Here is a 72,089-nt window from a genome sequence, read left to right as displayed (position 1 = left end):
TATGTAGCCTGCACATCGGCCAGATTTGGTCTGCGATAGTGAGATAGAGGGGGAGGTAGCGCGGAGGATCTACCAGAGGTTGACGGGACAGTAGCCGCAGGGGTTGACTCATTGGAAAGGGACTCTGGTTGGTCTGCGGAGGGGCCGGAAGATCCAGATTCGACGGAAGAGCCGGCCGATCGGGAGGTCGAGGATGCAGATCTGGTAGATCTGGAAGCGGAGGAGCCACCAGAATCAGAGCCAAACATGGTACTAAAATGGAATGGATAGGATAAGAAGGGGGATAAGAGTGATGATGGGTACCTAACGAAGGGGAGGATGAATGAAAGACGAGAGAAAAGAGATAGACAAAACAAAAAAGGAAAAGAAATTTAAACTTGACTAGTGAACTTACACTAAAAAGGAGACTAAGGGGTGCAGACGCAAACCTGAATAAGGAGAACAATCACCAAGTGGAGCGGAAGCGGGATGCAAGGGTAGCTTCATCGGTGAGAGTAGGACAGAAGCAAGGTGCTCACAAGGAAGGAAGCGAAAGAAAAAGGGAGTGATGGAAAATGGGAAGGTAGGGTGTGAAAAGAAAAGTGAAGAGTTGTGAAGATGGAGGGGTGCATAATGAAGGCGTTTGGGCGGGATTTGATAAGTCAAGGGCAAAGCAGTAAAAGGAAGCACGCATATGGCAAAGAGGGCCATTCAGGGGTAAACAAGTGGCATCGCAAGAATTGAAGAGACAGGGCTAGTTGGGCGTACGCCGCAGGGCACGTGCTTAGGGACGCGTGGCAAGGGCCTGGAGGTCTAGGCAGGAGGTAACGTGGTTGTCAGAAGGGTTTGAATGGTTGATTGGTGACAAGACAGCTAGGTAGGCTGCCAGCTGTTGAGTCTCGGCCAACGGATCCGTTTATATCCGCGGCCCGAGAGGGGGCATCTGTATCAACCTATTTTACAACCACCGAGGTGGCATGCCAGCGCCCAAAGTAGGGTAAGAAAGTAGAGGCACGAAGCACTGGATCGTGACCACGACACCCTGAAAAGGGACAGGCCGTACAGAGGTAGGTGAGAAAAGTGCGGTCAGAGTCAAAGAAAGGGCAACTTAAAGGGGAAGGAACGGGGGGTACAGAAGCGGGGCCGCAGAACCCTAAGAGGACAGGTGTGCAAGGGTGGACCGAAGGATGGGAGGCAGATCAAAGGATGAAAGGGAAGGAGTGGTGATATAAAAAGGAACAGTGAGGAAAAAGAGAAGAAGGGAAAAGGAAGAGAAAACCCAAGACTTAGGATCTTAGAGGTGGGAATTTCTGTTCATACATAAGGTTTACTTATATATTCAGCAAAACATACCCTAAAAAATAAGAAAATCTTATTTAGTCTACTAACTCACTTTTTGTTGAAGAATCTCCTATTTGTGTTTTCATGTAAGAATCTCCTATTTAAAAGCAAAATTTAATCGACACCCCTCGAAATTTATCTACTCCAAAATACCATCGGCATGCAAACTACTAACACACAAATCCTTAAACATGTACAAAGTAATTCATTCCCACTTGAGTACACTACTAATACCAAGAACCCCATTCAAAATTTAAACAACGATCATGAACTTATCAGATTATGCAAATATAACCAAATAACAACCATGAAAGTAAGTTTGGATTACTTCAACTTCTAAAGATATTATGGATAGAATCATTGATGTCTACCCATGCACGAATTGGTCTAGAAATGCTCTTAGGAAATTAAAAGTGAAGAATAAAAAATAATAACCACATATTGAAACAAATAAAAACAATATATAATATGGGGAAAAAAAATACTTGGTTATCAGATCCATCAATAAGTAACTACATTTACTTTTTTAGGATGCACTGAAATCTTATTATTATGTCAAAAGAAGTTTATCTGTTAGCATGGATGGGGCATGCTAATAACTACAGAAAAAGGAAATATAAGTCTTAAACACATTATATAAAATACAGCTAGTAGATGAGGATTAGGTGAGTGAAAATAGTTACTTGAAAAATTTTATTGATCAAGAATTGCTCATATGAAAGAGAAGTTCAAAGCACCGAAACTATATATGTAAGGTTTAAAGCTTTAGATCCACTTACTAATGTTCTTATGGAACATACTAAAATATGTGGATGGTATATAGATAGTGACAACTAAAATAAATAACTTAACCTTCTCCCTAGATGAGGAAGTAGACTGAGTTGATAAACAGTTAGGGTTGGTACATATATACGTAAAATGTATGATTTGTCAATCTCGGAAGTCACAGTCAAACGTACTAATGTTAGACCTGCATTATCTTCTCCATTAACACTCCAAATTTTATGGTAAACACAAATCAAAAGAAAGAAGACTTTTGAAATCAACACATACTGGGGAGGTAGAGAAAGAAGACTTGTAGAAAGAAGACTTTTGAAATCAGCACAGTAGTTGTAAATTGAAGAACTTGAGAATATGGGATACTTAGAAGTTCAAGAATTGGGACTTTTAGGTCCTATTTAGTTTTTTTTTTCTCGCAACTTGTTTCTCTAGTTTTTTTATCGGTAACTTTTTTCTCCTGATTTGAATAGAGTCTCTCCTGTAATCTTTATTATTATTTGTTTGGATGTGTATAGATTAGGAATATGAAACATAATTAATTAGGACTCTTGAAGAAGAGAGTCTCTCTTGTAATCCTTATTATTTTTTGTTTGGATGTGTATAGATTAGGAAACAGGAAACATAATTAATTAGAACTCTTGAAAAGAGATTTAGCATATAAAGGAAACATAATTAATTGGGACTTTTACTTAATATTTTTTTTCTCCTATTTTTTCTTAATCCCCCTGTTTACGTGGACAACCCTGAGCTCGAAAAGGGACTGCTATTATATATATACTAGCTTCCGAACCCGTCCTACGAACGGGTGATGCTACATTAAATTATTTAGAAAATTATTAGCAGCTATGTAGAGCTATGAGATGTGGATATTATATTGATCAGTCATCCAAATTTCTTGCAACGTGAAAACCTCACTCTCCATAAAAAGAAAGAATACACTCTTGATAATACCCTTCAACTTCTTTTTGTTGCTTAATAATTGAAGTTTGATTAAAGTTTTAATTTGCGATAATACCTAATGAGGCGAAGATCATATTGAAGCTACGTTACTTGAATAACATTCCCAATCATACAAAAAGAGATACGATAAACATCATTTGCAAAACTACACTTGTCGAGACATTTCCACTACATATAATACAACTACGTTTTGATGTTAGTTCAATGTATTTGCATCTAGTTTTTTATTTCCCGTTAACTATTCTTTGACATTAGTTCAACGCATTTGCATCCAGTTTCCTATTTTCCGTTAATTATTCTTTGAGGTTAGTTCAATGGAGTTGTATCCACTTTCCGATTTCTCATTAATTATTATTTGAGATGAGTTTAATGCAGTTGCATCTAGTTTTCAATTTTCCGTTAATTATTCTTCGAGGTTAGTTCAATGCATTTGCATGCAGTTTTTAATTTTCCGTTAGGTATTTTTTTAGGTTAGTTAGTTGGATACATTTACTTCCAGTTTCCGATTTTCTGTTAAATATTCTTTGAGGTTAGTTCGATGCATTTGCATACAACTTCCGATTTCCAGTTAATTATTATTTGAGGTTAGTTCTATGCAGTTGAGTCCAGTTTATGATTTCCCGTTGTTTATTATTATTCACTACCAAAAAAATGAGTTTACCCGACAGACGCCATAAAGAATATCCGACGGTTTTCGTCTACAGGAAATGCCTGACAGATTTTGTCCGTCGGGTAAAATATTTCCATCTATCGAGTAAGCTCCCTAGGTACTTAATTTGTTTTAGATGTCGCCGATGGTTGTAGGAGAGTTATTGAACGTCAGATATTTAGACGGTTTTTAATTGTTGTTAATTTTCGACGGACTGAGTAATTTCTCAACTGTTGGTTCAATACTTTTCAATGTTTTCGAACCGTCAGATTTGCTCCTACCAATTTGGGCTGTCGGCATAATACAGCAGTAACCCAAACTAATTTCACTTCCCTCACTTAATTTTTTGGAAAAATAAAAAACAAATAGTCAAAACATATAACCTAAAAACTGTTATCCCTCTCTCAGCCTTGTTGTACGTAGCTGCTTCATCCCTCTCTCATTCCCACTCCAAGAAGGTACACTCACTCTCAAATCTCTCACTCTCACACTCACTCGCTCTCACACTCAACCAAACACAAAATCACTTCTTTTTTAAAATCAAGTTTTAATTTCATATGTACTATTATTTTGTTTCGGTGATTTTGTAGGTTGTTTTATAACTCTTCATCAGGTTGAAGCCATCAAGGTAAGTAATTGGGGTTAATCTAATTATTTTCTAAAAAGTTTGGTTATTTAAGAAATGGGGTTTTTTGAAAATGGTGGTGAAGGGTGTGATTTGTTTATAGGGAAATGGGTTTAGAATGAAACAAATGCATTGTATCTAGAAAGAGATTGTTTGTGTTTGGATGAAGGTTTTAGGTGTTCTGAGAATGGTAGACCTGATGTTTCTATACTAAGTGGCGTTGGCAACCCAAATATTGTAACTTGCCCAGATACACAAGCTTCACTCATTTTTTTTTTGTAAGTTTGACTGTGTTAATTTTCTAGTCTTATGTTTGAATGTTGAAATGGGAGATTTTGTTTCATTTCTGAATTTATTAAACAAGTTGTATAGTATTTGATACAATGCATCTCCAGAAGTTGTATGGTATTTCACTGTGTTAATTCATCTCTGGTGTATATAGTATTTGATATATTTGCTAAACTAAAAGGTATATATACGGGAAGCCAAAAGTTCCAAAAGCATATCCAAAGATTGCTTCTGAAGTACACTCATAGCTCATAGATTTACAATGAAATGGGGATTGGGATGCAGCTATATCATTAATTGTTAAAGCAGGTGATTCGAAGGCTCATCATGTAGCTTTAAATGATTGGTATCGCTTAAAGCATAGTCTTTAGATTATTAAGGTATGCCTTCATCGATTATTGTTTGAACTCTGAACTTTGCATGGTTTTCCTTATCCACCTGAAAAAGTTTTCATTTTCCTTATGTATAACATGATTTTATATAGTTTAACAATTTCATTTTGAGACAATTTCTTTTTAAGGTCCAAGTTCGGTTTCATATATTCATGTGCATTCTCTTAAGAGTATGTGGAGTTATTCACTCCTTAACATTCTCTTTATAAATTATTTTGTACTTTCTTATGTTGTAGGATATTTTCATGGATAATATAGAACCTACATTCTCAGAACATGGTATCCTCGCAAAACTAGTAATGCCTTCTTATTTTTTTCTCACACACCCGGTCTAGTGGATCGCCACCATCTACTTTTCAAGTACCCTATGAGTCTTTTAGGAATCAGTTGGATTTTGAAGGAGCAGTAAATTTTCTTGATGTCACCTTTTCTGGGAACAAACATGAAGAAAAACTTTCTAAGGAACTGGATTATGACTTCAAATGCTTTTTCCTTTCAAGTCAAAGAACAGATCTATACAGATTAATTGATGAGGGTGCGAATCTATGCTTTTAGGCAACCTTTTTTTATATTTATACTTGTATTGGTATTGTTCTTCATATTATATTTTTATAATTTTTAGTGTTTATACATTTCATTTACAATATCTATGCTGATATTTTGAAATAAACATAAATGGTGCTAGAAAGGGCAATAGAAAAATCTATACAAGGATAGTAATGACTGGATAAATATAAAAAAGGAATGTAAGATCTGTACTATAACATATTTATAGAGGAATAGTCATGGGCCTTAGCTTTAGGTCCATAATATTGGGAGATGAAGTGAATAAATCTTCTGTGCGCAAAGAATGAGCTCCTTAAATACAACATGGGAAACCGTATGCAGATGGGAACTTGTCAGTGGGATGGGGAGGATAATCATAAGTTTCCAAGTGTATGCAAGTAGTCGTCAATATTCGATGAAACCTGTAAAAGTATATTGAAAAACAAAAATCAATGGAATCTGTTTTGTCATGTTCTCTCCTTATTTTAGTCATAGTCCTTGGTAATTGTAACTTTAGCTATGGTCAATACCTATATTAAAGATTTTTACTATAGTTAACAGTATTAAAAAATGAAAAAGACTGACTGTAGGAAATTTTCTTCCTTAATTTGTTATCTATATGATATACCTGATTTGTCAGAATCATGAACTTAAAAGATCTATTTATCGGTCTTTCAACTGCGGGGGGAGGGAATTCACTGAGGAGGCATCACACCTTCTTGACATAGGCCTTCTTCCAAATTCAAATTCTGCAACTCGAGCAATTGGTTACAGACAAGTATGGAGTATCTAATATATATTTTTTTTATTGGTTTGCGAATTCTTTTGTAAAAACTTATGCAAGAAATAAACCTTAAAGTTTTCATATGTCCCTGAGAAGCATGGAACACAAACCTTTACCGTACTTTAATACTTGTATACTGAAATTAAGCCAAGAAATCTGTAAAGTAAAAGAAACATTTCCAAACAGCGAGATGTATGCTTGCTGTTGTAGTTATACAACATGTCAATTAATTGTTGGGCAAAGTTGCCAGTTTCAATCAAGGATGGAAATTGCAAAAGTGGCCAAAATATAGGGTGGCCCAAGAATTTGCGGGTTTATGTGAAACAAGAAACATGAGCATGACCTGGAATCAAATAATGCATGCTATTTCCACTGTCTATTCATGTACTGTATCTGATCCTGAATCATTTACATATCATACAATATACTATATAAACATGACATGCTTGTTTAGTCTTTTACTTTATAAACTCAGTCTTACTAATAATATTGTCTATTCAACCAGAACTGGTGTTAACTTGGTTATTACTATTTCCGATATTAAATTACAACAATTTTGCAAAAAGGCAATTGACATGGTTTCGTAATGAGTTTATTTATCAATGGATTGATGTTTCACAACTTTTGGTAAGAGCTTTGTTCCTCTGCTTTGGTAATTCTATTTCCTGATACTAGATTCTATAGTTCTATTGTGACCAAATTAATTTACCGGAAGAAAAAAGTTACTAATTCCTTTTTATGCAAGAGTGGTTTTTCTACCTGCTAGGAGGATTCATGGGATTATTGACAATCTTCTCTATGCAAATATTAGCACATAAACAATACGTTGTAGCAAAATATTTCACAACTATTATTATTTATTATCATCTTAGAAGTATGCTTGGTTTGTTGAGTTCAAATTTTTTCTTCAAATAAACCTTACCTTTTTAACAAAAAAAATATATTTTAGTATTTATATTGGAATGTTTTAGCCTTTTTGGTAATAAAATAGTCTCTTACTCAAATCTTCGAGTTTGCAAAAAAGGAGCCATGCTGCTGTGGCATCTTTAAAACGATGTAGTATCTGGACATCATGTACCTTTTTAGTACTTGTCATTTTGTGCATATATATGATCATTTGGTATACTCAAGATGCATTGCCATATGGTTATACATAATTGTGCATGAAGTGATGCGATTACTGAATGATTTTTGAAGATCCCAAATATATTGTTAATTTAAGCGTATTATAACTTGAGATATACATTACTGAGCATATTCTATATTGATTTGGTATCAGGGATACTTGAGATGACATTCAACATTCATGCAGTACTAAGAAATGTTTATCAAGTTTGATACCAAGTGTGGCTTTTGGGATTCTTTGAAGAGGCTTCTTTTGTAATAATTGTGATGTTGGGATGGATTATTTGAAGAGGTTTTTTTTTGTAATAATTGTGATGTTGGGATACCTGAAAGAATCTTTCTTTTTTAAATGACCAATATTTTTTTTAATAAACAAAACTAATATCCGATGGACAAAGGCTGTCATGTAAAAGCAATACCCGATAGTCTTTAATAGCAGCACAACAACAACAACTGTTGGAATACCCAACGGTCACTAGCACTTGACCTACTCGATGGCCTATAACACTTGTCCTATCCGACGCCTAGTGACAGCAGGTTTATCCGACGGTTCACAACAACAGTCCATATCCGACGGTTCACAACAGCAGGCATACCCGACGGTCCAAGGCAATGGGAATAGCCGTCGGCAAAGATCATCAAACCCGATGGCCTGTTCTGACCGTTAATAACTGTTGGAAGCCTATATCCGACCGAGCATTTTTCGTGGTTGTGCGACAGTTTTGGTCTGTCGGGTAATACCTTTGGCGACAGTCATTACTAGTTGGGTAAAGTCATTTCTTTTGTAGTGATTTGAGGGTAGTTCAATGCATTTGCATCCATTTTTCGATATTTAATTTTGTTACTTATTCAATGCAAATGCACCCAATTTTTTTTATTTCCCATTAAATTATTCTATTTGAGGTTAGTTCAATGTATTTGCATGCAGTTTCTGATTTTCCGTTAGTTATTTTTTAAGGATAGTTAGTTGGATACATTTGCTTTCAGTTTCCGATTTCCCGTTAAATATTCTTTGAAGTTAGTTCGATGCATTTACATACAATTTCTGATTTTCCATTAACTATTCTTTGAGGTTAGTTCTATGCAATCAAGAAGCTCTCCTGCGGCTAAAAGCAGAGCATACCTAAGTCCCCCCCCACCTCACCTTGTTTAGAAAGGTTACTTCAGATCACCGTTTCATTGTTGGGATGTCCGTAAAGAGTCCCCACCCATCACCCCCAACCCCCAAACCCCCTCACCTTGTTTAAAAGGTTCAGATCCCTAGATGTCCGGTAAGAGTCTTGAAGTCGGGATGGAGTCTACACAAGAGAATATGGTGAGCTCTTCAGATCAAGAAGAATTAACCAAAGCTAAACTAGAACAACTACAAGCAGAGATGAAAAATTTGTTTAGCTCAAAAGAAAAATGGGTAGTAAAGATAGAATGCAAGAATATGGAAGAGAACACTTATGACCACACAACCATGATAGGTAAATGGTATGGTAGTAAAGTCATATCGTTACAAGATCTTGCGGAAGATCTACATCAAAGCTGGCAAACAAGGGGTAATACAAAGGTGGAAATGATATCCAAAGATTACTACAAGCTGGAATTTGAAAAAGAGGAGGAGTTTGAGCATGTCATGAAGAATGGCCCTTGGTTGATACAAGGTTTTATCTTCTCTGTCAAGAAAGGTATACACCTTGATACAGTGACCACATCACAGAAGTTTGATTTAGTTGATTTTTGGTCTAAATTGTTGGTTTCCCAAGAGACAGAATAAACGAAGAGAATGTCAAGAAAGTGGGGTTAACCATTGGTAAAGTTAAGAAGGTTGATATGGCCTGCAGAGCTGAATTTAAAACTCCGGTAGCTAGGGTAAGAGTGCAAATGGATATAAAAGAGAGGCTGATGAAAGGTATAAACCTTTGCACTGAGATGGGGGAAATGGTTCAAGTTACCTTCAAATATGAAAAATTAGATATATTTTGCTATTTTTACGGGTGCATAGGCCATGATATCCACTACTACAGCAAGAGAGCAGCATATGGTCTGGAATTGCGCAAACATGGAAGTTCCCCTCGAGAGATCAGGAACAACTTCTCCTTCATGTTAAGGGCTAATGTGTTCTTTAACGGAGTAGCTAGTGCAGAACCAGCATGTATAACTATCTCTGGCACCCCACAAAAACCCCGACCAGATCAAACCCCGGCTAGAAACAGGTGGTCCCCGGTGAGACGTCTTTGGAATGGGAAAGGGCTATTGTCAACACCACCAAGAGCTACTCCGGTCGATAGGGAGGCGGGAGTCAGAGTTCGGGGTACGGAGGAGATGGAAAATCACTGTGGCAGAAGTCAGAATGGTAAGATCAGAAGATGGAGAAGGGATGTCAGTTACCGTTGGGGTTTCCAATTCAAATTCTATGTGTGGAGGCCCATTGACCCAAGACACAGTACAAACTGGATTAGGACAGGGTAAAGGAAAGCCCAAAAAAGGACCTTAACTTGGGCTAGAAAGTAAGTGTGGTCTTGAAGCCCATAGAGGGGCTGTGGTAGTCTGGACCCCAAACTGGGGCGGATGGACATGGCTCTTGAAATAGGCCCAAGGACCCAAGATTTTGTAATAGGCCCAAAGTTGGATGATGGGCTAAAAGGTGGACGAGAGGAGGGATGGGCAATGCTGGAAGATCAATCTGGAAACCTAGGGGACCTAGATGCAGAGAGTGGTTTTTTGGGAACTCGTGAAAATCTATGGCTGAATCACGCCTCGCCGAAATTAGGCGATCCCTTTCCCCAAATCATCATTCCTTTTCTTGAAAACTACGCGATTTATGGGAGAGACCATGCGTCAGATGCTGTTGAGAATGGGAAACCCAACTTTCGATTTATTGGAATACCATCACGAGGGAGAGGTTACAAAGTGCCGGTCTCTAAAGGCTCCAGAAGGGATAGAACTAAGAAAAATATACAAGAGGCGCAGAGAATCAGTGTGGGAAGCAAAAGGAAATTGGTGTGTGGGGTGCGTGCTAACAAGGTAAACATGGATGATGATGGATGGCGTAGGCATAGTGAGAGGCTGGCTATTAGACAGTCAAAGAAAGCTAAAAGAGAGGTTGATGATTTGAGAGCAAAAAGTTTGGGCCACTTGTTGATCCCTGAGGAAGCACCGCTCATTGCTATTTCAAGTGATTCGATGGAGTCAGTGGAACCATCAATATCAAACCATTCTTTGGATTCAAGTGGACAATCAGGTGAGGGATGGGGACCAGAAATCCCAGAAGATGAAATCCCATCAAATGCCTTTACGGATGAGGAAGAGGAAGACCCTTATGAAGAGGAGGATCTGGACATGGTGGTGTTTAATACTGAATCGCCAGAGGAGGTATAAGTAGGAACTGCTCCTATGGACTTCCTCCAAGGAAGTCAGGATGGGGGTGGATATGACTCCGATAGGAGTGGGGCTCAATCTCAATTTGTTCAACCTCAGCCATTGGCTATTGATGACTCAACTGTCGTGAAAAACCAGGATGGTAGAGGAAGTCAACACTGTAAGAGAGAGAAGTATAAGAAGAAAGGAAGCAACTCTGAGAGATACAGTGGTGATGGAAGCTCAAATGGGGAAAGTCTTGGACAAGGTGATTCTAGTCAGGATAACCAAGGGGAAGATAGTACAGCACAAGGAAAGAATACTGAAGCTAAGGATGAAGCTATAAGCAGTGGGGGTCTGCATACATCTCTCCCAAGGTTCGCGGTGGCTGTCCCATCACAGCCACCTCGGTTTCCATGACGATACATGCCTGGAATTGCCGGGAGATTGGTATCACCATGGCAGTTTAACAACTAAAGGACCTGATTGGGAAGTTTGATGTATATATTATATGTTTGTCAGAAACCAAGGCTAGTAAGGAAAGTGTAAATAAGTTAGGTAAAAAGCTGAAGTTCAGTAGGATTTTTGTTGTGCCAGCCCAAGGCCTAAGTGGCGGTTTGGCTATTTTGTGGAAGGAAGATGTGGAGGAAATTCTAGGATCCGGAGCTTCTCGCAATCAAGTCACAGGTAAAGTTTTGAATTATTTTCATAAGGATCCTTGGTTCTTTACCTTTGTGTATGGGGAACCAGCTGCACATAATAAAAATAAAGTGTGGACTAAACTGAGGGAGGTTGCACCTCTAGTTCCAGGTCCCTAGTGCCTTTTTGGAGATTTTAATGTTATCTCTAGCTTAGATGAAAAGATTGGTGGCAGGAGTAGATTAACTAAAAGCATGCATGAGTTTAATAGTTTTATTAATGACTTGGGGCTGGTGGATTTGGGTTTTAAAGGACCCAAGTACACTTGGAGTAATAATAGAAAGCCTAAAGATCATATTCTGGAAAGGTTGGACAGAGCCATGGCTACGCCTAAATGGCTAAGGGATTTTCCTAATGCCCAAGTTAGAACTTGGGCTAATGCTATCTCTGACCATATCTCTTTGTTCATCAATCTGGATAAAACAGATGAGAAGCTGCCAAGACCTTTTAAGTTTTTTGACATGTGGCTCAAGCATGAGACCTGTATGGAGGTCATTGAAAAAGCCTAGAATTCGATTTCCCATTATATCCCGGATATAAACTTTCTGAATAAAATGGAAAAAACTAGGAAGGACTTAGCCATATGGAATAAACATGTCTTTGGTAATATTTTTACCAACATCAAGGCTACCCAAGCTAAGTTGGACTCTGTGCTGGCTAAACCCTTTAGCATTGTTTATTACAACAAAGCTAAAGGGCTCAAAGATGAGCTACTATATTGGTATACCAAAGAGGAGGATTTATGGAAACAGAAATTCATCTAACTCTTGGTTAAATGATGGGGCCAGGAACACTAAGTTCTTCCATATTTCCACCATCTATAGAAGGAGAAAAAACCATAGTACAAAATATCAAGATATGGGTATTTATCGATATTCAATTTCTGGATATGTATCGTGGATATATCTCCCTCTTTGGGGATATTTGACATTATTTCACATGCAAATATCATGGATATATCCAAAATATCGATAAATATCGTGGATATTGTAGATATTTCTTAATATATCATGATACATTATTTATATTTATTTTAAATATAATGGTAAATATTAAATAAAATTGTTATATATATAAAGGGGATGGTTATATGAACTCCATTAAAACGAACTCCAAATGAACTCCACCACTTAACTAAATGAACTAGAAGTGCGCTGATTTTTGGTGGAGATGTTTTCCACACAATAGAGATCATCCTCACAAAAAATCAGCTCATTTGAAGATGTACAACCTCATCAAAAATCATTTAGAAAGTTATGAAATTATCCAACGGTCCAGATTTTTTTAATTTCGATACAATTTTTGACAAGGTTAGACATATTCAATTGAGCTGATTTTTGGTGGGGGTGTTCTCCATCATGAGATGTACACATCCACAAAAAATTAGTCCCCAGTTCATTTTGTAAGTTCATTTTTATGAGTGGAGTAACTTTGGAGTCGCTATAAGGTGGAGTTCATATAACCATCCCCATACATAAAATATCGCCAAATATCGTAAATATCACAAATATCATTGAAATATCACCAATATTTACAGTCGCATATATCTCTGAACATATCGTGATATTTATATATCTTTCTCTGAAATCTGGATAGATATCCCCAAATATCGCGATATTTTGTACTATGAAAAAAACACCATTGATAAGATTAGAAATAATGAGGGTGAATGGAAAGAAGGGAGGAATGAGGTGGGGATTTCTCTAAATCAGTAATTTCAGGGGATCTTCACCTCAGACCATCCTGAGAGAAATGATTCCATTCTTAATCTATTCCAGCCTTGTGTGACTGATAGAGAAAATGAGATCCTTACTGGTGTGCCTAACAATGGGGACATGTGGGCAGTGGTAAGAAAGATGGGCAGTTATAAGGCACCTGGACCTGATGGATTCCAAGGCATCTTTTATCAAAAATGCTGGGATATCATAGGTCCTGCTGTGAATGCTTTTGTGCAAGAGTTTTTCATCCAAGGGACTCTCAATCTTGAATTAAATGAGACTCATCTCACCTTAATCCCTAAAATTGATAATCCTGATCATGCTTCCAAGTTCAGACCCATTAGCTTGTGCAACTTTGGCTATAAGAATATCTCCAAGATTTTGGCAAATAGGCTAAAAAGCCTTATGAATAGAATTGTCTCCCCATTCCAAGGGGCTTTCATCAAAGGCAGAAACATTGGAGATAATGTAGGGCTAGCCTGTGAAGTCTTCCATAATATGAAAAATATGAGGACTAAGGATGATGGGTGGTTAGCCCTAAAGTTAGATATGGCCAAAGCCTATGATAGAGTGGAGTGGTCCTTCTTAGATAATATCTTGGAGAGGTTGGGGTTCAATCATAAGTGGAGACATATGGTGCAACAATGTGTCTCTATAGTCTCCTTTCAGGTCATGTTAAATGGGTCTCCACTTGAGAGATTTATTCCTGAAAGAGGGGTCAGGTAAGGGGACCCTTTATCCCCCTATGTCTTTATTCTTGTCTCTGAGGCACTATCTAGGATGGTGGCCAAAGCTGAGCAAGAAGAGAGGCTGCATGGGATTAAAATAAAAGGTATTCCCCTGTTCTAACTCATTTGCTTTATGTTGATGACCTCATCATGTTCATCAAAGCAAATATGGTTGAGAGTGGGAATCTAAAAAGGATTCTGGATGAATATTGTGAAGCCTCTGGCCAAAAAATAAACTATGAGAAATCCAGTATCTTCTTCAGCAGGAATGTCTCATATAGACAAAAGATCAAGTTAAAAAGGTTCTTGAAAGTGAGAAACTTTGCCCCCAAAGAAAAGTATCTTGTGGTCCCCATCATGCTAACAAGGAAGAAGTCTGAGGACTTTGACTACTTGGTAGATAAGATTCATAATAAGATCAGAGGTTGGAAAGCAAAGGTCCTGTCACAGGAGGGAAGAACCACTCTTATCCAAGCTATGATTCAGGCCACCCCTATATATGCTATGTCAACTTATTTGCTCCCAGTCTCTGTTTGCAATAAAGTTGATAAGGCATGTAGAGACTTCTGGTGGTCTAGAAAGGATTCTTCAAAATGTGTCCACACCTTGGGGTGGGAGCACATCTGTAAGCCCAAGGAAATTGGGGGTTTGGGCCTAAGAAAGGCTAAAGAAATGAACAAAGCCATGTTGGCTAAGCTTCCTTGGAAAGCTGCCACTGATATCCACTCTTTATGGATAAGGACTATGTTCAGCATATATGGAAAGAATTGGATAGGGGATTGGAAAAAACCCCCTGACAAAGCCTCCTTTTTTTGGAATGGCATCCATAAAACTTTCAATGATATCAGTGGTGGCTTGATATGGGCTATTGGAAATGGGAATTCCACATCTATCATGACAGATCCTTGGATCAAATGCAATGATCATCCCATAACTCTTGAGGAGTTAGGAGTGCAAGCTCCTGGTTGGAATAACATGAAAGTTTCTGAGCTGTTCAAGATAGATAAGAGTGGGTGGGATGAGGCCAAGCTGAGCCTACATCTGGACCTTCTCATCTATGCAAAGATCTTAGAGATCAAAATCAGACCACAAGTGAACACTGCTGACAAGATGAGGTGGGATAAAGATAGATATGGTAATATCACTGTTAAATCAGTATACCACCTTATAAATCATAAGGATGAGGTGGGGCAAAGCTCTAGCTGTAACCCACTCACCCTGAAACATATCTGGAAAGCTCCTATCCTAGCACATACACAGATGTTTTTGTGGAAAATGTATATGCAAATGTTACCTATGGGGAACATTCTTGCTGAGAGAAGGATGATAGGAGACTTCTCCTGCCCTTACTGCCTCAAGGAGATGGAATGTGCAGAGTATCTGTTTTTCACCTGTGATTGGGTGAGGACTTTGTGGTTTGGCTCACAAGTGGGAGTAAGAATACAAAAAGAACAACAACTCTCTCTCAGAGAAAGACTAGACCTGATTATGACTTGGTGCTGCACAACAGATAATGAAAAGAGATTGACTGGCACTCATATTATCTTCTTACTCCAGCAAATATGGAAGACCAGAAATGAGGTCAAGTTTGAGAATAGGCAAGCTAACCGCGAAAGAATGTTAAGAGAGAGTAGAGTGGGAGCAGACAAGTGCTATCTGACATACATCGAATACTTTCTCAACCCTAAACCTATTTTATCTTGTGAATATAAGAGTCTTGAGAGAACTTTTCCTGTCATACATAATGATAGCATTGTAATTATATTTGATGCATCCTATTGCAGACAGACAGGCTGGGCTGGAGCAGGGGCTATTGCAACTGATAATGAAGGGAGCATTATTGGAGCAGTAGTGAGAAGGTTCAAGGTTGTGGAAGCAGCAGCAGCTGAGTTGGAAGCAGCTGAAGTGGAAAGTGCTCTGGCAAAACAGTTAGATAAGCAACATTTTGTGTTTGAAGGGGATAACAGGGAAGTTATTGGAGCCTTACAAGACTGCTCATGTAGATGGGAATGGGCGTGATGAGAGAATCTATTATCTTGACGGTGGTCGAAGTTAAGGTCTTGGGAGTTTAGATGGATAAGTAGAACTTTTAATGGGGATGCTGATAGGCTAGCTGCATGGGCACACCAGCAATTAGGATATTCAGCTCTTCCAAGTTGTATGTTGGTTGAAAACTGTCGACCTATGGTTGTGTGAAGTTTTAACCTTTATATAATTATAAGTATGATTTGCATAAAAAAAAAATGTTAGTTCTATGCAGTTTTGTCCAGTTTCTGATTTCCCGTTGTTTATTATTAGTTGAGAGTAATTCAATGTAATTGCATCTAGTTTTTGATATTTCATTACTTGTTCTTTGAGGTCAGTTCAATGCATTTGCACCTAATTTTTGATTTCCCGTTATTTTTTTTTTTATTTATTTTTATTTATTTATTTTTTTTTAGGTTAGTTCAATGTATTTGCATCCAGTTTCCAATTTTCCGTTAATTATTATTTTGATGCACTTGCTTCCAATTTCTGATTTACCGTTAAATATTCTTTGAGGTTAATTCGACGCAATTGCATCTAGTTTATGATTTTTCGTTAGTTCGATGCAGTTGTGTCAAGTTTCTGATTTCCTGTTTATTATAATTTAAGGTTAGTTCAATGCATTTTCATCATGTTTTCGATTTTCCGTTAATTAGTCTTTGAGGTTTGTTTAATACAATTGCATCCAGTTTCCGATTTCTGTTAATTAATTATTCTATAAGTGTAGTTCGATGCATTTGCATCCACTTTCCAATTTCCTATTAATTATTCTTTGTAGTGAGTTCTATGCAGTTCCATCATATTTCCGATTTGTCATTAATTTTTTTTTAGGTTTGTTTAATACAGTTGCATCCAGTTTCTTATTTCCCATTAATTATTCTTTGTAGTGAGTTCAACGCAGTTGCATCTTGTTTCCGATTTGTCTTTAATTATTTTTTGAGGTTTGTTTAATACAGTTGCATCCAGTTTCTGATTTCTCGTTAATTATTTTTTGAGGTTAGCTCAATGCATTTGCACCCAGTTTCCAGTTTCCTATTAAATATTATTATTTGAGGTTAGTTCAATGCATTTGCATCCAATTTCTGATTTCTCAATAATTATTCTATAAGTTAAGTTCGATGCATTTGCATCTAGTTTCTGATTTTCTTTTAATTATTCTTTTAAGTGAGTTCAATTCAATACAGTTGCATCCAGTTTCTGATTTCTCATTAATTATTCTTTGAGATTAGTTCAATACATTTGCATCAAGTTTTCGATTTCTAATCAATTATTCAATGAGTTTGGTTCAATGAAGTTTCATCTACTTTCCGATTTTCCATTAATTATTCTTCAAGATTAGTTCAATGCAGTTGCTCCCAGCTTCCGATTTTCTATTAATTACACTTTGAGATTAGTTTAATGCATTTGCATCCATTTTATGATTTTTCGTAAAATGCATCCAGTTTCCAATTAACGGTTATCTAATTTTAGATTTTTCGTTATTTTAGAGGTTAGTTCATTGCAGTTGAACCTAGTTTTAGATTTCCTGTTGAGTATTCGATCTTTAAGGTTAGGTCAATGCATTTGTATTCAGTTTCTGATTTTCCATTATTTATTCTATGAGGTTAGTTCGATGTATTTCCATCCAGTTTTCAATTTTGTGTTAATTATTCATTGATATTAGTTCAATGAAATTGCATCATGTTTCTGATTTTCCATTAATTATTCTTTGAGGATAGTTCCTTGCATTTGCATCCAGTTTTCGATTTCTTATTAATTATTCTTTGAGGTTAGTTTGATGTTCGGTGCATTTTCATTTTTTTTTTACTGATTTCCCGTTAATTTCTTAAATATTCGTTTGATGCAGTTTCATCTAGTTTCTAATTTTCCGTTAATTATTCTTTGAAGTTAGTTCAACTCAGTTGCATCCAATTTCTTATGTCCCATTAATTATTCTTTGAGGTTAGTTCAATGCATTTGCATCTAGTTTCTGATTTTTCATTAATTATTATATGAGGTTAGTTCAACGCCAATTGCACCCGCTTCTGTATTTCTTGTTAATTATTCTTAGAGGTTAGTTTGTTTGCATCTAATTTTTGATTTTTTGTTAATTATTCTTTCAGGTTAGTTTTATGTCATTGCCTCCAATTTTTTATTTTCCATTAATTATTCTTTGATGTTAGTTGAATGCATTTGCATCACAAATTAAAACTCATTATATGTAATGAACCACCACAGAGTTAACATATTGGTTACCCTAGAAATGGAATACCTTTAAGCTCAGCGCCAGCCCCCAGTGTATACCAACCTTAGTTCCCAGTGTATACCAACCTTAGTTCCTTTTCTAATTCCTTGTTCCTAAAAGGAACCTCATTATATATAGATTTTATAATGAATAGAAAGCATTAGCTTGAACAATGTGTCAAAAGATTAGACAATCAACCATTGTTGAGAAATATGAAAAAACATTGTTCAATCTATTGGTGTTTAATTCTCTGAGCGACATATTTTTAAGTCCAAATTAAGCAACTGAATTTGTAGCATATTTGAGCCTTTGAAAGATAATTTCTAACACTAGCTCTTTTAATTTCTAACAACACCACTATTAGATTACACGCAAGAGACATATATGCCTTAGGCACTAACTTTTTATTTAAGGATACAAATATATTATGTCCAAAGCAACTTTAGTAACTTTATAACATGAATAAAGCCGATCCACACCATATGGAAAATCACTAATCACCAAAAAAATTCACGTAGGACCTACAATTCTACAAAGGAGGTTCCAAAACCGCACATACAAAAAAGTTGCAAATATTACAACCAGTGGATCAAATCATACCGACATTGTCGATTTCTTCGTTGACCGATCTCCTCTTCATTGAGGTACCGGGTACAAATATACTTAATATGAGTTTCCATCGTTATTTTACTGCTCGGTGGCCATAGACTGCTCCCTTCACTATCAATTCTCCGTATCAAACTTTTCGCTTTCTAGCACCCCTTCGACATAGATAGAATAAACTTGAATAAGCAAGTAGAAGTCAATACCTTCTAAACATTAAAGCAAAGTCCAACAACGTCTGCTCCATACGATGCCAATTTGTCAAATTTAATTTAAGAAAAAATCAACTAAAGAGAACCAATGAACAAAAGGGAAAAAAAATTGTAATAGGATGCAAGGAATCATATAAAAACTCACATTAATAAATCCGTATATATGTTATGTTGGTGTTAGCTTTGAAAGACACAATTATGGTTGCTTGAAGTTGTTTGATGTGCTTAAGTTTCAAAAACAATTGTTGAGCATGATGAATGGAAACTGTAGCAAGTTCTTACAGATACGTGATTGGGTTTTTCTTATGTGATTATATATAAGAAACTACTAAATAAGCCTAAGGGTAAAACCTTCTAATTTGTACTTCCGTCATACTAATAGCGATAGCATGGTAAACAAACACCCTTTATAATATTTAATCAAGAATGTTAATTCTAGATTATAGAAAAGATGAAAAAAGTGGAAAAAACATTTGTTGCTAGCTAGAAGGTCATATTCTTTCTCTTGAGGAGGTATTCGATACATGCGCCCTTATCTAGTAAGTGGAAATGATAGAACCATTAACTCCAATTAGGATATGTAATTTACCATGTAGATGCCTTAGATTTTCTGTTGTATCAGTCCTCGCTTAGTTAATGAAGCTTTCAATTCTTTAAGAAAATAGTTTACCAAAAAAAAAATTTTTTTAAGAAAAGATAAAATGAAAAGAACGAAAAAAGGACAAAAAAGAAAAGCAAAATTGTACCCACTTTTCATGGAACTTCGTATATACTATCTTTCCAACAATTTGATAATCTCACTTTGAGACATTTGTGATAGATCTAATGCTTCAAGGAAATGCTTTCTGCTCTAGGTTATGAAAGCACCTTAATCTCAATGATCAATTTGAGCTATTCGACAAAGAAGCGTGATTAGACACAGAGTACTTACTCATAATTTAAACACTACGCACAACATAAGGAAAGTATGAAGAATCACGGTTTTTGAATTAAAACTAAACAGAGATTTATTTCAAACCTTGGGTAGATGTGTTTCTCTTATCGAAAGTTCATGGGAATAACTTGACTAATCTTAGATGGTTATGACTTACGAAGACACAAAGACAAGAAGAAGTTTTGTATATATATCTTAACCAAACTTGCTAAATCTTGTTTACATTTATTTTTTCTGTTTTTCGGATTTTTTTTCTCGATGATATATATATTTTTTTGGATCAGTATTGAATAATGATTAAAGTATATTGAGGTTTAAGTGAACTTGGTAATAAGAATCATACTGATAGAAGTATATTGACTCCTCCTGGTGAGATTTAAGAGAACTTGGTAATAGGAATCGGCTATAAATAGTTTAATATATTTAGAGAAGGGAGTATAAGAGTTTTATTCGTAGAATAAAATTGTTGGGTTTAGCATTACTGTTTTAGTTTGAGACTACTAGCTTTTGTCTAGGCTAGTAAGATTTCTCCTAAATTTCCATAATTAGATTTTGAGTGTTGTGAAAATATTGGAGACTCTGTGAAGCCACGAAAAATAGAGCCGAGAGGGTATAACTATAATATATATCTAAAGATAAATCAAACACTACAAGAAAGCTGACTTTTAGCCACGGACCAAAACCGTGGGTAAAGGGCTTTATCCACGGCTATCGGCTGTCGCAAGTCTGTGGGGTTTTAACCTGTCGAGAAATGTTTAGCAACAGCTAATGACCGTGGGTAAATGCGACGGTCCACCCAACAGCTCAAGCCGTAGGAACTTGCCACTGTGAATGACTGTGATAAACACCGTCGCAAGTGCTACTGATAATTACCATGGGAATAGCCGTAGCAACTACCACAGCTCTCGACCGTGGCATAAGTCGTATCAATCACTTTTGTGAGAGATAAAAGTTGTGGCATAATCCGTTGTAAAAATACTTTTGCCACACATCTTTTTGTGTTATCTACTAACATTGGCCGTGGCTAAAACTTCTTAAAATTAAAAAAAAACGAAAAGAAAAAAAATATCTATAATAGTTTTATTCACTTTTGTCTTTCAATCCAACTAATAATCCATCCATCCTAATAACAATATTACAAAGAAGCCACATTCCCAATCAAAATTCCTTTGCTGAAAAAACAAATAAAGAGATGAATATTCCAAAAAAAAAAAAAGTTGTCTGTAGCATTCATCTCCTGTCATGTTCTGCTGAAAAAGAAAAGTACAACAACGAAACAAATTAGGGTAAAGTAAGAAACAAGATCACACATAAGATGCATGCCAATATTATAAATAAATAAATGAAGAATGAGGTAACACTTTTTCACAACATACCTGATAAAATATATAAATATAATCCAACACTTGCAAACATGTAAACCCATTATTGCTGAAAAATGTCCTAGAAGAAGGACCCATCTCACCAAATCGATCAATTGGAAACAATATGGTAAGGAAATGATTTTTGAATATCTTCTCTAATTTTTCACTGCAATCAACAATCCATTAGAAAAGAGTTAGTTATAAACATCTATTGTTGCAACTTCAAAAGATAAATTAGAAAATATATGCATATAATAATTTATTCTGAAAGACCCAAACATATCATCACTAGACACATGAATAACCACAAAAATTGTATGCCATCTAAAACAGACATGAGTGACAATGGCCGTCGTGGCACCAATTATAACGTTAACATGCAAATTTTTGAGTGATGCGTGTTACAATCATTTCTTAGAGTAGCTAAATTCAACAAAAAGTAAGCCTCCAGCCACCACCTGGAGCCTTGTAAGAGACAGTTACAAGATATGGATATGATAAAAGATAAAACTTAAGCACCTTTCTCTAAGAGGTCGAAATAATTCTCAAATGAGGTCGACATAAGTTCCCAAAATAAATTATATAATTAAATAAGTCATATATTGTTTTTTTTTGTTAAAATTGTTGAATAAAGCACAATCCTAACTACTAAATGCTAAGCATGCCAAACATTACTTCACTGAGAAATAATCAGGTCATTAATGCAGCACAAAAACATATAATGTCTTGTTGCAGAATGCAAGAAGTATGACTTGCCCCCTTATTCCCGGTCTGCCTGGAGTTAGTGAACCATAATTACACTTAATCCCCTATACTATCATAGTAATTAATGGCCGTGTCTATGGCATTGTTCATCAAGTTCAGCCAGGAACAAATTTGAGGCGTGTTGGCCATAAACATAAAAAATTCAACAAAAGGAGAGCAGCAAACCAAAACATACATAAACAGTGAGCATGGTTGATATTAAATTCAAATACAAATTGTCTGACATTAAGCCATGAAGCCCATACAAAAATAAGTTAAGGGCTGAATTTTGGTGGGGATATAAATTGGACATGACTTAGAAAAATAAATATGGGGATATGAGAAGCCCAAATAAAAACGAATATCAACAATTGCAAACCTGCATATGGCGAGGCCGACGATTATGAACTCCAACTTTTGCCAAATCCACAATTTGTTGCCTCTCATCAAGGCTTGCTCTACTTTTACTGTACATTGGATGCTCCATGACACTCATAACATATTGAGAACCATCCGTCCCATTAGTCTCCTGAAACAGAACATACTGCCATAACTTTTTTTTTCTCTTCAAATGTTTCCAATTCATATTCATATTCATATTCTTGTTCTTGTTCTTTTACTTTTCTTGTTACTTTTTTATTGGATTTATGGTAAACTACAAGCTGTCCACTTGTTCAGATGACTTCTTCTAGGATGCAGGAAGTATTTTACGACAAATAAAAACTTACAATCCACATTAAGCGATTTTATGATGGTTTAAAAAGTTAAAACCAGCCCAAACAAATGTTGTGCTTCATACAAGTTGAATATAAACTTGAGAATGATCATAAGGTTTTCAAGACATCCTACATGAAAACCATCAGAAAAGATACCTGTCGAGCCTGAAACTTTTTTAGAATCCCAGACACTTGCCTCGCGAGGTCAGCAAACAAGTGAACAAGTCTTGGCAACTTATTCTCCTTCACCGTTTTCAAGATCCACTGTGGCTGAACAAAAAAAAAAACACAATATTTAGGCCAAGTACAGATTCCGATTTCCCACATCTCTTACATTATACGTGCACCAATTCAGAATATGCAAATGACCAACTACAGATTTTAGGCCAGAATCACCCAACCATCCAGACAATAAAAATGTATGTTCAATGGGATTATCTTGCCAGATGAACTTACAGTAACAACATTTTCTGTGTGGCCAAGATATCTCCAAATGGAAGGCCCTTCACAAACCACATGAGTTGCGCTGCAGCCAACAAACCAAAGATTGATAGTTGCAACACCTCCTTTAGTAGCAGCTTCAATAACCTACCACAACAAAGTACATACATTAAAGTAAAGGTTCCACAAATTTCTCAAAATACCTTTATTATTACTGTTTCTGAATCCGCGTATATGGACTTGACGGATAGAACCAAATCTGCCCTTGTCCCAGACTCCTTTTCGGAAAACAGTAGCTGTGCTTGCTGAGTCCTGTTGGAGTGTTTGGTATCTTCACGCAATCCAACAGGAAGGCAAGAATTCTCAGTCTCATTGACCCTGACCAGGTGATTCGACTTCATGTTTAGACCATTTTCCCAGGCACTTTTAACACTGTAAAGCGACTCACTCAATCTTTTGAAATACAGGTGAAAGAGAAAGTGAGAATGAATTAACAGAGCATGAATTGGACATACCAATCGATCACAGGCATCATGCAAAGTCTTAGTCTTGCTTGCAACAGCCTGATAACGCACGATATGTTAATGAGACAAGAAGAAAGTATCAAAGTTTAAGCACCGAGTCTAACGCACGATAAAAAGTATGATATACAGAAATCAATCGACTAATCAGTCAGAGAAGAAATGGTTTCATACAAGACCTGATAACATCACCTCAAAGTTCGACTTTCCAATATTTAGATCTTTATGGACAGATACGATAGGAGTGAGAAACCTAAATATAAACCTTTTTTTTTATCAATACCCCTAGAACTAATGATTTGGAGGACTAACCCCTTCATATATGACCCAGGATATACACTCAAACGTACAAAACATGTGCAACCCTGAGCAACAGATTAATAAAAGGGGGAGATACTAAAGAGAACATAGCCTGTGCCTAAGAATTTTATCATGGATCAATAGATATAGGGATATCTTTATATAGCTATGCACCATTAAAAAGGAGCAGCTCAAGCCAACATACTTTTTTAATGCAACTTAAAAATTGGCCGCTCGGATGATTACACATTGAGGAAAAATAAACTCATAGAAATTGATATAAGATAAAAATAAGACTGGTGCTTACTGGCGTAGTAGCTACTTTGCTTCAGTGTGTAAATCTCGGAGATATGTCTTGGGTTTGATCCAAGCACCTCTACAATAACCTTCCACTGCGATTCCAACAAGAAAAATGTCAGTCAAAAAACAAGGTCAACCAGAAAATAGTAACTATAATTTTTGTTTTTCTTTGATTGATAGAACTAATATAGCTTAAAAAAACAGGGAAAAATTATAGCTTAACAAGTAGAAAAGAGAGAAATTTCCTGTCAGGAATGAAGACCCACCTCAGATTCACTGAAGTAATCAGATACCATATGCAACTTAGCTTCCGGAGGAGTCCATCCAAATGTTTTCATGTCAAACAAAGTCATCATCAAAGTAAGATGTATAAAGATTCAATTATTTTTTTGCTTGGTATAAAGATTGCACATGCCACGAGCTTAACTGATCCTTTTAAATTAAACAGGACAGTATGGATCAGCATAGTGGCATAGGTGCCACTTATCATCCACTTTCATTAAAGAATGTGTCTAACTAAACGAGAACAAGTAGGGTCCTTTTTGGCTGTAGTTCCTTGAGTGGGGTATTTACTGTAACTATTACATGTAATTTCTTTGCACTTTTGGGGGTTGGGGGTTAACTGCTCAGTGATCATCCATAAGAATTTTTCTTTATATAATTTGTAAGATATGTCAATGAATACCATTTATCTATCGGGAAAAAAGATAAGCAAGAAACAAGGCCAAATAACAAGAAATAAGTTCAGAGATGGTACCTCACGGGAGATGAATATTTCTTGATATCCAAAATCAAGAAACCTCAGTGGTAGTCATCATTTCAACTGGTTTCGTATTTTCCTTGGCAACAACCGCCCTTACAGTGCCACTGAAACCAACGACACATAAAAGCAAGATTACCAAAACTCAATAACAAAATTTCACATTTATGGTTATTTAAGATAATGAAGAAAGTAAATGTACATTTGTTTCTCTTGAATACACTGACCACCATTTTCGCTACAAGGCTTCTTAGCGACAACTATCTGATGAATCAAACTAACTGGTTAACACAATTCGACAATTAAAATAGAGTGTCAAACAATAAATTCAATTAATTCATATATACCTCTTTAGTGATACTAATTCCCTTTCCTTCTTCATACTGACAAGTTTTGTTTTCTACTCTACTTTCCACTGAAGCCTACATCATAACATAAAAACATAATTCTAAGTACTACTCTTCGTCAAATTCAAGCTTTTCATCAAACAAAACTGATCCACTAACCCCGTCGCCTCCTCTTTTGTTAACGAAGACGCTCCTTCATCCTACGCAATTAATCAAGAATCTGATCCAACGGTCCAAACCGTGGGAACACCTACGCGTTCTAACCGTGGAGAAATGCTGCAAAATATTGTCAACCCATGCTACAGCAACTATTACAATACCAACAGAGAGCAACCGTGGCTAATTATTCCACAGCTTTAGTCCGTGGCAAAAGCCCTATTTTCTTGTAAAAAAAACAACTCTTACTAATTTTCCTAATTTTTCGTATATAAAAAAATTATATATATTGGAGTAAGTATGACATCATTGAGAGCATCACTGTAGTTGAGTATAAGGCAAAGTCTAATGGTGCGGCAAAACACCAAATATGATGAAACATCAATACGTCAACCGGTCAATGCTATCATGAAAAAATTACCAATCTATCTCTACACTATATGATAGCCGGGTTTTGAGGAACCCACTCTCCACTATCGAGTAGGCAAATTGAAATCTCCCTATTTGCTCAATTTATAAACACCTCTCTCACAAAAATTAGAAACCTCTCCCCCTTTTATTAATAATTTAGAAGAACCCCCCTAATGTAACTTAAATTATATAATTATTCTCCATTTTTCTTCCTGAATTTAGAACAAGCCCTCTTTTATTAATAATTTAGAAAAGAACTCCACATAATTATCTCTTATATTAAATTAGATGTGCTTCCCCTATGTAATTACAATTAGAATCCAAAAAAACCATGCTAATTATCGATCTCGAATGACAGGTTTCAAGACTTTAGGGGAAAAAAACCTCGATGCGTAGCATGGTTTGCATACTTATAGGTCAAGTTATAGCGGGAATGGCGTATGTTCTATACGCCACTTGGAATGATGGATACAAAACAAGGCCCCACAAAAATTTATTTTAGACGAATTATTTTTCTATCCTTGAGGAGGGGAGAGGGTGAAAAAGAGAGAGGTGAGAAAAAGGGGCAAAATGGTAGGAATGAAAATATATGGTAAACGACCACTTGCACTGGGGGCCGACCAACAATTTCAATTAATTTTTCTCACACACGCCATACCCACTGGCAGGCAGTGGAATATCCATTGGGTCACTAAATGCCAACCCGCTAACACTAACCATTGTGTTATTGTGATTTTGTATTTTGGAGCACCAAACCGTTGGACTCAGCCTAAGCCCTCTTCTTTATTTTATTTTATTTTTGGCCTTTTACTCTCAGACATAAGTAGTTAAAATCGGATTTAATTGGTGAGTAATCGTTTATTGGGACTGGAGCGAGATGTTTTCCACCGATTTATCAGTTAAGGACATGTTTGTTAAATTTTAACTAATGGAAAGGAAAAAAAATAAGTGGTCCACTATGGAAAGGAAAGGAATGGAATGGAATGGAAACAGTTTTAAAATACTATGGAAAGGAAAGTAAATTGTGCATGTTTTTTTTTTTTTTTTTTTTTTTTTTTTTTTTTTTTCCCTAAAATTTTTAGGTCTTGACCATGGGCTCAAAACCATTTCCATTTCCCTAGTTTTGTTTCCGCACGGAAAGCAGTCTTTCTTTTCCATGGGCAAACAAACAACAAAAAAACTATGGAAAAGGTGGACCACACTTCTTTTCCTTTCCTTTCCCTAGCATTTCCTCTAGAACAAACAGGCCCTTAGTACTCAATTAGCGATATATTCAGTCATATTGATTGATAACACCGATTTCTCGACTTATGAGAATAAAATAACGTCGAAGTAATGAGAGTATCAAGTTATCAACTATTGAAACTCCCCTCTTCAACTATGAAGTGATCAAGTAAACATGTATATTATTTTTTGTTCTTTTTCTCTTTTCGCCCCTATTTTCTGTTGTCTTTTCCATTGTTGTCTGTTTGCTGTAGGCAGTGTTGTTTGTTTGTAGGGTAAAAAATGTATTTTTAATTACAGAAAGATAAGTGAAATAACCTAGGAATGATGAATGTTGGAGAAAATAGGTATTTGAGGTGTGAGGAGAAATAAGTCTTTGTTTGTTTTTGAAGTGTGGGGTTTTGAAGATGAGGTTAAAGCTTTGAAGGTTGTTGTTTCTTGTGATTTGAAAATGGGTATTTGAGGTGTGAGGATAAATAGGTCTTTGTTTGTTTTTGAAGTGTGGGGTTTTGAGGATGAAGGTACCTTCATGATGAAAGCTTTGAAGGTTGCTGCTGCATTGTGACGAAACGATGGATTTTTTAGTATGTGATTCAATGAAGAGAGAGAATATTGAGTTGAGTCTAATTAGCTAACTCGGTGTGTCTGACTTAGTTGAGGAAAGTCAACATGTTAGGGTGCTTAAGGGCTAATGTTTAAGAGCATTCCCAATGCAAGCAGCAACTTTTCACCTCCACTTAGGATTATTTCCTCTTTTTGCTACCTTTCTAGTGAAAAGCTACGAAGGGTTGCCCAATGTAGAGGTGACTTTAAAACTTCGGCATTCTGTTTGAATGTAAAAAATAAAAAAATATCGAAAAAAAAAGTTGGACGGAATGAAACATCCTGTCCAAAAGAAAAAAAAAACGAAAAAACTCGCAGAACAGAATGAAACATCTTGTCCGGAAAAAAAATCGAAAATAGACGCGAGACGGAATAAAAGGTCCCATCCGAAGTTCATAACTCAGTAGCTATCTCTATGGCAAGTGCTACCCTCATCCACTAAGTTAAAAGCTATTGAATGTGTCACCCTTGCATTGGCCAAGGGTTTTTGGCTCCATAAGAGCATTTCCAATGCAAGCGAGAGTTTTTCACTTCCATGTAGGCTTAATTTCCCTTGTTTCCTACCATTTTGGTGAAAAGCAAGGTGAGGCTGTCCAATGCAAAGGTGAGTTTGAATCTCGGACGGAATGTTTGATTCCGTCTGAATGTAAAAATCGAAAAAAACGCGCCGGACGGAATGAAACATGCCATCTTAAGTTAAAAAAAAACCCGAAAAAACACGCGAGACATAATGAAACATTCCGTCCGAAAAAAAATTCGAAAAAATTAAAAAAAAAAACACACACACACACACGAGACAGAATAAAACATCATGTCGCATTGGGCAAGGGTTTTTTCCCAAAAAATGGTGAAAATTGTCAATTTCCCTCTATAGTAACTGTGATTGAGAATGCTCTAAGGGTGACAAGTCCCTATTTCCCTTCATAATGACTTGCATTGGGAATGCTCTAAGAACAAATAGTGTGTCTTAGTCTGTGTGTGTTATTCTATGTTATTTTTGTTATTTTGTACTTGTAAATTGCTATCTTTACTTCGAATGTATATGAGATATATTAACAATAATAACTAGTGTTTTGCTAAAATGTTTCTTTGTTATTGGACCTAATAATATTGTTGCTTCTATTCTATATATTTCAAAGATATAATTGTAACATTGTATATAATAATATAAATTCAACCAATTAAATAGCCTATTAATCACCGATTAACTGCATATCACTCTTAGACCGATTACTGCTAAAAACTGATTTTAACTGCTTAGGACTTAAGTGAAGAGGGGTATATATATATATATATATTTATAAGCCCAGATTGATAAAGGACCATATATGTAAGCAATAGATAATAGATGGCAGGAATTCATTATTTGGGGAGCAGTGTGTTGGACGTTGGGTAAAGCCCAACTCCAAAACTCTCCAAGTTAAGACTATTTTGATTACAAATCAAGTTTTAAGTCCAATGGGCCCAAAATCTAGAGGGTTCTCAAATAATACTAGTTTAATAGTCTATGTGTGGCCCAATATCTAGAAGATTCATCTCTAGATATTTAAATGGAAAAAGGTATTTAGATTGTCTTTGGGATTTTTTGTATAAAGATTTCTACGAGATATCTAGAATGTAGGAAATATCTAGTGGGTATATTCAGTGGCGGGGCCAGGAATTTATTCTAGGGTGAGCTAGTGAGGACTACAAGTTAAGTATTCAATGCAAACACAATTAGAGTGTACAAGCCTTTTCTTTATTTTATTTTTTTGGTTTCTTCTTCATTTGCTTTCTTTTATGAAAATAAAACAATTATTGCTAGTTTATTTTGTCAATTTTTGAAAATCGAAATCATATTAATAGTTTAGGAAATGAAAATTTTCTATTTGGATTACAATTACACCTAGTCCGTTTATGAGACTAATTAAGATTATGCCTTGTATTGGTTACTTCATAATATTGTTTGTTTTATATTAGTTAATTTTTATAGATAAGGTTTCTAATTGTCTATACTTTATTTTTCTCTTATTTATTTTTGGGTTTATTCTTTTATTTTCCTATTTTTTTTACCATAAAAGGTAATTTGTGGGTTGCCAAAGCCCAAATCCCCCACACACACACACACACACACACACACACACACACACACACACACACACACACACACACACAACTTAAGGAATAAAATAAAGTAGTAGTAGTACTAATAGAGAAACAACATGACCATGTCAACACTGCTAAATCAATAGTAACATGATTATAGTGCAAATTAAGATAATATGTTAACCAAATAATCTTTTTGAAAAATAGCCATGCCCAACTTTTTTTTGCAGTAGTATATATATATATATATATATATATATATATATATATATATATATATAAGCCCAGATTGATAAAGGACCATATATGTAAGCAATAGATAATAGATGGCAGGAATTCATTATTTGGGGAGCAGTGTGTTGGACGTTGGGTAAAGCCCAACTCCAAAACTCTCCAAGTTAAGACTATTTTGATTACAAATCAAGTTTTAAGTCCAATGGGCCCAAAATCTAGAGGGTTCTCAAATAATACTAGTTTAATAGTCTATGTGTGGCCCAATATCTAGAAGATTCATCTCTAGATATTTAAATGGAAAAAGGTATTTAGATTGTCTTTGGGATTTTTTGTATAAAGATTTCTACGAGATATCTAGAATGTAGGAAATATCTAGTGGGTATATTCAGTGGCGGGGCCAGGAATTTATTCTAGGGTGAGCTAGTGAGGACTACAAGTTAAGTATTCAATGCAAACACAATTAGAGTGTACAAGCCTTTTCTTTATTTTATTTTTTTGGTTCTTCTTCATTTGCTTTCTTTTATGAAAATAAAACAATTATTGCTAGTTTATTTTGTCAATTTTTGAAAATCGAAATCATATTAATAGTTTAGGAAATGAAAATTTTCTATTTGGATTACAATTACACCTAGTCCGTTTATGAGACTAATTAAGATTATGCCTTGTATTGGTTACTTCATAATATTGTTTGTTTTATATTAGTTAATTTTTATAGATAAGGTTTCTAATTGTCTATACTTTACTTTTCTCTTATTTATTTTTGGGTTTATTCTTTTATTTTTCCTATTTTTTTTACCATAAAAGGTAATTTGTGGGTTGCCAAAGCCCAAATGTTCATAATGGTTAGAGGAGCATCTAGTGACAGAGCTATGTCCCCCACACACACACACAGACACACACACACTCACTTACACACACACACACACACACACACACACACACAACTTAAGGAATAAAATAAAGTAGTAGTAGTACTAATAGAGAAACAACATGACCATGTCAACACTGCTAAATCAATAGTAACATGATTATAGTGCAAATTAAGATAATATGTTAACCAAATAATCTTTTTGAAAAATAGCCATGCCCAACTTTTTTTTGCAGTAGTCCCCCCCCCCCGAATAAAATAAAGTACTAATAGAGCAACAACATGACCATTTCAACACTGCTAAATCAATAGTATCATGATTATAGTGCAAATTAAGATAATATGTTAACCAAATAATCTTTTTGAAAAATAGTCATGCCCAACATTTTTTTGCAGTAGCCCCCCCTCCCCCGATCAAAGTCCTGGCTTTGCCACTGGGAGCATCCAAGCATATGGTATGACAAGCTTAAGTGCGTTCATTTTTTGGGGTTTTTGGTTGAAAAGGAGGAAGCGTAGCTTTTCTAATGAAAGAAAACGGCTTTTGGCTACATTATCTAAATATATTATTGCACAATGGGCGAAAATGCTCATAATGGATTTCAACCTCCACGTCAGCACTATTTTTAAGTAAGAACACAAAATTAATTACTAGGCAGGCCAATATTTTGATTATTTGCGAGTCGGTCCCTACTACAAAATACATCAGACGTTGGATTTGCTGGAGATTGGATAGATGTTCTCGAGATACATATAATAAGAACAAAACAATTACACGCCCAATCTTTAAACCAATTCGCAATAACTACGAATCATTCAAACACAAAATTTGAATCTAAAAAAAACCGTTCGACTTCTATTGGGAATCCTAAAAACCCAAAACACCTTCAAATACTATTAACAAAAAAAAAATAAAACACCCAAAAGCTAGCCAAAACCCACGAGTTCTCAACCTCAACAAAATGAAGAGTACAAGTCAATTGATTCCCCACCCAACCCCTCTCTTCATTGCAGAAAACAAATATTTTGTTGGCTTTTATTTCACGGGTTCTATAAGGATATTGGTACTTATCTTTCGTTACATCGATAAAGATAATGATGGTTCGATGAATTCGGTCAATTAAGCAAGAAGAGATTAGCTTTCTTCAATTTTACAGGAACATGTCATGATTTACCAAATTAATTTGTTTATTGATATACGTAAAATTGAATAATTTACCTACGAAATGAACGATGAAACTCAAAACGCAAGTGAAACTAAACTTAATTATGTGTTGCTATCAAAGATTTCTATACTCTCAATTCTATCGAAATAGAGTGGAGTAAAAAGTTCGTTCCACTCTTAGTTTTTAGCATTCAAGTTTTCTAGATTGATTAATCTATTCAAAGTCTAATGAGAGTAATGGTGGGAATTATACTACAATGTGAATTAAATCTAGACGTAATATGAAGATTATAACTTTATTAAATTTAACTAAACAATAATTGAATTCTAAATTAATAACTAAGAATTGAATAACAACAACTGAAATTAGATCTAACAATTTTAAATGACAAAATCGAAATGAACAAGAAATAACTATTTTATTTATCTAATCAATGAAGAACTATGATTCAAAGAATTAATCTAAAACAATGTATGAAATTAATTAATTTAACTAATTGAATTCAAAAACTAGATCTACAAGCTATTTTAATGGCTACTTTCTATTCTAGATTCTCTAACTATCTCTTTCTTAAGAGCTAAGTCTTGTTTTATGTAAAGGAGGAGACTAGATCCACAATTTCGTGCATGGGCTGAGGAGCCATGTTTTGGGCCGGAAAATCGAGCCCAAAGCCCAATTTCTTCAGTCCACAGAGCCCGTTTCAGCTGGCTTTGACTTCAGCAGACTTTTCGTCCACTTCTACTCCTCTGATTGGGTCAAGGCTTGGACCATTGGAAAGCTCTTTCCGATCTGGTTGTTTTGTCGTAAGGTAGGCCCAAATCTGAGGCCTGAGTTCAAAGATATGGTCTTCAGAAGTTTTGTTGACTTGTGTACTGTTTCTGCTCGTGTTGACTTTTCAGCTTTTGACTGGGCTTCATAAAGGCTTTGTCTCCTTGAATCTTGGCCTTTATCACAGAACTTCTTAGCAACCAACCCTTTGCTCCTTTATATCACCAAAGTGGAGCATTTCTGCACATAATTGAGTTCCATGCCTGAAATACATAAAAACACGTAATTAGCATTAACTCTTATTTATTACTCGCATAATTGGTCTAAAAGTAGTATTATTAAGGGGTTAAAACTACAGTTTTGGGCTCTTATCAAACCACCCCCAAACAGCATTTTGCTTGTCCTCAAGCAAATATGAGAAATTAGCATAAGTGACCAAAAATGGAGTTCTAACTAATCTCGTTTTGCCGAGTGCGATTGCATTGACCATATGCAACAAGGCCTTAAACCACTAGGAATTCTCTAGTGGACGAGTTATAGCCTCGTGAGAGTTTTCCAGTGAAGGTACTCACAAACTTCATCTATACTACAACGACTCAGAAATAAAACTATTGTTTCCTTATCTATGTCTCAATTATCTATACATCTCACTAGCAATGAATACAGAATAATCAAGTCGAAACCTAAGTTAATATATGCATAATAATCTATCATCTACGAATAAACATATTTACAATGAGTAATACTATGAGATGAACTAGCAGGTCCGTTTCTGAAAAATCGGAATAACGTCCTTAAGTAGGTCCTCACATAAATGTCAAGACAAAAATCACTCTGATTTTTCCACTCAAGTTTCGCTACTCCATTGTGCAGTGGGCACGCTTTACCTTATAAACTCAATGACACACAAGGAAGCCGGAGTCGATCAAATACATCTGCCACTTACTATCACACTAACCTATTCCTAATTGAGCTAGAGGTCTTTATTAGGTGTTGTGGGGATTAGGAGATGGTTTTAAGAAGGAAGAAAATGAATATTCAAAAAGGACAAGTCTGAGATAATAGAGGCTTCATATTATGAAACTAGAGAAACCCTTGTTCTTTACTTTTGCTTCTACACTTTGTTTCCATCCTTAGCCATATTTTTCTTTTTTCTTTGGCTTTTGACTCCTTTGATTCTATTTTTTTTTTTTTATTTTTTTATTTTTATTTGGATGTAAACTTTCTTTTCTTATCTGAAACGACTAATGAATTCTTGATTTCAAAGGTTCTTCTCTTTTCTATTCTTCATCTCTATTCTCAGACTTATTCAAAGAATTGGGTAGGTTGATTTTTTTTTTTTTTATTTTGTTTTGTTTTGTAACAGGGTAAAGGATTTGTGGTTTATGAAAGGCTAAAGAAAGGCTCAGAGGGGTGACTAGCGGAAAATAATTCATAGGTTTGAATTTCTGGCTATATCGATCCAAATAGGGCCTAAATTCTCGCTTAGGATATGGTATAGTGATCAAGGAAGTGGACGTGTGATTTCTCTATCCGAATTTTACTTCTCCTTTGTCATTTCTCCAATGTTTCACTCATATAAGGCCTTAGGCTATATTCTCACAGGATTTGTAGAATAAGTACTCTAGCCTAGATTTCAGAAACTTACTGCCAACAATCATAGATACTCATGTAATATATTTATAGATAGATGCAAGGATTATTACCTACATATTAGCCTAAGTTTCTAAAAACTATTCTAATGCAAAAGCTACGTGAGACTTCTAGATTATTGAGAGCATAGAGAAAGAAAAAAATACCAATATTCCTAAGTGTATAACATACTTTTTATTTATATTTTTTTAAAATTTTTGAATTTTTTTTAGCTAGAAAGCAAGTGCATATTATACATATCTATATCCTAACAGATACCTTAATTACACGTGTTTCTATGCCCCCCCCCTAAAACAAGAAGCATGCTTTGTCCTCAAAGTATTTTAAATAAAGATGGTAGGAAAATACCATTGAAACGCGTGAAATTTCGGAACATCTGCAAAACAAGGTTATAACATACTAATATAGAAAAGAAATCTGACGCAACTCTATAAGAGTTACACCCGTAATGGGGTTAATGAGAAACAAATTTGCTTGAGACATAAACAGACACTAACTGAAATAAAAACTTACCTGCACTCCCATTTAAACATTTTCCTCCTCATTTTCCTCTTCAACGAGATGAGGTTCTTTCGCATCCTGCTATGCCATGATAACTTGCCAAGCCTACCGCCGTGTGTCGTCAACTTGTGCTAATCTGTCTAGTGTTACTATGTCTGATGGGGTGTAAGGAGCAACCAAATGAGGTTGCACCTGCCATCCCGGCCAAGTCATTACTTGAAATGAGCAAACCACCCAATTGGTGGGTCTCATGACTTCAACCATTTTTCAATCCGTGAACTGGGTACATAATTCAGGTAGACAACTGAGCATGATGCGGCAAACCAAAATAGGCATAAGAAGATACTTATGTCGCATGCTTTAGGCTCTCTTAAGACTAGCCACTAATACTCGGGGAATGTCATATCGGTGACGTCCCTTAGCTAAAGCAAGGAAAACGCGTCCACCCGGTACTATTTGCGGATAAAACGCCACTCCCTAGAATATTCATGAGGATGAATAACATGGTGGTGCCTACATTTAGGGACAGGCTACCAAGGGCTATGTTGTAACGCCCTTGGTCCATTATACGAAATACCCCTCCCCCATAATACTCATGGAAATATGTATAGTCATAGAGGTATGAGTTATCGGTCATATATCCCCACATGTGAATAAGATCAGTTATTGGTATTCCCGAAACTAATGCTACCACATACTTATTGAATTCTAGGGGTGTGTCATCAACCGTGATGGAGAATTCTTGTTCTCCATCTTGGTTACAATAGAACTTAACATTATTGTAGAAAAATTCAGTAAGCTTAGGTGAATACGAGTCGTCTTCACTTATCAGAAGATGCCTCCATCTGAACTGCATGATCCTCTCGCGGAACCAATGTCTATAGGACTCGCTCCCCAACAAGTGTTCGAAAGACTGCTCCGGTATTACTGATAAGAGCCCAAAACTATAGTTTTAACCCCTTAACTATCATACTTTTAGACTAATTATGTGAGTAATAATTAAGAGTTAATACTGATTACGTGTTTTTATGCATTTCAGGCTTCAAACTCCATTATGTGCAGAAATGTACCACTTTAGCGAGATAAAGGAACAAAGGTCAGTTGCTAAGGAGTTTTGTGAATAAAGGCCAAGATTCAAGGAGACAAAGCCTTTGTAAAGCTCGGTCAAAAGCTGAAAAGTCAACACGGGCAAAAATAGTGCACAAGTCAGCAGAACTTCCGAAGGCTGTATCTTTGGACTCAGACCTCAGAATTGGGAGTATCTTATGTCAAAACGACCGGCTCGGAAAGAGCTTTTTAATGGTCCAAGCCTTGGCCCAATCAGAGGAGCAAAAGTGGACAAAACATCTGTCAAAGCTAACTGCAGCTGAAGAGCCCATTTTGGACTAAAGAAATTGGGTTTTGGGCCCGATTTTCCGGCCCAAAACATGGCTCCAAGCCCATGCACGATTTTTGGATCTCAAAGTATAAAAACAAAAACTTGACTCTTTATTAAGGGCAGTTAGGTTAGGAAGCTAATGTTAATGGAGTTTAGGGTTAGAAAAAGATAGATCTAGATCTAGTCTTTTTACATTCATTCAATTAGTTAGTTTAGAATCATATTTAGTTTTTAGAATAAAGTATTAGTTCTTCATTTCAATTTAAATTATTGTTTAAATTCTTATTTAGATTTAGTTGTCTTAAATTCATAATTAGTTATTCACAATCTTAGTTCTAAATTAGTTTTAATTTCATTTTAATTTAATTATGTCTTATTGTTATTATTGTTCTTGTGTTGGGAATGGTAGTATAGAAATTTCACATCAAATCATTATTCTCACCATTGTTCCTTTTGGGTTTGATTAGTTGAATTCGATTTAAGTCTAGAGAGTTAAGAGTGGACGAATCCTTACTCATTATATTGCATGATTATGTTTTGAGAGTAAGAAGAATTGATTTAAACGTAAGAACGGTAGGATTACGTATTAGTGTTGTTAACATTAATATTTAGGATTCTACTATTTTTACGGGTTATCAATTACTATTGGAGAAGTCATCACAAAACTACTCTCTAGAATAGCTGCAACTATCCCGGAACAACCTTTGGAAAACTTGAAATTTTTGGTGCCCACAGGGGTCGGTATGCAGTGCTTCAAGGTATGCCTGACGGGATGCGCGGCTGCGCTCTGTTGAGTTTCAAATTCCAGACACTTGGGTGCAGGGTGCGCTCACCTTTAGCCTGGGATAGGCACGGGGTGCGCTCAAGATGAAAATTGGAATTCCAGTGTTTTGGGCGCAGGTGGTGCTCTGGTTTATCTTTGAGGGGGTGGGGGTTGCTTCGGGGTAGAATTCCTCGGCAAAGGCTGAGGCACGTGGCGCTCCATCAAGCAGAGTGCTTCGAGGGAGCTGTGAGGCCGAAGTGCGGAGGAAAAATAAGGTAAAGTGGGAATGAAACGTGAGAGATGAATGTGAGATGTAGTTGGGGTTGTGAGTGTAGAATGAATGCAGTTTTTAATGGATTTAAGTTGCTAAAATGAATCAGGAAATTACCCAAAAAGTTTTAAGGCAATTGCCGGAAATAATAAAATTTCCAAAACCGAAAACGGAAACAACCCATATTCTCTATTCCAAAACAAACCTAATATCTTTTAGGTTGAATTTAGGTTAGATACTGCCTAATTTATCGAGATTTCATCCTAACACAATATCTATTTATAGCGATGCCCATATTGGTAATATTCTCAACCCTCACTCCAAAACAACTTCTTAAAATAGATGATCATATAACGAATTATGCTAGGCTAAATAATATTACCCCCAAACAATTCGGGAAGGTGGGATTAATGATAAAAACAATGCATAATTCAAAATTAACCAACTTATATTAAAATTGAATTCAAATAACATACGACAACCAAATTCAAATTTAATTACTGAACCAATCTTTTTACATCCGTACTAAATAAAAACAAATACAATAAAACAAATCAACTCATTAGATCCCTAAACCACTCACTGCTAGTAGTGGAATGCCCTCGAAGCAGATGGTCCTTGGGCTTCCGATGGGCCAGAGCCATCTGTCTTGCGGCGACGACGCTCGTGCCTCACAGACTGCTCCTCCGAAGAAGAACCCCCCTGGGGTGGGAAGCGTGCAAGCATGTCGTCTCAGAACTGGTGTTGAGCTTCCATCTCAGCCCTCGTCTGTTCCCACCGCTCATCCTCGCGCTGGGCACGAGCCTCAAAGTTATGATACATGGTAGCTTGTCGAGTTCGGAGGTCTTCACAAATCGTATTGAGAGAACGCATGCCACGGTGAATCACAACCATGCGTTTTGCATCCGACCTACACCTCTCCAAGATATCGGCATCAAAACATGTCGTGTCATCTTCATCCTCCGAGTCAGTCTCCTAGCCTAGACTACCCTCTCTTCAGGCAACCTCCAAACTCTCTGGATACACTCCGTATAAATATGATGATTTCGGTGCTCCTTCAGGCAAATCCTATCAAACCTCGGAGTCACTCTCAAGGTTATCATGATCTTCGTTATCAAAATAGGGAGAGGTGCAATACTCTTTCCAACTCCCATAATCATGTTACGCAAAAACTCCAAAATACAGAACTCATACTTCTGCTCTTAGAGTATCCATAGAATGTGAAGGCAGTTCAGACCAATATCGCTGACTTTCTCCTTCCCTATGACATTCCTACCAATCCACTGAGCTACAGCCAGCTGGTTGGTTCGGAGAGACGACTGGCGAACATAATGCGAGCTCGCATTGTAGTTCCCTTCCGCAACAGTCGCATTTATCAAAGGTTCTATAGCAGTAAACTGGGAATCCTGTAATGTGGCATCGAGATGGTGTATAGGAGGAATGCCTAAAATCTCAGCCAACAACCCAATAGTAACCTCTCTCCTCCGCCCAGCCACCTTAACAAAAATTCGATTCCCATTCAACTCCCTCGTCCTATAAAACTCTCGAACCAAATCTTCATGGTAAAAATCGTCTGTCGAGTACTACAAACCACTCCAGTCTCTCCTAACTATCTCGTCACCGTAAAACGGTGCGAAGTGGTCGGCAGTAAAATTGTGCTCCGGCAATATCCGACGTCTTTGAGCCATTAGAGTTTTTATAAGTTTTGTTGGTTGGAATAAGGTAGGGAGACTTGTTTTAAAACACTCTAACTAAAAATAATGGCAGGAGGCGCGGTGGTGGTGGTGGCAGTTCGAAATTTCTAAAATTCCGGTGGCTTTTGGTTGTTAAAATCGGTGGAGGTGGTGGTGGGTGTAGGTAGGAGGAGATTTGGGGTGGGTTTAAACTTGGGGCGTGGTTGTATTTAGGTTTTATCTTTATTTCTATTTTTATTTTAGGTTTGAAGCTTTTTTATTTTATTTTTTGTTAATGGCGGTTTGAAGAAGAGGAGGAAGAAGAACGCGATGCGTTCTTGGGTTGCACTGTGGGCTTAGGCCCAAGCCCAATTCGAATCCCATAAAAAATTCGATTTTTAGCGTAACTTCAAACTTAAATTGTCGCTTCGTTACCGGTCCGATTTTTGCGAATGAGATATGGAAATGATCAGGAGAGAATTTTCAATCTAATGATCCATAAAACACTCTATTCCGACCGTAGGTGACATATAAGAACATCTAAAATGCCTCGAAGTCCGTGCATGACGTAAGTTATGCGAACGAATGAAATCTAATGTAAATAGAAAATGTCAATCCGAATCGAAATACAATTAAACGGCCTAAACGACACCACTGGAAAGTTAAACAATCCAGGACGGAAAACGAACACCCCACCCCCAAACAAATTTTTGACAGCAGAGTTGAGAAAATTTGTTTGTTTTTTTTTGTTTTTTTTTTGAATAAATTTTAATATAAGAAAAACAAGAAAGCATTAAATGCATAATTCACACCATAGAAGAATATGACTCAAAAACCGAGAAAACATACAAGAGTGGAAAACATAAATTATGTTAAATGTGGACTTAGGATCCGGTACTTACAGCCACACACTCCATAGGGAGAGCTCGGTTACCTTAATGGTGCACTTACCAATATATGGAAATGAAAGGAAGTACACCAATGAAAAAGGTCAGTCCTCATAGACCGGATCCTGTAAAAAGGACTTCCTCTATATCAGGGGACAATAGCTCGTGAAAATGTTTCAACCGTTGGCCATTTACTTGAAAGGTACTGTTGTCCTTGGAATTTACCAAGGTGATTGCCCCGTAAGGGGTGACTTCAGTAACCAGAAAAGGACCAGTTCAACGGGTTTTTAATTTCCATGGAAAAATATGTAGACGGGAATTGTAAAGTAAGACCTTTTGACCTACCACAAACTCTTTGTGCAAAATTTGCTTATTATGGACACGTTTCATGTTAGCTTTATAATCTTTTGCGAGGTCATAAGAATCGTTACGGATTTATTCAAGCTCATTCAATTGCAACTTGCGCTTGACACCCGCTTCATCAAAATTGAAGTTAAGGCTTTTTATAGCCCACATAGCACGGTGCTCCAATTCAACGGGCAAATGACAAGGTTTCCCAAATACAAGTCTAAAGGGAGACATACCTATAGGAGTTTTGAAAGCAGTCTTATATGCCTATAAGGCATCAGATAGACGCTTTGACCAGTCTTTCCTATCAGGATTTACGGTGGTTTCTAAGATATTTTTGATTTCCCTATTAGAAACTTCTACTTGTCCGCTAGTTTGTGGATGATACGGAGTTTCTACCTTATGTGTAACTCCATATTTCTTCACAAGAGATGCAACAACTCTGTTGCAAAAATGTGTTCAACCATCACTAATGATGGCCTTGGGAATGCCAAATCGATAGAAAATATACTCTTTAACAAAAAATACAATTGTCTTATGGTCATTGCTACGGCAAGCCATGACCTCTATCCATTTAGACACGTAGTCCACGACAACTAGAATATAGATGAAGTCGTGGGAAACTGGAAAGGGACCCATGAAATCAATGCCCCATACGTCAAAAATTTCTACCACCATGATTGGATTCAATGGCATCATATTATGCTTCGTGATTCGCCCAAGTTATTGGCAACGAATGCATGCCTTGCAATGCACTTGGGCATCTTTAAAGAGAGTAGGCCAATAAAACCCATATTGTAGAATTTTAGCAGATGTTTTCATACCATTGAAATGGCCACCACACTCTTTTTCATGGCAGAATGAGAGAACCTCATTATATTCCCACTGGAGAATATAACGACGAATAATCTGATCCGTACAATATTTAAAAAGGTAGGGCTCATCCCAGTAGTATAGCTTAACTCTAGCCAAGAACTTCTTACGTTCATTTCTTGACCAATCATAAGGAATAGCATTAGTCGCTAAATAATTCACGATATCAGCATACCATGGTATAGAAAAAATAGCATACAAATACTCATCATGAAAAGAGTGGGTTATGGACTCTGAATCACTATCATCGTCGTTTGTTAGTCTAGATAAGTGGTCGGCAACTACGTTTTCGACCCCTCTTTTGTCCTTTATTTCTAATGTGAACTCTTGCAGGAGGAGAATCCATCGGATTAATCTCTGCTTAGCATCCTTCTTTGCGAGAAGGTACCTAAGGGCTGCATGGTCAGTGTAAACTAGGGTCTTAGAACCAACCAAATAAGGACGAAACTTATCTAAAGCATAAACGACAGCTAAGAATTCTTTTTCAGTAGTTGTATAATTCCTTTGAGCATTGTTTAGAGTTTTAGTAGCATAATAAATAACAGTGGATTTATTATCTAGTTTCTATCCCAAGACAACACCAACTGCATAATCACTAGCATCACATATGAGTTCGAAAGGTTTAGATTAATCGGAGGTCAGTATAATGGGTGCGAAGTTAAAGGCACTTTTAAAGTTTCAAAAGCCCTGTTTTGATTAAAATTAAAATCAAAGATGGCATCCTTTAAAAGCAGATTAGTTAGCGGCCTAGCTATTTTCGAAAAATCTTTGATAAAAAAGCCTATAAAACACATGGCCTAGAAAGGCTCTAATATCATGGGACGGTTAAATTGGTATAGGTAGAGTCGCTATCTTATCTAGTTTGGCCTTATCAACTTTTATGCCATCACTAAATACAATGTGACCTAGTACTATGCCCTTTTTTTACCATGAAATGACATTTTTCCTAATTTAAAACTAGACTCTTCTTTTCACACCATGTCAAAACCTTAGATAGGTTAGACAGGCAGTCAGTGAAAGAGTCTCCATAGATAGCAAAATCATCCATGAATACTTCCATGAATCGCTCTACCATGTCACTAAATATATGAAGCATACACCGCTGGAAGGTACTAGGAGCATTAAAAAGGCTAAAAGGCATTCGTTTATAGGCGTATGTTCCAAAAGGACATGTAAAGGTAGTCTTTTCTTGGTCATCAATATCAATAATAATTTGGAAATAGCCAGAGTAGCTATCCAAAAAATAGTAAAAAACATGACCAGCTAGACGTTCTAGCATCTGATCTATAAAGGGTAATGGAAAATGATCCTTTCGTGTCATGGCATTTAAATGTCTGTAATCAATACAGATTCTCCATTTCATAGGACCATGTGTGGCAACATATTCACCCTTGGCATTACGTACCATTGTAATCCCTAATTTTTTTAGAACTACATGAATGGGACTGACCCATTCGCTATAAGAGATTGGGTAGATGATACCCGCATCAAGTAACCGTAAGACTTCTTCCCTGACCACTTCTTTCATGGCCGGGTTCAAACTAACGACGCTGAGGTTTGCGAGAAGTCTTTGCGTTATCCTCCAAATAGATACGGTGAGTGCACACATTAGGGTCAATTCCCTTAATATCGGCTAGGGACCAACCAATCGCAGAACGATGTTCCTTAATCACCTTGATTAAACGTGTCTCTTCCTCCTTAGATAATAGAGAAGATATAATTACTGGATGGCTACCATCCGGATCAAGTTGAATATATTTTAACTCAGGAGGAAGAGGTTTAAGTACCGGGGTGGTTGGTATGTCGATAAAAGCTTCTGGGGTGTCCTCATCTTGAGTAATGAATACTTGCTTAGGCAGCAGGTCTTCAAACTCTGTGTATGGAGCAACCGAAGGTTCTATGATTTGTGTAGACTCGAAGATGGTGTTGACTTCTTGTACGTAAGAGTTATCGACAAAATCTAAACTTCCAAAAGAAAGAAATTTATGCATATGGTTTTTTGGAAACGTGTTATTAAAGTAATCTTGCGTTAAGCTCTCGATCATGCTAATCTCTCTATCTATAGATGAATCTGGTAACGGTTTCATCATTTTAAAAACATTTACCTCAACCGAAAGATGGCCAAAAGACAAGGACATCGAACCATTTCGGCAGTTTATAAGCGCATTGGCAGTTGCCAAAAATGGACGCCCTAAGATGATCGGAACAAAGTCATTAACGACTTCTGTATCGAGGATAACAAAATCAGCATGATAATAGAAATCCTGGACCTTAACTAGCATGTTTTCAACCACATCCTTATGATATTTAATAGACATATCCGCTAATTGCAATGTCATTTGAGTAGGTTGCATCTCTTGTAGACCTATTTGTTTGTATAAATAATACGGGAGTAAGTTGACACTTGCCCCCAGGTCTAATAAAGCGGTGGTCGTGTGAGAATCTCCTAAGGTGCATTGTACAGTAGGACGACTAGGGTCCTTGTACTTCACAATTCCATTATGTTCTGTTAAAGTTGGAAATTGTTCAGTTAGAAAGGCATCTTTAGGAATATTTGTCCTATGCCTAGTAGTGCACAACTCCTTAAGAAACTTAGCGTGGTGAGGTAATTTTTTAATTGCTTCGAGAAAGGGTAGGTTAATCGTTAGATTCTTGAATACTTTCCTAATCTCGTCAAAATTTGTATCTCTGTTTAACATAGCTAATTTCTGGAGAAACGGTGGTGTCTCTCTATGCTTAGCGTATGGTTCAATTAGATGTCTAATCTTTGCTTTTTGTTTCTTAGGTTGTGGTTTAACTGGTACCTCTACAGGGGTAGGCTCTTCAGTTTCCATTTCAGTATCTAGTTCAATCTCTTGTGTAGGGACTACTTGTGGGGTAACTATAGACATAGTTACATTGTTGTCAACCACTCTACCAGAACAGAGAGTGGTGATGGCATTTAGCTCACCTACGTTTACATTTTCCGTACTAGTATTACCGTTCACCTCAAAGGCTGTGTTTGGTGTTTTAGGATTAGGTATCGCTTGTCCTGGAAACACACCTTTGGGTTGTATTTTCTCTTGAGCTAGCTGCTGTAAGGAAAGTTGGATGGCTTGCAAAATCTTTTGTTGAGATTGCATAAAGGTATCGAAATGATCCGGTTGTGGAAGAGTGTTAGCTTTAGGTTGTGTGATAGGAACTATGTCACGTTGATTATTTATGGGTGGGTTGTGATAGTTATTATTATTAACCGGAACGATACCTTGATTTGCATTATAATTGTTTCGGCAGTAAACTGCTTCAACACAACGAGAGCAATGGTAAAGAACGCACTAAAAAACAGAGGAATTTGATGTTAGGGGAGATGAAACTGAACCAAATAATGGCTGCCTACGTACCCAAAATCTATTCTCTAGGGATCAAGTTTCAATGTAGTTCCTTATGAAAAATAACGTGGTATTTATATAGGTAGAGTAGAGAGTCCTTGTAGCTCAAGTAATCTTGTTGCTTGAGTAATTGTGATAGAATATAACTCTCAACTGATAATTATCTCTTTGATAAGAAATGAATCTAGACATAAATCAATGTACATTATTGGCAAGCCATGTGGCTAAGGTTCAGCCTTAGACACATGAGTTAATGAGCTTGTACATTGATCCATGATATTGCGAATTGGGCGTTAGCCCTGTTGATTAAATGAATAAAATAGAGACCCCTACTAATGGACGTTTGCCACATAGGTGGGGGTCGAAACACCGCCCCCTCTTTGTGAGGCGAACAAAGTTCACATGGCAAAGAAGAGACGATAAATCACGGAAAACGTGAAATAATAAAAGAGTAAGCGGAGTGTATAACAAAGTGTCATGTGAACGTAAACGATAAGAAAAATGGACAATCGAGAAAAATTCGTGAATTAGCGGAAATGAAAAAATGTCAAATTAATGTATACGGGACGCAATGACGTAGTTAAATAAAAAAACGGCTGAAAACACACAGATAGAATAAAAGATGCACATAAATAAAATACGGGCAAAAATATCAAAAAGAAATTGAGTGTCGAATACTGTACCGAACGCATTTCGTAACAAGGTGAAAGTGATGTCGACGACGCGTACCAGCGGAATAACAATACTAGGATTAGACCATTGAAAACTGTGGAGAAAAATCCATGAATTATCTGACAGAACGGACATAAATCAGCGAATTATTGTGAACGAAATAATTGGAATTCGAAAAATGTACAAGAGTCAAAAATTTGTTCCGAAATATGAATACGAGTAACGTGATAAGTGAGCATAAGGAAATATAAAAGAAGTGTACATCATATAAAACTAGGGCGCTAAAAATAAATCGGATTGGATAAAGGTTAGAATTGCGTCACCCACCTTAAGTCGGTTTGGATGGTAGAATTACATAGGGACTTAAACACTGGACCAGCATATATATAAACAGATAACATAGAGAAATCCATGCTTAGCACAAATCTTAGAGAGAAGTCACGATCTAGCACTGATAAATGGTAAAAAACAAAAGTAAACACCACCGTGTTCACAAAAGTACTAAACCATTGTGACAGGAAGTTTCCGTACTGTGCCGGGGCGTTAGTTTCGCTGAAGAAAAGTTGCGGGTAGACGAAGAAAAGGTTAGTATCGTTCTCGCTGTTTATCTATACATACGGTTTTAGTCATCTACAGATCACAGGAGAAGTGAACATGGAAGCCGCTATAACATCTGACGATGTTGTACGAACTGGTGGCTTTGGAGCTATAGATGATATAGGTAGTTTCTTCCTGTTGCAATCGATTTAGCTGACTTTGAGGCTTCTCTTCGTGATGCTAGAGATGATGAGGAACCACAAGGAGAAACAAACAAACAGAGTTGGAAAAACGTGGACCTTGTTACTTCATCTTGAGTTCTTGCAGCTGTTACTGCTGTAGCGCTCTGAAGTTGGCTCTCCCACTTGTTGCTTTTAGGACTTGATGCAACAGTGTAATCCTTGTTTTGTTGATATCTTGCCGTTTATACTTATGTGGAAGCTCTGGAATTGAAAACGAATGTGGAAGAAGACGCTGTGCTGGCGGTTTTAAAATTTAAAAGTGAAACAACAAACACGATCTAGTGCATCGCCAGTAAAGGAGGGGCACCATACCTGCCCTTCTTTAATATGGCCCAGTGAACCCGGTTTTTGTGCTTTCTGACCCGTTTTTTGTTTTTAGGTAAAACTACCGTACTATACTGGGGCTAAAAATAACCGAGAAGAAAAATTCGATGACGATTGCGGACTTGGTGAGGTGGAAAGAAGGTGGCAGTGACTGACTACACGGAACCGTCGATAATAGTCGCAAGGAAATACGAAAAATACTAGGACTCGAGAAATTTGAGATTGATGAAGTGTATGAATTTGAAACGAAAGTCGAAGAAGATGAAGTAGTAATGGCTTACACACAATTAAATTACAGGAATGTCATTCCGTTGAGCAAAGAAATTGCACAATTATTGGAGTGGTGGCAAATAGCATCGGGACAACTACCAATATCGTTCTGGTTGATCTTTACGAGAGCACACCGTTTACAAAATGAATTTAACAGAAGGTTTGGGGCTCAAGAAATCTTCGCGTTGATACGACCGAAAGCCATACTGACGAAAGGGTACATAAAATTTGAAGTTGAATTCAAGGATTCAAACAAAAGTTTTAAAGGGTTCCCAAAAATATACACCGGATGGGATAGATTTCTGTACCGTTTGCGAGGGAAGTGGAATCCGACAGAGTTTAAAGTGCCAAACAAATTTTGAGGTAAGCCAAAACATAATTATTGGAAATTGTACTATGAGTAAACTGTTGACTAACACGAGTTATTTTTGTGTCTAACAGAAAATGCGAGTACACTACCAAATATTGAATTGGACAAGGAAGTAGAGAACAACCTTCGTTTCTTCTTTCATGAATGCTCTGACGAAAGATTGGTAGATTTGAGCTACTTTGATGATATTGTTGATTTCCGACACTATGGGGGTATCGAACAACGGCCCGATAGGTCCATGGAAACACATAGTGAAATGGCGAAGAAGAATAAGAGTCTCATAAATGCAATATTTGGCAGCGATAGCGATAGTGAAAAAGAAGATGGAACGGAATTAACACAGCGAGAATTAGTGCTGAGCTTGCCAAATACAAATAGCGAATTGTACAAAAGAAGATGTTCCACAAGAAAACGGGCGAACGGAGACCCCGAGAGACAACCAACGGTATAATGTATGATGCCTCGAGGGACGAGACTACAATGCACAAAACATCCCAGACGAAAGAAAATACATACGCAACATCAAGAGGAAAAGGTATGTACCGTAGAAAACATAGAAATGTAAAAGTGTGGTGAGATGTAATATCTCATTCTGGTTTGGTATACACAGGAAAAGAATGGCAGGGAAAAGAGCGAAACAGTGATACTTACAAAAGATAGTGTAACGAAGAACACAAAGTCGGTGAAAGAAAACAAACGACAAAACAAAATGCAGGAGCAAAAAAACCAACCACCACTGGCAAGTACTGTCAGGGGTAATACTACTCATGGAGGAAAACCACATAATCTGTTAACAGTAAGTTGACTGTTGACTTTTACTATTTTGTTAGGACGGTAAAGAAATTTGTGTCCAACATTAAACCGATGAAAATGGCAGATGAAGCAGAGATGTTCAAGTTTTGAAGACGAAGTGAAGGGATCGCCCGGGATTACGCCAATGGAAGAGCTCGAAAAATATCAAAACTGTGACCAGAATAAAGAGAACATCGGAGAATATGACAGAGCAGTGTCAATGATTTTCGATAGTATGAACCAGGTATGATAGTATTTTTTTTTTATCAGTTATTGCAAACTTGTGTTTAAGTCTGAAAGATTGATGAAACCAGATATTTTTCGCCCTTGAGTTAAAACGGCGGTAAATGCAGACCAAAGAAATTCATGAAAAAGTTGTGAAGAAAAATATCGTTCCGAATGAAGTCAATGCCTTAGAAGAAATAGAGAAAGTGAAGATACTCAACCAAAAATTGGAAGAGGCAAACAAAGCATTAAGCGGAACCATCAGAGAGTTAGAAGACGAAAACAAAAGCTTAACCGAGCGGACGGAAGAAGCAGAGGAGAGATCGTACGAAGAATTTGGGAAAGCCTGTGAGATAATGGAGGAACACAAACACTTAAAAGCAGATGTGATAAAATTGAAGTCACTCGTGGCGACCAAAGATCAGGAACTTAAACTTGCGCAAAAAGATGTAGAGAAAAATAACAAGCGAATGACAGATTTAAACGAGCGGCTCGGCCAAGATCACGTGCAAATGGTACACTGTGAATCGTCCGTAAGACAATTGATAGAGACTTTAATAGAAACGGCACTACACCATAATAGGATATTTGCAACACGCACCTTTTTTGCTTTGCAACGCTTATTTACCGTTAGTAAATTGCCAACGCTAAATAAAGCGTTGGCAATGTTGTAAAGCGTTGGTTTATTTGAGTGAATTTCTGGAATTAATTGCTAACGCTTAAAAAGCGTTGGAGAAGTGTTACAAATCCAAAAAACCAAAACAACTTCGAAATTTCAAAAATAGGGAAACAAAAAAGAAATCGCCGTTGGTATGTCAAAATAGAAAACCTCTCTTTCTCTCTCTCACGACCCATTTGGGTTAGGTTAGGGTTAGTCTTGCGATGAGAGATAATAATAATAGGAAGTGGGCGGTGTGCAAAGTGTAAAAGGGGTGGGAAAAGGGTGATTCTCTAAAGATGTTCTTCCACATAGTGTTGGAACGAAATATGCAATTGCATCCTCGCCATTTCGGCCCCAATTTGCGCGAAAAGCTTGTTGCTAAGCTTATGAAAGATGTGGAAGGCACTTGCAGTGGTCGGCATGGATTTGTGGTAGCGATTACTGGTGTGGATAGCATCGGGAAAGGGCTAATTCGTGATGGAACGGGGTTAGATCACGTTCCACATCAGAAATACCAATGTGTGGTTTTTCGACCTTTTAAAGGAGAGATTTTGGAAGCTGTGGTTACCATGGTTAATAAGATGGGTTTTTTCGCTGAAGCTGGGCAAGTCCAGATATTTGTATCTAATCACTTGATACCTGACGATATGGAGTTCCAGTCTGGTGATATTCCTAATTACACAACATCAGATGGATCGGTTAAGATACAGAAAGAGAGCGAGGTGCGTTTGAAGATAATTGGAACTCGAGTCGATGCCACAGAAATTTTCTGCATTGGTACCATAAAGGATGATTTCTTGGGTGTCATCAATGATCCCGGAGCAGCTGCATAGTGGATCTTTTGGTCATCCTTTTTTATGTTGCATGGAGTGACAAACCGGCGGTGATATCTTGTTCCCTAATTTGTATCTTGTGCGTCTCGAAAAAAGCTCAGGGCTCCATTTAGACTTCTTTCCTTTTCCTATCCAAGTGAAATGATGTCGTTGCTTTCGGTTATATGTTATGTTAATGGCTATTCAGAAATTGAAACAACTATTTTTAGCATGTTGACTGAATTAAACTTTAAAAAAACCAGGTTCATTGTCTTTTTCCTTCTAAAAATTCATTTAATTTGAAGTGGAGATTCCTCATTGTTTTGGTGTTGTAATGGCGGTCGGTGGAGAGCTTTCCAAAATTAAATTTCTACTACTTTTATCGGTTCGGTATTTGAATCTCGAATTTTACATTTCTTTGCTATATGTTTGTCTCATGTGTAGAATTTCATAGAATAAGGCGATGCAATTTTTTACTTGAGTTTAAATGTTGAAAGCAAGTTGCTTTAAATTTTGGATTTTAGAATTTTGATGAACTTGAGTTGAATTTGCAGATGTACTTAGAATGTTTGGATAAATATTTATATATGGGACTTATTGCATCTGTTTTCTGGGCAATTATTCTATGTTTGATAATGCATGTTGGTAAATAGTCAAACTCATGTGTTCAAGGATGATTACTATCATGATGCTTTACCTCTATGTAAGGAAGTTAAAGAAATGTATTGGTGTCACAAACATGTTTGGAATGAAAATCTTAGAGTTGGTACTTCAGAAATTGCAAAAAACATTCCATTAATTTTATAGGGGTATGGTAGTTCCAGTACGAAAACGTGTATTTGTGTATAGGGGTCCTTAAATGTTGGATTTGGGGCTCACATAGCATCTTACAACAACATAGGCACAGCTGTATTTACTTAGTACATGCTTATTGCTCTCGCGTCTAGTCCATTCAAACATGTGACTAAGCTTGTTTTGATTTAAACCATAATATAGTAGAAACTAGAAAGTGTGTGGAGTTTTCTCTCTTTAAAGAAAATGGTTTTAGCTATTTTTTTTCAAGTCTGCATTATTTACTATAAGCATGTAATTATGGTGTAGTGTGTATAGCTAGTGCGTAAAAACCAAAAACAGGTCGACATACTTCTATATAACAGGAGACAGCAAGATGAGTCCCCTTTTCAAGATTGGAAAAGAACACACATACAAGTATATGACCATATTTGCTATAATAGGAAACTAAATATTCAGTTAGTTCTCCTGCAATTCCTCCTAATCTCTCCATTGGAACCAGTTAATGGTCTGATGTCTCCCTTCTTAATCATGGTTGCAACAAAATCGGCATTAAATGTACTAGGATTGTTTATGTAAAGTCTCACTTGGGAATCATTTGCATCTAAGATTTGTGGATGTGCATGCATCTTTTGGCTTTTATTTTCTTAAATTAGGTACATTGTGAAGGCTAAAGACTACACTAGCTAATTTAACATGTATATATGTACTTGTAAAATTGATTATTTGTAATTTTCTAGATAGAGTGTGTTTGATTGTTTTAAAGCCCAATTCAGCCTGTAATCGATTTTTCAATTTGGGCTTTAAAAATATTGGCTTTGTCCAAGTTTTCTTTTGGTTTGTTGTAGACTTACCAATAGCTGTTCTTCAAAGGTTGATATTGATGCTACTGGTACTTATTTTGTAGAATTGAGGAGTGGGGTCTTTCACTTTGAGGGAAATTAGGAGCCTTTGTATTTTGCTTTTAAATAGAAATAGAATCCTTTGTATCTGTTGTTTGAACAGAAATAGTCCTTTCTTAGTAAATGACTATTATCCTGGGAAACCCTGACGCAATTAGTTGATCGAGCTATGCATATGAAAAATTGTTTGTTTATTAGTTTAGACTTTGGAAAATGCTAAAACTACTAGTAGAGAAAATTTTGTATTAAATGTTACAGAAGTTTGCTCCAAAACATTGTATTTTTCCCTCAAGTCAAGTGCATTAAATTATTCCAGAAGCAAACCAACGTATGTGGTTGTTATTTTTAAGTGGGCTAATTATACATCTATGATACGTCAAATTAAGGAAGAAAAAAAAACAGAATGCTTTAAGTTCTTTGCATCTCACATTACTTTGCGTAATTTATTATGTGAACTCTTGGTTACTTGAGTTCATTGTTTGCATTAGAGAACCTATAAAGGTGGAGTGCAATTTTTTATAGATCTACCACAAGAGATTTTCCTTTTTAAAAGGTAAAAAACTAAGGCCTTTCTTTGGTGTGGTTTGCAGCCATCACGAGTATAGCTACTACCCTAGATCTATCTTTATATTTTTACCGTTCAAAAAAAACAAAACTTGCTCACTTAGGAATAAAGCTTTGGCGGTATATAATATTTAGGAATAATGTTTTTGTTTGCAGGTTTATGGTTTTGTTAAGTGAAACGTGTGGACGCTGAGGACACTAAGGTGAGATAAATTTTTGGCTTCGAGAATAGAAGTAGTTAGTTTTCTTTTACTTGTTCTATACACATGGCTGCGAAACCTTACAAGAGAAAGGCTGAAAAAGAGCATAAGTCATCACAAATGGAACTTCAAAGCCAAGTTGAGGATTTGAAACTTGAAATGTCTGAAGAGAAAAGGCGTGCATAGAAATGCAGTCACAAGTTAATGGATTGCTAGCTATCGCGAGGAAGCAATCTTGAGTCCCAAATGTGATGCTCTACCAACTCTGTTTCCGATCGGGTATGAGCTACTTTATTTTGTTTTACACTGTGCACATATGAACTATCGAATGATTTATGATCTTTTGGTCTAGTGGTATACCTCCTTGAAATTTATGTCAATCTTGTAATATCCATCCCTAGGTCGCGGATGATTGGTTTTATATGGCATGTTCTCTTGAACAAAACGTCTAGGAGTCCGCACAAATAACATTTTGCATAAGAGCCTAAGAGCTGAAATTTGGTATATATATATTCTCGGTTCGTTGTCACATGGTTTAATTAGCTTTGTTGGACATGATTGAGCTGATTCCTACAATACATAGAACTGGTTCCTTGTTTAGTGATATATTTAAATGTGCAGGATAATCGTAGATTTGAAAAATTGTTGATAGAATAAGTAGTATCATGTGATCTTGTTTAACTATGGATGTATGAACTATGGATGCTGTTTTACGAATCTGAAGTTTGTTGTTATGGGTTATTGGCTTATTGCATGCCTTATCGTTAAGGTTATGCATATATTATGAAGTGCTAGGTGTTACATGAGTAGAGTGAGAGGAGGTGGGCTTACTTTGGTAAGCTTGAAGCAGTAGAGTTTGTGTATGCTTGATACCACCTGCTTGGTTAACCAAGAGGTGTTGTGCTTAGAGCGACCTTCTCAATTTTGGAAATAAGAAAAGAATGAAGTATAGTATTATTAATTATTATAGTATTAGTTAACCAAGGTAAGTTAAGTAGATCAATTTAGTTATTATAGTATTATTAATTATTAAAGGGAATTGCAGGTGGGAGAAACAAAAGGAGAGAGAAGGGGACGCCTTGAAAGGGTAGGAGTAAATATATGTTCTTTTTAATACCTTCTTCCTTCCATTTTTCAATTAAAATATATAAGATATGATGTTAGCTTATCACTGTAGCTATTGGGATTGAATTTTCTTTTAAATAAACTTCAAAGGTAAGGCATGATTACAATCATTTTAGAACAAGTTCTTTTACTGTTTGTTGAAGTGTGGTTCTTTACTTATCATTGAATTGGTGAATAAGCTTTTTGGTACTATTTTAAGCATGTGTGCTAAGGTGAATTAAACAAGAGCTGGTCATGTATACATGAGGTGATAGACGCGAGTGTTTAATTAGGATTATATTTGTATTATCTTGTTTCTTGCATGACATAGTAATGGGGTCACCACCTTTTATATATATTCTTAGCACATAGAATTATTCTTTATAACACAGTTAATTAGTTCCATCTCTAGCAAATCTAGCTTTGATTTTAGTTCAGTCTTATCTCTTCTTAGGTTTGTTTTAGCATGGTGTATTCTAAGTGGTTATTTTGATTGCGGGAAAGGGCAATGTGTTATGGTTATTTTGTTCATGTGTTGTAGGCAACTACGCATTCATTGTCTAGGTGGCAATTGGTTCCCTTGCGTCCATCTCTATATCATGTGAGTTGCAAAGAGTTGGTCGTAGAGTTATTGCATTTTGTAAGACTGTTTGGTGATTGTGAGGGGGTACCACAAATGGAAGTTCTCCGTTGCCAACTTTGCAACTTTTAATTAATAATCTAAATTGAAGCTATTAATTGGGATTGTCTTGATTGGTGGGCAGTAAACTACTTGAATTGGTGGGAACTGAGATATCAAAACTTAGAACTAATGTTCTAAAATTTCAGCAGCAGAATCAGCTACTTGCTCAAACAAATGCACGATAACAATAGTCGGTATGCTTTACCCCTTCTTTTTACTATATGTATGTCTTTGGATTACTACGTTTGGCGATGGATGTAACTCTACTTTTATTTGATTTTGCAGGAACGCACGTGATAAAGACAGGGTAAACATTTAATGTTCTAATTTCTCTTTCTTTGGATCACATGCTTTTAAGAGATGGGTTTATTAATTTTGTATTTTTCATTTACGGATAAAAAGTTCTCCGGCAAAGATGAGCTTGGCTGTAAAGGAGCTTTGCTTATAATAAAGGATGTGGAACTTCGTGTCAGTCTTGCTTATTATACCCTACGTTTTTATGCTTTTCGGGATCAACGCCAATATTGTGTAGTCCCATTAACATAGAATGCTTGTTTCACAGGAGAAAGTAAAGAAAGAACCAGGTCAAATGCCTCAAACAGCTAAGGTATTTGTGATTTTAATAGAAATTAAAAGTTGCAACAGATTCACGGGGTCGATATAAACACTGGTGGAATCATAGATACATTTGCCAACTTTGTATGGGAACCTATTGTTGTTAAGGTATTCAATGTTCTTTCCCATGTTGCTTTGTTAAGTTTCTTTTTACCTACATTGGTCGTGATTGCAAATGTCTCGGATAAATGCTATAAATCGACAACAGAGGCAGCTTTTGCCTAATTCTAAGTGTGGATTTTAGACCGTGAAGAACCCAAAGGTAAGGTTTTCTCCAAAGTTAGTTGTATGGCGTTTGTAGTGTTATCTATCAAACATGTTACACTCGGCCAAAAGTTCGGTGTCTTCATATCCCAAGAGTTCAGGTTGTTCAAATACATTATTTCTTTTTCATTCCAATGCCATCCTTGGTAGTCACAAGTGTTTTTAATTTTTTCTTTGCATTGTTATTTTCTAATGGCTATTCATTGTATTGATAATCCAAATCGGAGTGCACAAGGAGATGCTACTACTAGAGCCGATAGGTTGAGGGCGCGGCGGGCAGGTTTCGTGGCGTGGAAGGGGAATCTTGAAGGCGTTGAGCTTTTGGGTTTGAAGATGCCAAGGACTTCCTAGAGTGAAAGGAAGATTTTGAAAGCAAAGGGTGGTTTGTTTAGGTGGGAAGTTTGCTTTTTGTCCTTAATTTTGTTTGCTTCAGGTTTGGAGTGAGTTTGTAGCTATATATATATTTGTCTAAACCATTCTTGTATTCATTGGATTCTTGTATTCATTGGTTATTGTAGGTTTAGTTGGTCTCGCTACAAAATATATGAGAAATTTTATTTTTTTATTAGCAACCCATCAAAGAACGGTTTATAACCGTTACAAATGAATTTTTTTAAATTATTTTTTTTAAATTAACTAACAACTTTTACCAACGGTTACAAAACCGTTGGTAAAAATTTTAACAAATTACCAACGCTTTAAAAAACGTTTGTTTGAATTTATGTTTGCAACGCTTTTAAGCGTTGAAATTTCTGTTGGAAATTTTCTGTTTGCAACGCTTTTTAAGCGTTGCAAATATTTCCAACACTTTACCGACGCCATATTTGCAACGCTTAAAAAGCGTTGCAAAAATTGTTAGCAACGCTTTCTTGCCGTTGCAAATAGCCTGTTATGGTGTAGTGCGGGAGATGAACTAGAACGTGAGAAGATGAATTACAAAGATTTGTATGAGTTGTATATGCGAAAAGTTGGGAAGGAACCATTGGATTTTCCCAAACCAATGATCATGTGATTGCGAGTATGTAATACCGTAGAGCTAAAAATTCTTTTTATGAAAATAAAAATAAAGTATGTGTTGGCTATTGAATATCATTGTGATGTCAGATAACATACCTGCATAAAACTTTGTGTTGTTGATTTATGAATGTAAAAGAACGAGACGCCCCCATGTAGAGAGAAAACCCTCCCAATATAGAACCATTGGAGAAAGTTATTGAAAGGCAAAAGGGACATGATCGTCCTCAATGAACCTAGCTATTCAGGTGTTAAAATATTGGTACCGAACGTGAATCAAGGCCTGACAACTGTTGGAGTTGTCACAGGTTCAAAGTCGTCACCCGTGCACTGGGACCAAACTAAAACACAACGCCATTGCCTTAGTAGTGGAATCAGCACGAATATTGTATTGTGGGAGTATTGCAATAATTGTTCCGAGCAAGAATAACCATCTTATTGACTCGGATTTCCATCAAGTAGGCATGAATGCGACTTACTTTGACCGAAAAAGGCATAATATGGATGACATTTCTAGAATGAACGTTAATGAATGACATTATTGAAAGTAAGAGTACAGAAGAATATAGTAATGTAAAATGACAACCATACTAAGAGAATGGAAGTTGAATGTCTTTATTGATGGATAAAATAAAATGAACTACATAGATGGATAGATTTGTTATTGATGGAGTAATGTAAAAATGCAAAACATTTCCTAACGGTAAAACTTGCGAAGGTGGTAAGCATTCCATGGCTTCTCTATCATTCTTCCAGAAATAGTACGGAGGAAATATGACCCCTTAGATCTTTGGGACGATCTATGATGTAGGGTCCTTGCCAATTTTCTCCAAACTTTCCTGATTCTATAAGCTTTGGGTTTCTCTGAGAAACCCGTCTTGATAAAAAAAGACTTAGGACGGATCTTCTTGTCGTAGTTCCGTTTCATGTCAGCTTGATACTTAATAAGCTGCTGTAGTCCCTCAGAGCGAACCTCATCAATAAGAGCTTTTGACTGAGCCAAAGTAGTGTCATTGGAACTGTTCAACCGCGAATCGAATCGAGATGTACTAGATTTCAGTTCTGTAGGTAAGACTGCTTCAGCACCATATGCCTTAAAAGGTGACAATGCAGTTGAACATTTTGGCATTGTCCTATAAGCCCACAAGACAGCTGGCAACTCCTTGACCCAATTTCCTTTGGCGCCAGTCAAACACCTCTTTAGGTTGGCCAAAATCACCTTATTGGTGGCTTCGGCCTGCCCATTGGCTTCTCATGGATGATAAGGTCGCGAGAAGTTATCTTTGTATCTTCAAATTAGCAATGAATTGACGAATTTCTTCAAAGATCAAATTGTTTACCATTATCTGATACAAGTGCCGCAGGGATGCCAAAACGACAAACAATATTTCTCCATAAAAACATTTTGACGTTGGAAGCATGGATTTGGACCAAAGGCTTTGCTTCTACCCATTTAGTAAAGTAATCGATTGCCATAAGAAGGAATTGTATACTACCTGGAGCTTTAGGTAAAGGGCCAATAATGTCTAAGCCCCATTTGGCAAATGGCCATGGGCTTAGCATGGGATGCAACTCAGTAACAGGGAGTTTACTAATATTGTTGTGCTTTTGGCATGGCTCACACCTCTCAGATAGGTGTTTTGCATCCTTTTGCATCTTTGGCCACCAATAGCCCTGTGTCATAGCTTTATGAGCTAAACTTCGTCCCTTGGAGTGGCTTCCGCATAAGTCGGAGTGAATCTCTTCCAAAATTTGAAGTCCTTCCTGTTTTGAGAGGCATCGCAACATAGGGTTTAAGTCTGAGCCTTTGCGATATAATTGCAAACTTCCGTCAGTAACAGATATCACCAAAAACTTTCATGCATCGCGTTTGATTCTTTCAGCGAGTTTTGGTTCTGGCGGAAGCGAAGAAACTTGCAAGTAGTGGATATAAGGAAGACGCCAATCTTGCTCATCGGAGATCATCACTGGCTCTGATAGTATCATATCGGGAACTTCAGGACTATCATCTGCTTCATGTACCAATCCACTATCTGTTTCGGGAGCAAATTCAGGAGGAACAAATGGATATATAGATTCTAATGGAAGATCCAAAGTATGGTCATGTTGTGAATTTTCCATCTCCCTTTTGCGCTTCCGAGTCATGATTGGTGCGATTATACGTGGGTCGTATTTCACTGTTGCGTACAAGCAGAACAAGTAATTGCTTTCATGTACATACAAGTCATGTAATTCTTTTTCGGTAAAGTCAATGCTTGGCTCTTTCGAACTCCACGATGATGTGTCTTGACTCTTTGCTTCTAACGGCGGCGGAGAGATAAGCCAATGAATCAGCATGTCGTATGTCATTTCGGGGTCTTTGAGTGATAGAGATGCTATCAAATTGTTGAGCAAGGCTATGTATCAAACCAAGATAAGCCGCCATACGGTCATCTCTTGCTTCAAAAGACCCGCCAAACTGATTGGCCACAAGGCGAGAATCCGTGTATAACTGGAGCTTTCGAGCCCCCAATTTCAAAGTTGTTCTTAAGGCACAAACGGCAGCCTCATACTCGGCTTCGTTATTTGAAGTGGCGAAGCCAAGTCGCACAGATTTCTCAATCTTCTCTCCGCCGGGTTTAACAAAAACGCATCCAATTCCAGACCCAGACTTATTATGGGAACCATCTGAGTAAACAATCCATAGGTCAATGGGATTAGGAATTGCGTTTGCAAGTTGGTCTTCGTCGCCCCCAGTTATTGGTGGCAGAATGTCTTCCATAGATTCTTCCTGGCGCAAGAAATCGTCAATAGGAGAATCATCAATCGGAAAATCAGCTATCAAAGAAGCTAAAGCATGTCCTTTCTCAGCAGTACGACTTTCAAAGAGAATGCTATATGCACTAAGATAACTTTCCCATTCGGCTAATCTGCTTGATTCCTCGTGCATTCTGAAAGATCTTGCGTAAAGGGATACTCGGTATAAACTCGACCAACCTCCCCCCGAAGTATGGTTTTAACCGACGAAATGGCATGAACCAATGCAAGTGCAATTTTTTTCCATCTTTGAATAACGAGACTCGGCTCCGGTTAATGTCTTCTTGATAAAAAGACGGGTCTACCATCATCGACGAAAAAAGCACACTAACGGCTTGAGTTGTAGCTGCTAGGTATATATGCAATAGGTTGACCCGTTGAAGGACTTGTCAATATAGGAGGACTGACCAAGTATTTCTTCAGTTGTTGCAATGCCATCTCACAATCAACGTTCCAAGTTGCCGCCCCTTTAAAGTTTGGAAGAAAGGATGACAACGATCGGAATATTTAGAAATAAATCTATGAAGAGCAGCAAGCCGACCAGTAAGCCGTTGAATTTCCTTCTTATTTTTTGGTGATGGCATATCAATAACGGCACGTATTTGATCAGGATTAGCCTCAATACCTCTACGAGTCATGAGGTATCCTAGAAATTTTCCAGAAGAGAGGCCAAAAGAACATTTGGCGGATTGAGTCTCATGTTATACTTGTTAAGCCTATCAAAAACAAGTTGAAGATCGGAAAGATGATCACCAAGAAAGCGATTTAACGACTATATCATCAATATAAGCCTCCATTATTATCCCCAAAGAGATCGAAAAAATTGTATTGACAAGCTTTTGGTAGGTTGCACCGCATTTTTCAGACCAAAAGGCATAACGATTAGTAGCGAAAAATGCCTTGGTTAGTAATGAAAGCGGTGAACTCTTGGTCATCCACATTCAAAGAGATTTGGTAGTACCACGAAGAAGCATCCATGAAATATAAGCGTTGGAATCGAAGTGGCATCCACTAGTTCGAAATTCGGGCAATGGATACGGATGAATCGACAAGCTGCATTAAGGTTTGTAAAGTCAATACAAATTCTGATTTGTCCGTTCTTTTTGGCAATCGCGGCGACATTAACAAGCCATTTTGGGTAAGTAACTCGTCGGATAAAGTTAACCGCAAGTAGCTTATCAATCTCCTCTTTAACTTTGAGCTTCCGATCAGGTGCCATTCTTCTTGGTTTTTGGCGAACTAGCCTGAAACTTGGATCAATGTCAAGTTTATGACAGGCAACAGAAGGGTCTATTCCCGGCATTTCCTCAATTTTCCAAGCGAAGATAAGCTTATTTCGCTGTAAAAGGGAAACCAACTCTTGTTGTTCTACGCTCGAAAGTTCAGCGGAAATAAAAGTGGTTTCTTTTGCTGAATCTCCTACTTGCACTTCCAAAAGTCGATCCATTGTCGGCGGCCCTTGCACATGAGCCTCAATATTATAGATGGAGGGCACGCCGCTTGTCAACTGTAACTTGGGCAGGGCACTTGCAAAGATCGTATTACCTCGAACTTCAGATTTTTTATAGTCATCCATTGCTTTGTCATGACAGGCATGGGCAGATACCTGGTCACTAAGAACCTTGCAAATATGCCCAGATAATGGGAACTTGACACACTGATGAAATGTGGAGACTACAGCCCCCATGGAATGTATCCAATCTCTGCCCAAAATTGCATTATAGTGGGAACGACAGTCCATCAATAAGAAATCGAGCTCAACTTCTTTGTTCATTAATTTGATTGGTAAGGTAATTCTTCCAACCGGCAAAGATGTTGTCCCGCCAAAACCGATGATAGGATTGTCTTCGCGATGATCATACCCTGGTTGCATCCGAGAATAACATCCACCGAAAATGATGCTTTGGAAGTGGCCCCCTGTCGATCATTACCCGTTGAACACGAAAGCACCTATAGACACGAAATTATAACTGCATCATAGTGAGGGTGATATACACCACGGAGATCATCATCAGTGAATCGGAGGGACTCTTCTTCAGAAGTTTCGGTCTGGATTCCTTTGGCAAAATCGACTTTGTTGATACGGTTAAACTCACCAACATAACTAACTTTCAAACGCTTTTGATTCTTACTCTGACTTTTGGAAAGAGACTCAACATGAGAATGGGAAACATTAATGACATGCTCATAAGTTGCAACAACTACCTGTTGAGAATTTTTCGTAAGATATTCGTTTAAAAGTCCTTTCTCCACTAATTTCTGAATCCGACCCCGGAGAGAGCGACAAAGTTATGTCTCATGGCCATAGTCATTATGGAATTTACACCACAAGGCTTTGTCCCTTGTCGCTTTGGTATCTTCTGAAAGTGGATAAGGCGGGAAAAGAAGATTCCCACTTTTCAACTTCTCATATATAACAGAGTACTTGGCATTGAGCGGGGTCAATTTTAGCTCAAGTAGAGTTTTTCCATCACGATTGAAATTGACTTGCTTCTGATTGTCATTCTTTCCATCGTTATGTTGTTGATCTGACTGTCCTTGCTTCGGCTTAAAATTCTTGCTTTCAGAAAAATCTTTACTCCAAATATCTTTGTCCCTTGTTGCTTTCGCCGATAGGTTCTCCTCGATACGGATGTGTTGTTCAGCCCTAACATACATATCGTATCGAGTTTTAGGGACATCTTTAATTAGAGAGTGGTAAAGATCCCTTACAATGAAGTTCGAACTTCTGTCTTTTTCATAATATAATGCTTCTTTAAAGGCGAAAAGAAGCATCCCATCAGAAACTTCTGGAACATCTGTTGCTGCCTTTCGGAACCTAGTAACAAAAGTACGTAACTTTTCGTCACGTTATTGCTTGATGTTCAAAAGTGAGTCGACATCCTTTGGCGTCTTGTAATTGTGGTGGAAACGATTAACAAACTGATTTTCTAGTTCATTGAATTGGTGAATTGATCTTAAAGGCAACTTACTAAACCAACGTAATGCTTCTCCCTTTAGAGTTGATGGAAAGAGCTTACATATGAGCGGGTCATCTCCACCCCATAACACCAACTTATTTTTGAACGATAGAACATGCAAGCCAGGATCTCCTTCCGACTCATCATAAAGCTCAAAATCGGGTTGTTTGAAATCGGGATGGTGGTAAGCTTCTTGAATGTCGACCGAAAACTTATCAAGTACGCCATCATTGACTGTCAAGTTTTTCATTCTTACATCCCTTGACTCTCTATCGTTAAGTTCTTTTGCAATCAACTCTTTCAGCTGTTGTTCTGTTAGAGTTAAAGTATTGGCTCGAACAACTGGACGCCCCCGGTCATGCCCATGTGGAGAAGGATACCTTCCATTATCTCTTATTGGAGTTAGAGATCTTTGGCGGTACGCACGATCAGCTCCGACCGGTGATTGTCTTTGTCTATCCCTGTAACCAGCCTGTCTTGGCCGGGTGGTCGGAATAATTATACCACTTCTCCATGTTTTGTTGCTCTTGTCTGGGATGCCCGCCTTCCCAGTCATGTCGGACATATCTCGGACGGCGGTCTTCCATGAAATTGCTTCTCAGAGATAAATCTTCCCTTTGAGATCGGACATGTCTAGGATAGTAGTTATCCCTGCCAATCCGATTCTCCCCATAAGTACGGGTAATAGGGTCATTACTCCTGAGCGCGTAATCGTTGATTGTTAGCTTGAGAAATAGTACGTTGCTGAGGACGACGAAGTGGATCGTCAAGACGGTCCCATACACTGGAATGGCCTGCGTCCCTTCGTGGTCGCCTTGATGTTGTTGAATTTGCAACATCGCCCAATGCCTTTGCCTCTTTGCCTTCCTTCTCAAATTCCTATTTAAAATTTTTGACTCGTCGTAACTCCCACTCAACCGTATTAGGGGTGAATTGGCTGTTACTATCACCTTTTTCGCTAGTTGGCGTGAGAGTAATGTCCACGTCTATATCCATGTCAACTGAAGGATCGACATGGACAGACGGACGGACCGCATGGAGGATTACTGACTTGTCGATTTTCTTGTTGCAAGGCTGTTAAGGGTGGTGGCACTTGTACTGCCTTTTGCGGAGGCGGTGGCGCTGCTACAGTTGGATGTTGAGAATTGATTCTACTACTAGGAGCAACTTGATTGTTCAATGGTTCTTGCATTGGCCGATTTGAATTTCGAGGGTTGCGAGTATTATTAGCGGGGAATATGTCGACTATTTGGTCTGCTTCTTGTGCTTACCATCTTGATTGTTTCACGTGATAATGAATTCTCTATTCCCCACAGACGGCGCCAATTATGTTTCGGCAGTAAACTGCTTCAACACAACGAAAGCAATGGTACCACTAAAAAATAGAGGAATTTGATGTTAGGGGAGATGAAACTGAACCAAATAATGGCTGCCTACATACCCAAAATCTATTCTCTAGGGATCAAGTTTCAACGTAGTTCCTTATGAAAAATAACGTGGTATTTATATAGGTAGAGTAGAGAGTCCTTGTAGCTCAAGTAATCTTGTTGCTTGAGTAATTGTGATAGAATATAACTCTCAACTGATAATTATCTCTTTGATAAGAAATGAATATGGACATAAATCAATGTACATTAGTGGCAAGCCATGTGGCTAAGGTTCAGCCTTAGACACATGAGTTAATGGGCTTGTACATTGATCCATGATATTGCGAATTGGGCTTTAGCCCTGTTGATTAAATGAATAAAATAGAGACCCCTACTAATGGACGTTTGCCACGTAGGTGGGGGTCGAAACAATAATTATTATTGTTATAATTATTATAATTACCCTGACCTTGTGCTTAACCTTGTCGTGGTTGTGCTTGGTTGTTATAATTATTATAATTACCCTGACCTTGTCCTTGTCTTGGTGGAGGTTGGTTATAATTGTTTGCTTGCCTAACATTTTGATTATTAAATCCTAGAGTTGTTACTTGTTGATTATTTCTCCAACCGGTTGGGGTGTTGTCTCAAGGCGTTAGGAATAGGATAACTATTAATTGAGCAAACGTTATCTTGTTGTAATGTTTGTTGTTAAGTAAACAAAAGGACACTAGAGTCGGGTGCTCGGGACTCAAACAGAAATTATATGGGTTGGAGTTGACATTCATGACGGGGAGGGTTTTGTTGACGTAAATAGCCTCTACCTTTTAGTTAGAGATTCAATTAAATTTTTAAGTTCGGATCGGGTTTCATCTCAAACATACCGCTTACTTTTAGTCATTTGTAGAAGAACTAGCGGAGCGGGAGATATCATCACTACCCACAATTATTATTCCGCTTAGTCTGATCTTCTATAAATTTATAAGCCTCCGAGGCTCCTTTACTTAAGAAACTACCCCCATTCATTATGTCAAGGAATTCTTTATGGTGGTGTAGAAGTCCTTTGAAAAAGGCATGAACTAACATGTCATTTGCGAGGTTATGATATGGACACTCTATAAGTAGGTCGGTGAAACGATTCCAAGCCTCTGAAAATGATTCATGAGGATTCTCTCGAAAGAAATGAATCTTGAAAAGCATTTCATCGGTCTTCAATGGTGGGTAAAAATGTTCTATAAACAGTTGAACAAGTTTAACCCATGAGTCCACAGAATTAGGTGCTTGGGCATTTAACCAAGACGCCGCCTTATCGGCTAAGGTGAAGGGAAATACCCTCAGTTTAATTTGTTCAGCACCAACTGAAGGATGGTGGAAAGTAGTAATGACTTGGTCAATCCTACGCATGTGCTGATAAGGTTTTTCATGGTCTAACCCATGAAAAACGGGTAACAAATGAAATATATTTGGGAGAATTCGGAAATCTCCCACTGGGTCTGATAGAACGATGCAAGATTTCGGGCTATCGCTCAAGGCTTTGTAAAAGTCTAAGAGAGGAGACTCTCTTTCTTCAGCTATAATCTCAGGTGTGGTGTGTGGTGTGTTAGCTAGAGGTGAAGTGAGTGGTATACTAGAAAGGCGTGTTTGTTGACGTTATCAATTAATTATATTAGGTGTTTTTCTTCGGCCTAACCTTAATCTCATGCAAGGCTAAGACCAATATTAATGCAAAACAACAACACTCCAAACAATCCTGATATGCTAGTATGAACCTCTAACAGAAGATGCGAGGTGTGGAAGAAAAGAGTACCCGAAAGCCTCCTTGCTTCGCTTATGAATAACGTCTTCTTTACGCGTGCTCAGTGTATATAACAAGTTAGAACACTGAAAACTTTGAAGAAATGGAAGTTTGAAACAAACTTGTGGAAATCGGGCAGTTTCAGCAGAGGGCGCGGGTGCGCTCAGAATATGCCTAGGCAGGGCGCAGGTCGCGCTCAGGCAAAAGGTAGGATTCCAGGCGTGTGGGCGCAGGTGGCGCTCCAAGTTGGCCTTGGTAGGGCGCAGGTGGCGCTCAGCCAAAGGGTGGGATTCCAGGCGTGTAGGCACAGGGTGCGCTCTAATTTGGCTTACCCAGGGCACAGGTGCGCTCCGAGTAATTTTTCATGGAAACTTGCAAAGCTGAAACAGACAACTACAGTGAGAATCCAAACAAGGGTGGGTGGGTTATGAGACTTTGAAAAACTATCAAGTCTACAGAAAACAATACTAAAGAGTACTAAGATGGCGGCGCCATTTGATATACGTAAAATTGAATAATTTTACCTACGAAATGAACGATGAAACTCAAAATGCAAGTGAAACTAAACTTAATTACGCATTGCTATCAAAGATTTCTATACTCTCAATTCTATCGAAATAGAGTGGAGTAAAAAATTCGTTCCACTCTTAGTTCTTTAGCATTCAAGTTTCCTAGATTGACTAATCTATTCAAAGTCTAATGAGAGCAATGGTGGGAATTATACTACGATATGAATTAAAACTAGATGTAATATAAAGATTATAACTTTATTAAATTTAAATAAACAATAATTGAATTCTAAATTAATAACTAAGAATTGAATAACAACAACTGAAATTAGATCTAACAATTTTAAATGACAAAATCGAAATGAACAAGAAATAACTATTTTATTTATCTAAACAATGAAGAACTATGATTCAAAGAATTAATCTAAAACAATGTATGAAACTAATTAATTTAACTAATTGAATTCAAAAACTAGATCTACAAGCTATTTTAATGGCTACTTTCTATTCTAGATTCTCTAACTATCTCTTTCTTAAGAGCTAAGTCTTGTTTTATGTAAAGGAGGAGACCAGATCCAAAATTTCGTGCATGGGCTGAGGAGCCATATTTTGGGCCGGAAAATCGAGCCCAAAGCCCAATTTCTTCAGTCCACAGAGCCCGTTTCAGCTGGCTTTGACTTCAGGAAACTTTTCATCCACTTTTGCTCCTCTGATTGGGTCAAGACTTGGACCATCAGGAAACTTTTCATCCACTTTTGCTCCTCTGATTGGGTCAAGTCTTGGACCATTAGAAATCTCTTTCCGAGCCGATCGTTTTGACGTAAGGTAGGCCCAAATCCGAGGCCTGAGTTTAAAGATATGGTTTTCGGAAGTTCTGTTGACTTGTGCACTATTTCTGCCCGTGTTGACTTTTCAGCTTTTGACCGGGATTCATAAAGGCTTTGTCTCCTTGAATCTTGGCCTTTATCATAGAATTTCTTAGCAACCAACCCTTTGCTCCTTTATATCGCCAAAGTGGCGCATTTCTACACATAATTGAGTTTCATGCCTGAAATACATAAAAGCACGTAATTAGCATTAACTCTTATTTATTACTCGCATAATTGGTCTAAAAGTAATATTATTAAGGGGTTAAAACTACAATTTTGGGCTCTTATCATTTATCCATTTTTTCTAATCTATAGAAGAGGTGATATTGGTTGTTATATGAGGCTATGAGTGCATATGCCACATTCTACAACCACCACCGTCTAATTACCTATTAAGTGATTCTGTACTTTTTCTAAGGATTACATTCAATAGTACTTCCAGTCACACAATTACAATTATTGCTTTATTTATCATAAATCTATAGTCTTAGGAATGAATGATACATATAACTATTGTTTGGTCCAAGTGAAGAAAATTGTAGTCGATGAATTACTATACACTTGCTGGCAGCTTGGATATAATCTCCATCTGCATTGTCCAATGAAATGAGGACATCAAGAAGATCTAGGAATAGGCTTTAAGACAATCTATATAACTGAGAGACAATTCACTGAATCCTAACTATATGTTGTAGATAACACAATGCCACCATGTTTTCAAGCAGGACGAGCGATCACATTTACTTGACATAATTATAAGCAAAGGTGTTATTTATGTGCCTCAAACATTTTGAAAATCGGCCTTCTATCTTCGGAGAGCTACATTCTTTCGATGTCAAGGAGGACCCCGTTTCTTAAGGATGCCCTGATAAATGCTCAAAAAGTGTTATTTAACCCTCGATTATGTCTCTTGTTTAGCCATCTTAGTGGACTAATAGTGTTTGTAAGTTATGTTTTATGATTCTACAGGTGAAAGAGAGAGTTTTGTGGAATATTATAGAAAAAGGGATAAAATGGAGCAATTCGGAGCATTAAGGATCACATGGGAAGCCCGTGGACAATCATGGAGAAGGCCAAGGAATTGGAGCTATTAAAGATGCGACTTGGACCTATTTTAAAGCCTATTTGGAAGCCCAAGGCCAAAGGATTCGTTGCTTGGACCAAAGCCCGCAAAAGAGGATAGAAGGATAAAGCAGAAGAGACAAAATCGGCTTACGGCGTGCGGGGCGATGGATGGATCGAAGGCCCGCGTTTGATCGCGTCCCCGAGATGTATGAATAGTGCCTCCAGACGCATGGATCGACACTATACCCAATTTCTTCTCAGTTTTAGAAACAAATTTGGACTCTGAAAGAAGTCTATTTGTATTAGGAAACAAATGATGATTTTGAATGCTTTTAGAGCTCATTGTAACCTCTATAAATAGAGGACCTAAGTGCCTCATGTAATTTGCCAATTCACTTATATTCTTGTCTCCAGAACTTGAGGCAGAGAGAGATTAATAATAAAAGATCGGTTTTAACTAGCTGAGTCTTAATAAATTAGTTTTTTTAGTCTTATGTTCTTCGACTCTTCTTCTTCTTGTTCTTCGTGTTCTTCCTTCTTTATGGAAGGCTAATCTTCTCCTTCAAAGGAGGAGATGAAGCAAGTGCTTAAGGTTTAATGATTCTTTTGGTTCATGGTATTCTTCAATTAGGTTAGTTCTTTATGTTTTTAGTTATTAGTTCCATTGCCCACACCAGGGGATGGAAGTATATAATAGGGTTTATGTTTTGCAATAGAAAAAATGGCCGTTTTGTACCATGAACTTTGCTGGTTTTATCAATTTGGGCCAAGAACTTTTTTTTTAACAAATTGGGCCATGACCTTTCTTTTTTATATCAGTTTGGGCCACCATTACCATTCCGTTACTTCACATGCTTATGTGGCATGCCAGATGTATATGTGTCCGACCAAATGCTTATGTGTCACCGTTGAAGTGCACACCTAATCACCGGTGACATGGCATCAAAATTTCAAAGTGTTTCAGACTCTAAATTTCACATAAGTTTCACCGAAATTTCAACCTTAACATAAAACACTCAAGCCCACATATTGATTTCGACCCAAGCCCAACAAAACCAAAAAAACTTCACTGTTCATCTTCCTCACCAACGCCTCCACCACCACCACCGGATCAGCTCATGTCCGGCCACCACTTCACTGTTTAGTTTCCTTTCATATTTTGAATATTTGGTAATATTGAGTATTTTCCTGTAGGCTCACTACTTCTGGCCCTTAGATGAGCACGCTCTTCATGAGTATGAGACGATGTGGTTTGAAGTCATTAAGCATTCAGGTGGAAGGATCATATCTAGTACTATTTGTGTGATGTTCGAAAGGTGTGGATTTTAAAATGTCATGTTGAATTTTGTAAACAAATTTCTGCCATATAACTTTTGTGTTGATACATTGTAAATCAGAATGTTGGAGGTTCCTAAAAGCTACAATGGGGTAGCTAGATTCACATTTGAATACCTGTGTGGCCGCTCAGTAAATGTCTGACTTTCTCCAAGTATATTGAATTATTCTGACTCTATTTGAGATTTATGGCATCATTTTATTGTAGTTATAATATCCTTTGCATGGTACGAAACCTGTATGGTGTATATTCTTTAGTCAAGAAATTGCTAGAACTACATGGAACTCATGCATACGATGCTAGTAGTAGGTTGGAGAAAGAACTTTATGCCCTACAACAAATCCTGGAATCCCAACAGTAGAGCATAATCCAACTAGAACAACAGCATAAAGACATCAATCAATTCTTGGTATTTGTTTTCGGGTTATGGTGAACATGGGTTTTCAAAACCCATTACTAATGATCTATGCGTGCTCATATGAAGAAGATGAGATGATGCATGATGACATCATCACTAGTTACATTTGAGCCCATTGGGTCCATGGGTAAGTCCAGCACACATAACAGACGTTTGTACACATAGGCAGTCGTTTGTACACATAGGCAAATTTTCTAACGGAAATACACATGTGGCCCAAACTGATACAAAAAAGAAAAGTCATGGCCCAATTTACTCAAAAAAAAAGTTCTTGACCCAAATTGATAAAACCAGCAAAGTTCATGGTACAAAACGGCCATTTTTTCTTTGCAATATTAATATCATGCTAGTGTTCTTTACTTTTCTTCTAGTAGTATAATTCTTTAGAGTTAGGGAAGTATTCTTTGTGTTTCCTTAAAAGGGGTAGCTCAGGGAGTGGCTGCCTAGGGGAAGTATTCTTTGTGTTTGCCTTAAGTGGTGATTAATTGAATGGCCGCCCTATTAGGAAGTACTCCTTGATGTTGCTCTTGGTAATACATTGAATGGTTGCCCGAGCTTACATAAAAGAAAAGAAGATATTAATAACATAAACATATGAACAACCTTAAGTAGAGTTAATTGTTAACGATGTTTCGTCCAAAAGGGCATCGGCACTCGCTCGATTGCCTAATTGTAGTCTACTTGTAAGAACAACAATGAAGCAGAAGGTCATAGATTAAAAGTATTGGTGGATTCTAATCTCTTGAATTCTCTCTCTTATAAATTCTCAATAGTTTAAGTAATTTAGTTTAGTTTAGCATTAGAATCTAAAATCTCTATAGTCATAGTTTTTAATCCCTTAAACCCCCTTTCCAGTCATGTCCATCACATATACACTTAAAAGTGGAACGATCATCCTTGACTTATTGAGGGATAATTAGGTTTTGATACGCTTCTATTTTGTTCAACGACCATACACCATCTACATACAAAAAAAGAGGTTTGTCATGCCCTTAAGCCATATCTATATCAGGATCTCAACTCAGCTCAATGAAGGGTAAGTAAATTGTTTTTTTTTTCTTTACAGCTATGTAGTTATATGTTGTGTTTATAGTGTTGCCCGATAAGTGACATTATCATAATTTTTTAAGGTTTTATTTATTTGCGTGAATTGAAGGAATAGTGCCACTTTGGTTCTTATTGTACTTTCTTTTAAGTTGAGGCCCTTCCTCAACTTATTCATTTATTCTCAAGGATCTTGATCTGTTTGGGTTCAATGAATGTGCGTCTTACTTGCTATTTTATTTATTTGGTAGCAAGTCAGTGTCTGTCTGCCAGTTTGGAGAAGTATGTGCAACTATTGATAGGGTTTGGAAAACCGGTAGGAGCTGATAGGAAACGTTATAGTGTGAGAGAGGGGCTTGATATTGAGATTTGAAGAGGAGATATACATGAGTTTGCCACTCTGTGTTTGTGTGGGATGACACCTGTGTCTGAATAAACCTTTTTTTTTTTTTTTTTTTTTTTTTTCATATATAGGCTAACGTTCCGAGCAAAACTAATTAAAAAAGAAAAAGAAAAAGAAAAAGAAATGTGATCCTTATTAATAAGACTAAATGTTACTCTGTCCCTTCTTTTTATTTTCCTGTTTTCTTTATTTATCAATTCGAACTTTCCTGTTCATGCATACTATGTGGCAGGAGGAGTAGCAAGGAATGTTGCTGAATGCTCAAAGCTTGGAGCTAAACCTTTTATGATAATCATTGTTGGGCATGACATGGCAGGTGAATTTTTGTTGCTAACTCCATAACAATTAAGATATAATCAAGAACAAAAAATGAAGTCATCTTTGGCTTTTAAATTGTATATAGATCTCATTATAGGGTTACTGGGATGTCTGGAAAAAGGAAAGCTAATAAATACAAACTTAGTGAAATTTTCTTATTTGAAATTCACAAATACAAATACTGTTGCAAGAAATATGTTCTAGAAATCTAATAGACTTAATATTTAGTGTAGAAGGTTAATTGTTCTCATTACAATATAATGTCTTTTGGTCTGTGAGATAGATCTTTAATAGATGAGGTTGAGTCATTACTATAAAATATGATCACAACTAGCACTATGCCACTATCAACTAGACTACTAACCATTCTAGATACCGGTTGACATAAATTTGAGTCCAAGATTAATTGGGGCCACAATTGATAACGCGGATACAAATTGATGTTTTTTTTCTTCAAAATTTTGATAGAGGAACCAATATTTTCACTTTCACAATAGGAGAATAAATGTTTATTTGCAATATTGGTAGAAAGGCAAGGATAGTCAATGTGACTTGAGGTCATTTCAATTTCAATTTTTCTTTGGTGCAGGTTGTATTGTGCCTATGTATACAAGGATATTTCTCCTTTTCCTCTGTATTTAGTGAATTAAGAACGAAACTGCATATGGTTGGAGAGCAATGTACCGGAATCACACATATTCCCTAGAGTTGTGGAGCCATAAAGAGTGCGTGGTTGTATAGAGACAGATTCTTAAGTGGTTGAATAGGCGTTAAGTTGTGTAGCTTGAAACTGATACTGATATGGGTAAGTTGTTTTTTAGTAATTTGAACATGAGATGGTCATAACAGTCATGCGTACTCAATCTCTCTTAATCTAAGCTGCTTAATATATTATCTCCATTCAAATTTTTTTGGTAACGTTTATTTATAGTCCTGAATTCTTCAGTCAGTTGTTGCAGAAGAATCAAAGTATTTGGCCGAGACAGCATTTCTCGCTTTTGAATCAAGGTACAGAAGGTGGGGTACCAGCCACTGACGCATGAGATGCCAAAGCCCCTACTAACACATACTGTTGGTTAGTCCTTTCTTGATTTGCTCTATATGTCTACATCATTTTGTTAAATAGCATGTGCTTTGTGTCTTAGGTCTTTCCAAACAATTGCATCAGTAGTTTCTTTTTTATGCAGTATTAGTTTGATATTCAGTAATTTATGGTAGTTGTAAATTTATAGATGTTAGATGCAAATTTTTACTACTTAAATGAAAATTCAACAGGTACAGTTATACATGCAATTTTTTTTATATAGGTCTTATGGAAGAATCAATAAATGCAATACAATGAGTGTGTCTGGCAATGCTCAAAGTGGATGAATTGTATGTGGAAGTATAGTTGCAGGTGGAAGTCTTGAGGATCAGGGGATTTATTCTTGCCTGTTCTAGGATCAGTTCAGTAAGGCTAATAAATCTCGAAACATATAAGTTTTGGTCAGACA

General features: G+C 36.9%; 1 protein-coding gene, 1 long non-coding RNA gene and 1 pseudogene across 2 annotated transcripts; 1 reads left to right on the top strand and 2 right to left on the bottom strand.

Annotated features, from left to right (window-relative positions):
- Nucleotides 1-21,014: 21,014 nt before the first annotated feature.
- Nucleotides 21,015-24,696, bottom strand: LOC147519402 (uncharacterized). The gene is made up of 9 exons (XM_086594128.1): nt 24,610-24,696; nt 24,351-24,435; nt 24,056-24,108; nt 23,738-23,785; nt 23,238-23,369; nt 22,938-23,051; nt 22,445-22,609; nt 21,334-21,487; nt 21,015-21,207 (listed from the first exon to the last, which is right to left on the bottom strand). Exons 1-8 carry the CDS (start codon nt 24,694-24,696, stop codon nt 21,485-21,487), a joined length of 687 nt encoding a protein of 228 aa, XP_086450254.1. The 3' UTR covers nt 21,015-21,207; nt 21,334-21,484.
- A 31-nt stretch (nt 24,697-24,727) lies between these two features.
- Nucleotides 24,728-25,756, bottom strand: LOC147519401 (uncharacterized). The gene is made up of 4 exons (XR_015212192.1): nt 25,610-25,756; nt 25,451-25,525; nt 25,306-25,367; nt 24,728-25,210 (listed from the first exon to the last, which is right to left on the bottom strand). It is a non-coding gene; the product is annotated as an uncharacterized LOC147519401 (long non-coding RNA).
- A 23,238-nt stretch (nt 25,757-48,994) lies between these two features.
- LOC147519400 (DNA-directed RNA polymerase II subunit RPB7 pseudogene) lies at nt 48,995-49,678 on the top strand (annotated as a pseudogene).
- The last annotated feature ends 22,411 nt before the right edge of the window (nt 49,679-72,089 follow it).

The sequence above is a fragment of the Coptis chinensis genome, chromosome 2, assembly GCF_015680905.1.
Source record: "Coptis chinensis isolate HL-2020 chromosome 2, ASM1568090v1, whole genome shotgun sequence".
Taxonomy (NCBI): domain Eukaryota; kingdom Viridiplantae; phylum Streptophyta; class Magnoliopsida; order Ranunculales; family Ranunculaceae; genus Coptis; species Coptis chinensis.
Note: the sequence above shows the minus strand (reverse complement) of the source record. Positions and strands in the feature narration are given on the sequence as shown.

Excerpts from the sequence above, each read along its gene's own strand:
- LOC147519402 (XM_086594128.1), bottom strand. The coding sequence starts at position 24,696 with ATGACTTTGTTTGACATGAAAACATTTGGATGGACTCCTCCGGAAGCT. Across the intron at positions 23,370-23,737 it reads ATGATGCCTGTGATCGATTG|GTTATTGAAGCTGCTACTAA; the intron begins GTATGTCCAATT and ends TTGTTGTGGTAG. Across the intron at positions 22,610-22,937 it reads AAAAGTTTCAGGCTCGACAG|TATGTTCTGTTTCAGGAGAC; the intron begins GTATCTTTTCTG and ends AAGTTATGGCAG.